This window comes from Panthera tigris, chromosome C2 (genome assembly GCF_018350195.1).
Source record: "Panthera tigris isolate Pti1 chromosome C2, P.tigris_Pti1_mat1.1, whole genome shotgun sequence".
Lineage (NCBI taxonomy): Eukaryota > Metazoa > Chordata > Mammalia > Carnivora > Felidae > Panthera > Panthera tigris.
The window spans coordinates 124,428,839-124,500,927 of NC_056668.1; positions in this window are offsets into that span (position 1 = coordinate 124,428,839).

Consider the following 72,089-nt stretch of genomic DNA (forward strand, 5'->3'; position numbering starts at 1 on the left):
ATAGAATTTGAAAAAATATACACAAAAGCAAAGAATATAGTAGAAAAAATTAAAGAAAAATATTTTTAATAAAGGTTAAAAATAAATAAGAATTTTTTCTTTTTCTGTAGTTAAGAAAAAAGAAAAGAAATGAAAAGGAGAAAAAAGATTAAAAAAATCATTTGAAAATTTGAAAATGAATACACTGTAGCAGACTAAAATAAAATGATGGAAGTAAAATAGAATTTGAAAAAATTTACATAAAAGCAAAAAATATAGTAATGAAAATTAAATAAGAATATTTTTAATAGAAATTGAAAGTAAAAATGAAGTTTTTCTCTTTCTATATTGAAGAAAAAGAAAAGAAATGAAAAAGAGAAAAAAAGAAAAAGGAAAAAAAGGAAAATGATAATTTGAAAAGGCGAATACATTGAAGTGGACTAAAATAAAATGATGGAAGTAAAGTAGAATTTGAAAAAAATTACACAAAAGTTAAAAATATAGTAATAAAAGTTAAAGATATTTTTAATAAAAATTGAAAATAAAAATGAATTTTTTCTTTGTGTATTCAAGAAAAAGGATTATAAAAGAGAAAATGAAAAAAGAAAGAAAATTGAATAGATGAACCTGCTAACAGATTGAAGTAGGACTGAAATTGCTTCATTTTCCCCTAGAAGTCAGTCTATGTAGCTCTTTATAGTCCATAAATTAAGCCGGAAGTGAGACTTTTGTTCTTGAAGAGTGAAGTTGGTCCAGTTGGGTGGGGCTCAGTGTAACAGCTCTGCTCTCTACTAGAAGGCGCTGCTAGCCTACTGGGGTGGATTGTTGCGGAGCTCGTAGGTGCGTATGCACATGCGCTGGAGCGGTGAAAATGGCGCCACCCAGCTACCCAGTCTGTTTTCTCAGATCAGTAATCGTGCACCTGTCCTTTGTCTTCAGCTCTCGTCCACTCCCTGCTTTTTCACTCTCCATGACCAGGCCCCAGGCAGTACCTCTCTCCCAAGTTTTGTCTCAGATGTGGCTGTTTTCCCCGGCCCCTTACTTCCGAAGGACTGAGGCTTTGACCCGTTCCGCCCCTCTGCAGGAGGGTCTCACCAAGCAATGGCTGAAAGAGCAATGGCTGAATATCGGCTGCACCCAGGAACGCCTGCTGGACCCTGCTGTTGCCGGTGCCCCGAGACTGCGGCCAGGTGCCAGCCTGCCCAAAAAAAAGTTCACGAGACAGTGTAGCAGAAGCGTTTCAGGGATTATAGAAAATCACAACACATATCTGGCACCAGGCTTTACCCGTAATGACCTTGCCCCAGCACCAGCGAATGTGGCCACCTTCTGGGGTCTGCTGGGACCAGGTGGCTTCAAGAGTCTCTACCAAATATCCATCCAGCAGTGGAACTGCTTTTTTTTGTGTGGCCCAAGAACCTCCCAGACCCCACTCTTCCTGGGGATTTGCCCTTCCCACCAGAGCATTGCCAAGTATTGAGGTGTGGAGTTGCAGCCTTTGCGCTCCCCTTGTTTACAGTCTTAATGGAATTTAAACCCCCTCTATTCTCCTTTCTCCTTTTTTAGTTTAGTCCCTGTGGCTATTGCCAATTTTCTACCTTCTCTCCAGCTACTTTTGGGGAAGGGTGCTTTTCCCATATTCTCTCCCCCTCCCCAGTCTCTGTCCTCTCTCCACCCGCAAAAGCAGTTCCCTACCTTTCGCGGCCTCTCGTTCCCCAAGTTAAGCTCTCTGCACCACGTACCTGCTGAATCCTGTGGTTCAGGTTGTGCAGATTGTTGTGTTAATCCTCCAGTCAGTTTTCTAGGTGTGTAGGATGATTTAGTGTTGGTCTGGCTGTATTTCATGGACGCGCTACACACAAAAAGCTTCCATGCTGTTCCGCCATCTTGGCTCCCTCCCCCTCATACTTCCTGGAATCTTAGGGTGACATTTCAGTGATGACATCGGCTCTCTCAGATATCTTGCCCTTGGACCTTAGTTCTTGATAATATTTACTGGTTCTACACTTGAAAGTTTCTGTTTCGGGGCGCCTGGGTGGCTCAGTCGGTTGGGCGTCCGACTTCGGCTCAGGTCATGATCTCACGGTCCGTGAGTTCGAGCCCCGTGTCGGGCTCTGTGCTGACCGCTCAGAGCCTGGAGCCTGTTTCAGATTCTGTGTCTCCCTCTCTCTCTGATCCTCCCCTGTTCATGCTCTGTCTCTCTCTGTCTCAAAAATAAATAAACGTTAAAAAAAAATTAAAAAAAAAAAAAAGAAAGTTTCTGTTTTACATTTCTCTTGTTCTTTTGTTGTTTGACCCACATCCCTACGCTCATATCCTCAATGACATGCTTTTCAATATGTGATCATTTTTAGGGTAGCTGCTGTAAAATCAGAGTAAAGATGCAGAAGTGTGTGACAGGGATGAAAGAGAATTGAGCTGAAACCATAAGACCTAGTTCTTAGTCTCAGGACTAAGTTGAATTTTTGTAGGGTTTTGAGTTTCTGATTTTTTTCTTCGTGTTGAATGTAATAAATGTACTCAGAAGATGAGGGTTTATACAAATTTTATTTTCAGAAAATTTGAAAAAAAAAGTAATTTTATGCTGTCAAAATTTCCTACTTTATTCCAGCCATGTGAGACTTAAAATATATGTTTTGTTCAAGTGAAATGTTAATATCTTTAATCCAACATATATAATGAGATAAATGTAAGTGTGAAATTAGGGAAAAAATGAGCTGTGTATTAAAATTAATTACAGCTTCTTTAGAACTATGTCAGTTAAACTGTCAAATTATCATTAAAGATTAATCACACAAGCTAAAAATTGCTAGAGAAAATTTAGGCTTTACAAGTAAAGTTTGAAGATAATCAAATAATATTCTTTAATGAAAAAAGTCACTTCAGCTTCACATTTTGAATTGACACACTGAACAGATTCAGGTCAAGTCCTCTGAAGGGAATGATGAAAGGAATGAGCTTGGAGAGAATCTGGTGGAGGAGAGAATGCAGAAAGCTGAAGCCTCTTACAGGAGAATCTGCCCCTGACTCAGTGGGGTTTATTTTTTATTTTAAAAATTTTTAATGTTTATTTATTTTTGAGAGAGACAGAGACAGAATGCAAGTGGGTTAGGGGCAGAGAGAGAGGGAGACAGAGAATCTGAAGCAGGCTCCAGGCTCTGAGCTATCAGCACAGAGCCCAACACAGGGCTAGAACCCACGAGCCATGAGATCATGACTTGAGCTGAAGTCAGATGCTCAACCAACTGAGTCACCCAGGCGCCCCTCAGTGGAGTTTATTTTATTTATCTTTCCATCCTGACACGCATGAAGAAAAGAAGCTTCCCTGGAATGTTATACCAGGAAACTGGCTGTGTCCTGAAGAGCACTGGACACAGGTTTGAGAGCTGGGATTCTAGTGTTTACTCTTCCACATGGTTGCAAGGGGAGCCCGAAGCATCCTTATGGGACTTATGTCACTTTATATATAGAATGAGAAGATGGGGTCCTGTGGCTTTTCTTCTGGGCTCAAGGTTCTAGAATTGAAAAGCCAAGGGTTACCAAATGGAAGCATACCTAGACATTTTAGAGAATTTAGACATCTCATTTTCCCTTTTAGTTTAACTGAAATTACAAATTAAAGAAGTCAGTCAATATCCCAGATTTCAGAGAAAAAAAAATTATTTCACCTTTCCTTCCAGAGCTCTGGCATTGTGATGTCGTATTTCAAATCCCAAATCATTTTTGGCAACCCCTAGGAGAGAGGATTAAAAACTTTGCCCTAACTGAACACTGAGGGAGAAGGTAGAATTTAAGCCTTCGATTTTATAAGAAACCCCATCCAAAGTTTATTATATGTAGTGTGTTATGCTGTATAATGGGTGAAGGTGATAGTTTGGGTGATAATAATGACTATTCCTTCCAGTGTTTTCAGGCCTCCCTCATGTCTTCACACTGATCATTATTCTCTGCATTTTCTGAGACCTATCTTTCCACTTCACTCACCTTCATTTAAATCTACGTCCCTTGCTGACAGATCCCAAGTTTCCAACAAACATGTTTTGTCAGGATCAAAGGCAAGGACATTTCCATACCAGCCATCTCCCACCCAGTGAACTTCATAGTGTATCCAAGTTGTTTAGTTGGAGTGGAGTTCTATAATGAGCATATAGCTGGAGATCCCTCTCTTGTGCAAAAGCTCGAGGAGACGGTGAGCTGACAGCTGTATAACTCTTATTGAAATGGCCCATTTTAAAGGGCGCTTTGAAGCTAATAGAAGGAATGAAGAAACAGTACACACGTGCTGTCTCTCCGCATTTCACCTCATAACATTAGATATTATTAATATTTTGTTGGGTTACCAAGGAGAGAGAGACGGGGGGGGGGGGAGAGAAAGAGAGAGAGAGAGCGATCTAATGGAAGGGATTTAAATATTTCTGAATTAAGAGATGAGGGGGATTAGAAGGTCCTGATACTCTCTGCCATGAAGACTGTGGCTCTAACTTAGCTTCCAAGCTTTCTATTCTCCTTTTCTCCTTTGCATGGGAAATGCAATAAGCACACAGAGGGCTCTCTCTCCTTTTTTTTTTTTTTTTAAAGTTGGTTTGACTGCAAATGGCTAACAAGTATATGAAAAGAGATTCAACTTCAATTTACCATTTCACTAACCAAGTTGGCATAGATTTTTAAAAACGTTTCCCAGTGTGCATAAGGTACAGGAAAATAGGCATTTTTCATAAAGTGCTAGTGGAATTCCAAATTGTTATAACCTTTCTGAAGGGCAATTTTGCTGTTTAAGTCAAAAGCCTTAAAAATACTCATACCCTTTGACTCAGCAATTGTACTTAATAAAAGTATAAATGTGCATAAAGATTTAACTTTAAGGGTGCTTATCATAGTATTGTTTATAAAATTTAAGCTCTTGAAAACAAATAGAATGTTGAACAGAAGAGAATAAATATATCCCATTCACATGAGGAAATGCTTTTTTGCCATTAAAATTACGTGATGATGAAGAAAGGTTCTTGCTGACACTGAAAATATTCATGATACACGTTTAAGTTTCAAACACAGCATATGATGCCATTTTGTAAAAAGTTAAAAAGATATGTATTAAAAACGTTGGAAGGATAACGATCAAAACATGAACAGTGGTTATGTCTGATGATTAGCTAATAAATGGTATTTACTGTTTCTTGTATATTTATTTTTTAATTTCTAAAATAAAATGAATTAATTCAGCATTAAAATAAACTGTTTTATAAAGGAAAGATTGAGCTGGGCAGGAATATAGGATAAATCAGAGAGGACAGAGGCAAGGGAACACAGGTAATGACAATGTTACAAAAATCATAACATGCTGGGAATAGGGAGGAGGGGTTGATGTGAGAGACATTTTTTAAAGGTAGAGTCACAAATATTTGATGACAAGAGGAAGTGGTGATGAGTAATGGTGGCTATATGACATGGGTGTATAGTTATATGCAGGTACTATTGTGAGAAACAATACTTTGATGTGTAGATTTAAGTTGGTAGAGCATTTCTAAGGGGATGTCCTACAGATAATGGAAGAAATGGGAGTAGTGTCAGGTGCACTGCTGAAACAGGAGGAGGGTTTATTTTGTTAGCAGAGCTGAAACAGTAAGAGTTAATTACCAAAGGAAAAGACTATAATCATTAAAGACAGGTGAATAGGGGAATTAGTGAGTATGAAGAGAAAGAAGAACAGTAAAGGAAATAAGGACTGTCTAAAGAAATAGAAGGAGAACAAATTAAATAATGCAGCATAATGGAAAGCTAGGGGAGGAGATTGTAAGAAAAATAAGGTGGAAGACAAAATACATTGTTTCAGAAAGATCAAGAAAAATGATGATGGGGAAAGGCCACTGAATTTGAGGAAGAACTCTTATTAGAGTCATTAGAAAGAAATAATCCATTTCTGGAGATTGGTGAGAATTGGTGAAAATTGTAGAGAATCATTCATTCAAAAAACTGTGCCACTGAAAGAACAGAGAGAAGGAGGGAGGTCTTTAGAAGAGAGCAGAGCCAGGTAAAGCAGAGTTCTCCAACATGGTGGAGACATGTGGTCTTTGAAGGAAAGGAGCCTGCAAAGAGAGGCTGGAAATAATGAGTGAAGGGAAATAATGAGTAAAGGTAATTTGGGAACAAGTTTCCTGAGAGGGAGGGAATATGGGCTGCAGAGTACAGGTTTGACAGTTCAAATGATACTAAAGAGACCTTCTCTTTCTTTTCACGATTAAGGAAAGATAAGAAAACAAATGTAGACAAGTGTAAATGTTGAAGGATGAAAACAATGGGTGAATTGGTGCAACTTGGATATCCTCAAAGTTGGATTTGAGGTCCTTTATGCTCCTGTGATAGAGTCCTGAAATGTGGGCTCAGGAAAGCAAGAAGGGCTTAGAATGTTAATTTTATGAAGTAGAAGAAAACAGAGAAATGAATAAAATTTTTGCCAACCATCACATATTTGGAGGGAATGGCTAGCGTTTTTTGGTTTCATTTTACTCTCATGAAAATATAAGTGGACTTTGTATCCAACAGCATCACGTAGAGCCAGAAGAGAGAACCATGGTTTCATATGGAAGGTGAATATGTTAATCTGGGGTGGCCGGTGGCTACGTTAAAATAGCTGACCTAAGAGTGAAGGGTAAATGTTGCCAGAAAGTGGTTCATGAAGTTGGTCAAGTCAGATTAGCTGAGCTGATGTTGAGTCAAATGAGTGGAGATCTTAGAAGATCATAGAAAGGAGAAGAAGGAGAGAGGTTTGGTGGAATGGGGAAATAGGATAGGTGAGAAAGCTGTGGTCAAAGGTGCTAATTTGGGGTGCCTGGGTGGCTCAGTCGGTTAAGCCTCTGACTCTTGATTTTGGCCCAGATCATGATCTCATGGTCATCAGATCTAGACCTGTGTTGAGCTCCATGCTGACCATGCAACTTTCTTGGGATTCTCCTTTCCCTCTCTCTCTCTGCTCCTCCCCCACTCATGCTTGCACTCTCAAAAATAAACATTAAAAAAAAGATGATGCTAACTGAATAACTGAGATATGGAACAGTGGCAAGAAATGTGCCCATTTTGGTGGGGTGCATAAGTGCACAGAGATACAGAAGGTTGATGTGAAATTGGAACATTAGGGATTTGAAAGGTCATGGAGTTGAATGTGGAAGTGGACATAATGTTGGTGTCAGGGACTACCTCAGGGAATATTAGCCCTCATGAGGGCAAGAATTTCTGTGTAGAGATCCATAGGACTAGGAGTAGTGTAGCTTAATGATAATAGCTCTGGGCTTTCCCACTTACATAATTTCCCAGTCCTATGACCTGGTGGACATTAAAAAACCCCTCTAAACCCCAGTTCCCTGATCTGCAAAATACTACTACTGATCTGCTATTCATGTTGTGAATATTGAATGAAATAATTTAAGTATCTGGAAGAAATGTCAACCATGATGATGGTGATGATGATATTGGTGGTGAAAGTATTTTGAGGAGTCCGTTGAAGACTGGTGGTAGAGGGTTCAAGTCATTTAAGAGTTCCTAGCACATGGGGCTGATTATATCTCATTCATTAGCTACTTATGAAAAAGGTGGCCTTAGCACAGGAATAGGTGCTTATTGTTATAAATGAGATAGAGAAAGAGTTGTCCATTGTTATAAGATAATCTTGGCTTGAACACAACTAGACTTAACCTGGTTGAAGATTTCTAGTTCCTGCCCTCAGTATGTCTTCAAAATGTGGCTTGTATAGCTTGTTCTATGAGTTTATATCCAAACTATTGTGTTTGTTCTGGCCTTAACACATGAGAAATTTTGAATGTACCAACTTTTTTCTTTTTCTTTTTTTTTAGTTTTTTAGAAATAATTACTGCAATAATTAATACTAATAGTAATTTTGAATATTCCAGAAATTGTTATATTCACTACTCTTTATTTTAGAAAAGTAGGGAAGTATGTAAGGTATTATAGACCTCTTTATTTTATTAAAGTAGTTGAAGTAAATGTTTTGATACTAAAGTTATTAGGATCCAATAATTTTGAAAATTGCTTAATATAGGGAAGAAAGTCATACCAAGTACTCATATACTAGGCTCTTATTTTTGGTATTATTTTTAAATTTGTTAGTTTTCAGTAAGGTCACCCATATTTTGTAATATTTTGTGAAAATTACTGAAAGCAGCAACCCAAGTAAGAAATACAAATTCTATGCCATTCACACATAAATTTAAGCACCTTATTTCCAATAATCATTTCTTCCTCACCCTCAAAATACATGAATATCTTCAGGAGTTAAAGTATAAAGATGATAAAATTGCTTTAAGTTTTTGTCATTCACATACATGATTCTGTTTCCTATATCCATATAATTTATCATAGACATGGAGTGTATATGCATGTGTTGAGGGAGTTTCATCATAGGTGAAGCTTGGCATTAGGTGTGAGGCTATAAGAAAAAAGAAAGAGTACTGGAATCTTCTAAGTGTTGGCGAGGCTGGATAGGAAGTAAAGATAAGAACCAGATGAAAAAGCCACTCAGCATTAAGATGAGGCTGATTAGATGTGGGGCAATAACAGACCAGACTTGTTTCCCTTCTCTTTCTCACTCTCCCAACATATTAGATAAGTCATTTGCATAACTAAATAGCTAAGATCGACTAATTTCCAAAGTAATGAATAAAAATATAAACATTAATGGTGTATGCCTTTATATTCACTTGGGTCCACAGAGCTCCTTTCCCATTTCCTTAATGCCATCTTTTGATTGGTGACATCATCACAGATAAGTATGTGAGGAGTCTTGATTCCCAGTGTGAGATGCGACACTTTAAAGCATATGAAACAGAAATATAATTTGTGAATGTAGTACCTGTCCCTATACTTTGGAGAGCATTATTAATAAATGAAGACTTAAGTCTGTCCAAGAGTCTAAAAAGCCATGATTCAAACACAAAGGGAAGTTTCTCGAACAAAGCATGTTTGAAAAATGACAACTTATTCTACAAATTTAAAATACTTTTGGATTCAAATAATAGGAAAGTTTAGGAGGCACCATTAAAACAAGAGGATCATTGACGAATGGAAATACAACCCTTTAAAAATCCTTTTGGTTCAAAGAAAATGAAAGCTTACCATTCCCCTCCGAATGGGCACCAAAGTAATGAAACGGGAAGAAAAGTTATTAAAGAAATGGAAACATATCTAACTTATTCCCTGATGTTTCTATTCTGTCAGCCCATTTGGGGTGTGTGTTGATTCTCTCTGGAACCTATACAAATGGAAATATATGTATGTACCAATGTGCTTTTGGGTGATTTGAAGTCTTTGATTTTTTGAATTCCTATTACCGCACCACCCAAACATCTGTACTTACCTTTATCATGTCTGCTGACTGTATTTGGCTAACCCCTAACCGCTAACCATTTTCAACTGAAGTGCATCTGCTTGGTACTAAGCAGCTAGCTGAGAAGATTCTTCCCTCCCAATCAACACAACCATAGCATGAAATGAAGACACGGAATGAGGTAGAAGGAGGGAGGAAGTGAAGGGGAGGGGGCGGTATTTCTATTAAAAAAATCCTCTGACTTCTTATGTGTTCTGGAAGGACTATTAATATTTCTTCCTAACTCCTCCTGCACTGCTAGGCTTCCCTTTCTCTCCCACCCTCACACCTCCCCATGCGGGCAAAGTCTTGAATCAGCAGATTCTGAGCTCAGAGCAGTAAAGAGCTATTGAGGGACAGACTCTGATAGCATTACGGCCAAACATGGAACCATTTTCTGTGGCGAATCGCTGAGTTCTACCTGGTTATCTCTTGCCTTGCACATCACTTCCAAATGACATGCTCTCAGTCTGGGCAAAAATGAGAGTTTTTTAAAGAACTGGGATTTCAATAATATGTGACGAAAGGATGAGATTACTTTCTGAGGTAGGGGAAGGCAGGGAGGAAGGAGGGAGGGAGAGGGAGAGAGATGGGGAGGAGGGAGAAAGAGGTAGAATTGTGTATCCCTTAGAGTGCTTGATTACATGATTTCTCTGGTTCTTGCAACTGGTCTTACTCTAACTTTGTAAAATCAAAAAGAAAAAGTCATTTTAATTTCCTTTGTCTTCCTTCTTTCTCCTGCTTCTCTTACTGGTAGCAACTGAATGTTGTAGATACTTAAAATATTCTTGAGTTATTTATAGGAATTACTGTAATTTGACTGCTACACACTTAAGTAAGATGAAGACTAATGTTATTATTATGCATTCTCCAGACTATAGAGAGTGAAATAGGCAATGGAGCCCTTTAGGGAAATGTATTCATTTGTATCAGGCAAGTGGGAAATTTGGAAACTGGAAGTTTTTGAGGTAGACTTAGTAGCCAGCTCCACTGTCTGCTTACAAGAAGAGAAGGCAGTCAGTCCTACAGTTCCCAGTGCCCTCCACTGTCCTGAATGCCTGCGCCTCATTCCAAGGGTTCCTAGAAGTATAATGGAGACACATTTGAATGCTTCATATCTGTAATTAATCAGCATTGTTATGGTGTGAATTCATCTCAGGAAACACGAAGAGATGATGAATAAAAGAAACACATTTTTTGTGCACCCTTGTGAGGCATTTTAAAACACCTCACATAAAAAAGGCAGTCTTTGGCCATAAAATGTGTATAGTTGCTTCCACATATTTCATGCAAAAAAAGACATTTTCATTTGAATCTGACAGTGACATTTCTTTCTCTCAGGAGCATAGTCTTAGGGAATGAGATGGAACCTGTAGGATCCAAAACTGAGGCACTCCCAAACGTTCTCCACAGATGCAGTAAGGAAGATAGGGACAAGTAGTGAAAAGGGTTCCTGAGGCTTCTCCTAGAGCCTTTGATGGGCTTATATCCTGGGAGATAGGTATAACAATAGTAAAAGGATCCAATATAGGAGCAGAAATAGAATAGAAATAGGAGCAGAACCCTATCAAAAAGCATCAGAGAACAAAGCTCAGAATGGACCTTCCTCCCCAACAAATTTTGAACAACATGTATCACTTAGGGTTGCTAGTGCAATGTTCACATATGACAAAGAAAAATCCTTTTTGCTAAGTATATATATGCATACTAATTGAAAAATAATTCCAGGGCGCCTGGGTGGCTCAGTCAGTTAAGTGACTGACTCTTGATTTCAGCTCAGGTCATGATTCCAGGGTTGTAGGATCAAGCCCCATGTCAGGCTCCACTCTGGGTGTGGAGCCTGCTTAAGATTCTCTCTCTCTCTCCCTCCCTTACTCTCCCTCCCTTTCTCTCCCTCTCTCCCTGCCCTTCACCTCCTTGCGTGCACTCTTTCTCAAAATAAATAAATAAACATAAAAAAATTCAAAGTACAGCAATGTGTAAAAGTTGTATTTTGCCAAATCCTTCACTTCCACCCCTAATATAACATCCTTTCCTAGAGAAAAAAACTACCATTAAGATTTCCATATAGAGGCAGCTGGGTGGCTCAGTCAGTTAAGCATCCAACTCTTGATTTTGACTCAGGTCATGATGTCACGGTTTGTGGGTTTGAGCCCATTCTGGCTCGTGCTGACAGCGTGAAGCCTGCTTGGGATTCTCTCTTCTCTCCCTTTCTCTCTGCCCCTCCCATGCTCATGCCTTCTTCTGTCTCTCAAAATAAATGAATAAACTTAAAAAAAGATTTCCATGTATATCCTTTCAAATAATTATCTAGAAATTATTATATACCATCATATTGAATATTTTTTCTTTGTTTTTTCACATATGTGGATCATACTTAGCATGTTATTACATAGCTTTTTCACTTAACCATCTTGAAGAGCTTTTCATGTCAGGGAAGAATGAGATATGTTGTATACTTTTCAAAGGCTTCAAGGTATTTCTTACTATGGGTGTACATAATTTATTTAAGACTTCCCTTAAAGATGCCCACTTAGGTCATAGGAACATTTGCTCATAAAAACAAGTGGTGCAATATCCTTTTCATAAATATTTGTGCAAACATGTCATTTTTCACCTTTTAACTTTGAAATAATTTCACACAGAAAAAGTATAAAGGTACAAATAGCTTATGGTATAAGGATAGTACAAAGGCCTATCAAACCTGAACACTTTGCCAAATTCTCTCTTTCCATATATGTTATGCACACATACTATTATTATGCTATTAATTATTTTTTCTGAACTATTTGAAAGTAAGTTGCAATCATCACACCTTTTCTTCCTAAATTCTCCAGTGTGCCTTTTCTAGGGACATGTATATTCTCTAAGATAGCTACAATTGCCAAATTAAGAAAATTTAACATTGTTATGATACTATTATCTAAATCATACTACTATGATCTAATTTACAGTTTTACTAGTTCTAAGAATGTCCTTTATACCAATTTTGTTTTCTTGTGTGAGATCCAATTTAGGATCATGCATTACATCTAGGTGTCATCTCTCTCTCTCTCTTTTTACTTTTTTTCAGGTTTATTGAGGTATAACTGACATACAGTAAACTGCACATATTTAAAGTGTATAATTTGATGAGTTTTGACATATGTGCATACACCTAGGAAATTATTACCACACTTAAGATAATGAACATATTCATCACTCCCCAAAATTTCTTCTCACTCCACTCCCTTCCTCCACCTCCAGCCATAGGCAAAAAGTACTCTGCTTCCTGTTATTGTAGATTAGTTTGTGTTTTCTAGAATTTTATAGAAGTATAAAAATATGCTATGTCCCCCCCCTTTTTTTGGTCTGGCTTTTCACTCAGACTATTTTGAGATTATCCATGTTGTTGCATGTATCAATAGTTCTTTCCTTTTTAGTGCTGAGTAGTATTCCATTGTATGGATATACCACAATTTGTCCATTCACCCATTGAAGGACATTGGATATTTACCATTGTGGAGATATTACACGTAAAGCGGCTATGAATGTTCGTGTATAAATCTCTGTATGGACATGTGCTTTCATTTCTCTTGAGTAAATTACCTAGAGGAAAAATGATGGGTCATGTGGTCAGTACATGTTTAAACTTTTAAGGCACTTCCAAACTCTTGTCCAAAATGGTTATATCATTTTACATTTCCAACAGTGGTGTATGAGAATTCCAATAGTTCCACATCATTGCCAGCACTTGATATGATCAGTCTTTCTAATTATAGAGTTTTTGATAGGTATGAAGCATTCTCTCTCTCTGGTTTGAATCTTCATTTCCCTAATGACCAATGATCCCAAGCATGTTTTCATTTGCTTATTTGCCATATGTGCATCTTAGGTTAAGTGCCTACTCAAATAATCATTTTTATTAGATTCTTTTCTTTTTAAAAAACATGTGTTTACTTCTTTTGAGAGAGAGAGAGAAACAGAAAGAGAGAATGTGTCAGTGGGGTGAGGGAACAGAGAGAGAGAGGGGGAGAGAAAATCCAAAGCAGGCTCCAGGCTGTCAGTGCAAAGCACAATGTGGGTCTGAATCTCACAAATCATGACCTCAGCTGAGATCAAGAGTTGGATGCTTAACTGACTGAGCCACCCAGGCACCCCTTTAATACATTATTTTCTTATTGACTTGTAGGAATTTTAAAACGTGTTGTCAACAGCAATCCTTGACCTGCTGCATGCATTTCATGTATTGTTTTCTCCTTTGCTGCTTATATTTTACCATTTTACATAGAGAAACTTTTAATTTTTATGTGGTCAAATCTGTTACTTTTTCCTTTTTACTTCTGGAGTTTCCTTTATACATATAAAAGTCTTCTCAATAAATATCCTTCTATATTTTCTTGTACTTTTCTAATTAAAAAATTGAGATCATTAATCCATCACTGGTATGTTTTTATAGAATATTTAAGGTCTTGCTATTTTCCTCAAGGCAACATATTTTTTATATTTCCAGCTATGACTAACTTTTATGTCCTAGAACTTTCCAAAATTTACATATGGTATCATAGAACCAACTTTGCATTTTAGAAAATTATCAAAAATGACATATGAATAGAAAATTGGAGCCATCCCTTAAAAATGATATTAAAGTAACCTATATCCAAAGGAGTATAAGTAGGAGGACAAAAACCTTGGCAAATGAAATTGTAAAATGTATTAATAGGTTGCTTTTGGACTAACAGTGGCTTTGCAAAAAAGAGGTTATCTTTCTCACACATCAAGAAGTTCAGGGATGGACAATTATTCAGCACCTTAACACTGCCATCAAGGCCCAAGCCCTCTGCATATGTCTGTTCCCCCATCTTTAGCATCTTCAGGCCTAGAGCTTCGTGGTCGTGAGAAGATCATCATGGCTTCAGGCATCACACCTGAGTTAGAAGTAGGAAGAAAGGAGAAAGTGGACAGTGTAGATCAGTATATCTCTCATCAAAAAATCAAGTGTCATAGTAAATTTTCTCAATGTCTCCTTGGCCAGAACTTGGCCACTTGTCTAGTTCTAGATGCAAGAGGGGCTGGGAAAGTGAATATTTGGTGTTCTAGCTCTGTAGAGGGAGGCAGTGAAGAAGAAACTATGAAGCAGTTAGAGTTTGGCTGCTGCATTAGCAAACACATTGAGTTTGCCACATATGATAAATTTGAAGACGTGCATCTGGCCAGTGTGGAGAAGTATTATGTGTGTATTTATGTATGTATTGGTGAAGTATAATTGACATAGGGCAACTTTTTTAAGACAGAAATTCTATATATGTCTTTTAATATGTAAAGGATTGTCATGTGGAAAGTATTTTACATTGCCCATCTAGGCCAATATGTGGACTTTTATAAGGAGATGAATTTCAGCTGAATGTAAGGCAGAGAAAGAGGTCTAGTTGCCTCAAAAGCTAGTAAGTTTCTTCATTTGTCTATTTATTCTACATGCTTTCAAAATTATTTACTTAACTCTGTAAGACTGGGACCTAATGTTATCTTCATATAGATGAGAAAACCAAGGTCAGAGACATTAATATCTTTCCCCTGGTCACATCGCTAGTACATGTCAGACTGGGATTTGTACCCAGGCCACCTGGCTCCAGAGTTCATGTTCTCACACACTTTACTGTACTGCCCTAGGAGAGATTGGATCAGATCACAACAGTGTGGTCCCTTCACAACACTCTTAAAATTAGGTCCCTTTTACCTAGGCATTAGGTACATGTCCCACTAAACCGATATCTCTTGTTTACCATCATTTGACGAATTACTTATTCAACTCAAGAAAAAAAACCCTTTCCTTTCAGCTCTTCTTTGCAGATGAAGTTAGTATACAACTATGTGTTATTATTTTAGGGTCTCATAGATGTTTCGTGTGAAAACTCCTTCAGCTACCTCCTTATCATTTGGCAGTATAAAATGCTAATTTACTTCCTTTACTATTCCTACAGGCTCCTTCTTGGGCAACCGTTGTCTCTTGTATAGGGAACTGAACAAAACTATTTGACAACCAAGATATTTAAGGGTTTCTTCACAGGTAGCGGGAAAAGGCAGACCCAGAATAAAGGTTTTAGTGTACGCCATACCTACTTCAGCCTGAGGTCAGAGTCCTTCACAGTCCTGCTTCTTCAAACAAGGACTCTACGATTGGTCCCAGGTATGTGCATCAAGGAGACCCCCTGCAAACCACTTCACTTGTAAAACTTCTGAAGAGATGCAATCAGGAGCATTACAGACTCTGGATTGATTTGTAGCTTCCACTTCAGGCTAGTGAAATGTTGTAAATCCTGCTTTTCCTACAGTCTGTTGAAATGACATCTTTCCATGGCTGCCTCTTCTCTGCCCATGAGGGAACAAGGCAGCACAAAGGCCAGAGACAGTGCCCAGGGTGGGGATCATGAGCCAAGAGAACCCACAGAATGGATTAAAAGTAGCAAGAGGCCAAAGCTCTGCAGACCAGTGCTGCTTGGTATCTGGAGGGAGGGCTGGGGATTCTCTAGAATTAGAAGGGCTAGAGCAGCTCCGTCATGGGTCAGGAGACCCTGGGGCTGGATGGCAGCAGTCAGTCACAGCAAAGCAGTCTAGACCTCATGGGCTAGCTCTTGGGCTTCTGAAAGAAATGAGGCATTCAGGGCCAGAGCAGCAACTTCAGTTTGGGACTCATTTAGCAAGAGCAGCTTCACATGAGATTTACAGCCTAGAAAGATGGGCCTTCCCGAGGCCAACCAACTCTGTCCCCTCTTGTCCCAGTTTGCCAAACACACCTTTGCCTTTATTCCCATTTCCCTTGAGTGCTACTTACTCAGGAGGGAATCTTCTAGGTTTATTACCTGCTGTGTGATCTGCATTCCTTTTTATTTGCAAGTTTCCAAAGTGTCTCTTTACCCTAACATTCAGGAGGAGGGTGTCTGGCAGGGGCATGGACCAGCGGTGCAGACACATCAGCTGGTGGAGACAGCTCACATTGTGTTCACTTCCCTCGGCTTCCTAATCTGTAAAGGAAGTGAACAACTGCCTGCAGGCTGGTTTCAGGAGGCAGTGGAGTACTGGATGTGAATGTGATGGGTAAACGTCCAACACTGCATAGCTGCACACTGTGCTGTGCTTCTGTGGAAGGACACTGTCCTAAATAGGGTCATCCCTTTGGCTCCAGCAGCCCTGAGACATCCACCTGGGAAAGGCAGTTTCTACTCCTTGTGAACTGCCTCGGTGGGTAGGCGAATTTGGAGGAAAGAAATCAGGTGCGAAGTTAGGAAGAGTGTTACTTTATTGGAATAGTTCTTAAGTTGGAGCTATTGCTTTGTTCGGAAAATTTGACTTATTTATGTACACAGACGTTGCTCATCTACCATTTTTCCTCTATTCATATATTCTATTTAAAATGCTTGTAGAATCTTTCTTCATTAGTGTGTCTCCTTAATAATCAGAGTTATCAGAGATTTTGCTGTTTGCTCCGTCTTTCAAATCACTTAGAAAAATGTTATATTAAACCACTAGGCCCAGAACCTACCCCCGACACACTGTGTTTTCATACTTCTGCCTAAAATAGTCTCCCTGTAGCCCGTATCCCCCAATCTTCATTCATTTGAAAACATATTTTTGGTGAAGCATTTTTAATATATCTATTACTAACATCCATATCTGATGCCAAAAAATAACATTATATTAATTTGTCCACTCATAAGTCATATTCTCTTCCCTTTTAGTGGGTTTTCTCAAAAACAAAAACAAAAAGATGCATCCAACAAGTCTGTGTTTAATTATAGTTCCCTGCCTTTCAGAATAGAAATGGGCCTTAATATGTTTAGGATGGAGACCATCTGCAGTGGCACTACAGGTAAACATTATAGCTAAATATTGCATGATTTCTTTTTTGAAGATTTTACCCCCACATGATCTACGAATTGTTTTTGGCACTTTAGCTTATTGTTCTCCTTTGTGATTCCTATCTGCAGCAGTATTCAATCTTACCTGGGTTTCAAGAGGCAATTTAGACGAGGTGATCTCTCTCAAAATCGAGATAGATTTTATCCAGGCTTTTGCTCTCTCTTCCTCCTTTTTTTCCAGCTTTGGTGCCATTATTTAAGATTTATTTCAATGTTTATTTATTTTTGACAGAGAGAGAGAGAGAGAGAGAGAGAGAGAGAGCGCATGAGCGGGGGAGGGACAGAGAGGGAGGGAGACACAGAATCCAAAGCAAGATCCAGGCTCTGAGCTGTCAGCGCAGAGCCTGATGCAGGGCTCAAACTCACAAACCGTGAGATCATGACCTGAGCCAAAGTCAGACGCTCAACCGACTGAGCCACCCAGGCACCCCTTTGGTGCCATTACTGTAAAGAGATTCCATTGTTTCTCAAACTATCTTCCTTCCCTTGATAGATTCAAAGAATCTCTTCCTAATCCTTTTGAAAACCTCTATAAGATGTATCATGTTTTAAAACATTTATCTAATTTTGAAGTTATTCCTAACCTGCCATACTTTGTGGGTTTATGTTTTCTTTCCTTGGTTCTTTTCTTTATGAAAAAAATCTCCCTTCCCCCATGCCCAGCAGTTACATTTCTAACTGTCAACTAGCTACAAAGGGTTATTATAACCTCTTGCATGTTTTCCTGGATCACTGATAAGTTATTTGGAAAATATCCTCTTGATTTCTTTCTTGTTTATTGTTGAATCTTAAAATTCTAACTTTCATTTTTTCATAGGATGCTTTCAAATAATAAGTAGATTTGTAGTGGATTTAAATTTGCCTACAAGGCTGTAGAACTAAATTGTGTGGTGGTCACTGTTAATAATTTTGTATCACTTTGCAGATGAGTTTCCATTCATTCCTTGTCAGAGCCTAGCCTGGTATATTTCTGCTGCACAGGCTCCTTCTGTACCTTTGCTGAGAAGGGGTAATTTCTCTTATCTAAAAATCTCACTTCGAACTCTTGTCCCAGTGAGGCATTTTTCCAATCTATGATTGAGTAATTAAAGTCTTCCATTATTACTACCTGGCCTAATTTCGCAGCTTCCACAATCTCAATTAACATTTCTATCTCAGTTTCCTGGTCAGGTGGGCTGTAACATATCCCTATTATGACTTTTTAATTATGTGAGAATGGAATTTCTACCCACAGAGATTCTACAGAAGTCCCTTTTTCTGATAAGATTTTTATCCTACTGCTTTGTAGAACTATCCTTCACACAGCATTATTACAGAAATGTATTTATTTATATCCATCCTCTTTGCAGGATGTATTTGAAACAGCTTACAGAAATACACACCAAAATGAAAAACAAATACTGGCTAGTGAGAAAATAGCGGCAAGGAAAAATAAGGGTAGAACAATAAGATGTAAGAAGAATGAATTCATGCATTGTAAGTATTGGTTACTAGAGTATGCCATAAACCTGCCTCACAGTTTCCTTATGGCCAGTATGAAGAAGGAAATAGAATCAATTGCACGTTTAGAGTGTCTTTGAGGTAAAATTAAACCAGTTGCTTAAGAAAGACACAAATGTTTCCTCTTTAGAGATTGAAACATTCTCCTCTTGGTCCGGATAGCATCCTCAGTAATACTCTTATAGTAAATGTAACATGCTTCATTCACCAGTTAACCTCCCAGTGTGTTTCCAGTGTAGGATTACTGCAAAAATGGGAATGAATAGTTTGATGAGAATACTTCTTTTTTTTTTTAATATATGAAATTTATTGTCAAATTGGTTTCCATACAACACCCAGTGCTCATCCCAAAATTGATGAGAATACTTCTATGCGTGAGCTTCTGGTAAGCCCAAGTGAGCTTCTGTTAAGTAGTGAGCAGGAGTGGGTTCAGGAGTATCCTCCCTGACAAATAACTGGCCTGCAGATAGTCTGTGTGGCCAGCTAAATACAGGGTTCCATATTTTAAAGGTCAGCTGAACAAGAGTTTTGATATTTGATCATGACTGTGGAGGAAACTCTCCTCAAACCTCAGTTAAAAAGAAAATGAATTCTCCTCCACATGAAATACCCATGAGTGGAGACAAGGCTTTACACAGAAGGCAACTTGGGATCAGAGACAATATTTGGGTGGGCAAGTGACATGGCCACACCAGTTTGGCTTGTGAATGTCTGTAAGTGCATGTTGATGAATGCAGGCTCAGACAGTAAAGCACCTCTAATGTTAACAATGTACTTACAGGTCAATTATCCAAGATAAGCTAGTAAAATATTTGCTCTGAGAGTATATAAAATCGTTTACAAAAATGTTGAATTAAACCATTAGGCTTGGGACCAATCCCTAATAGCTTTTTTTTTTTTTTTTGCTTATGCATTTTAGTTATAGACCAGATAAAGGATGACAAATATTTATCAAAATCAATGATTCAAATTTTAGACTAATTGATCTTCTATTTTTCTTGGTAGTAGTTAGAAAGCAAGGGCAACAATCTACAGAGGACTTTTCTGTTCATGGTAATGATAAATAATATCATCTGCACATAGGCTTTTGCCAATTTGCTTCCTGTGGTGGAGTGTTTGGTGGAGGGTAGATAAGCAAGATTTGCATGTACTGGAGGCAACTGTAGTCTCAAGTCATAAAGATAAAAGTTAAAAATAAGGTGGTGATGGGGTGCAGTGCACAGACCTGTTTTATTCCACTGGAAATGATCTGCTGCATCAGGCGACTGTCTTGATCTCCTCAGAGTCTCACGGGAACATTATGTACTGATTCAGTGCAGGAGTCTATAATTAGGAACAATATGGGCATATCAGCCCATAACTAATTTTTTCTCACAGAGCCTCAGGAAAGATCAACAAAACTGTGAACCTAACTAATGACAGTGTCACAAAGATGCCTTCAGGTCTATAAATGGACAATAACAGAGCAGGCACCCCAAAGGCCCACTTGCTTCTTATGGTGAACACCAGCTTGCAATGAGCCTGGAAGGAAACTGTACCAAAGAAGTCTAGAGCTTATCTTAAAAGCAAAGTCCTTTATACCCTTAAGTTCTAGATCTCTTTGGTACACTTATACTTAATTCTAACAATTGTTAGTATTCATATTTTTTGTTATGTGACCCTAGTAAATTTGTGATTTTGATTTCCATTTCTTCAGTGATTAATGATGCTAAACATTTTTATATATGCTTATTGACCATTAGTGTATCTTCTTTGGAGAAATTCTATTGAAATCCCTTGCCTGTTTTTAAACATATTAATTTCAGGGGCACTTGAGTGGCTCAGTTGATTGAGCATCTGGCTTTGGATTTTGGCTCAGATTGTGATCCCAAGGGTTGTGGGATTGAGCCCCACATCACGCTCTGCACTGAGCATGGAGCCTGCTTGAGATTCCCTCTCCCTCCCTCCCTCCCCCCCTTCCCTCCCTCCCTTTCTCTCTGTCTCTCTCTCAAATAAAAAAAATTGATTATGCTTCCAATATAATTAACATACAATGTTATATTAGTTTCAGGTGTACACTATGATTCAACGATTCTATAAATTACTCAGTGTTCATCATGATAAGTGCACTCTTAATCCCCATCACCTATTACACCCATCACTGCCCCTCCCACCTCCCCTCTGGGAACCAGCAGTTTGTTATCTATAGTTCAGAGTCTGTTTTTTGGTTTGTCTCTTTTTTTTTTCCTTGTGTTATTTCTTAAATTCCACATTTGAGTAAAATCATATGGTATTTGTCTTTTTCTGACTGATTTATTTCACTTAACATTATACTCCCTAGATCCTTTGCCTATTTTAAAAATGAGATTATTTGTCTTTTTATTGTTGTGTTATAAGAATTCTCTGTATATTCTGGATACAAGTCTTTGATAAATGGTTGCAAAAATTTTCCCCCATTCTGCAGGGTGTCTTTTTTTCTTAATGTCCTTTGAAGTACAAACATTCTTAATTTTAATGAGGTCCAATTCATCTATATTTTTCTTTGGTTACTTCTGCTTTTGGTGTTACATCCAAGAAACCATGGCTTAATCCAAGGTCAAGGCAGTTTATTTCTATGTTTTAAGAGTTTTGTAGTTTTAACTCTTATATTTAGGCCTTTGATCCATTTTGAATTAATTTTTGCATATGGTGTGAGGTAGGGGATTAAATGTATTCTTTTGTATCAGAGATCCAGTTGTACTGCTAACATTTGTTGAAAGACTATTTTTTCCCCATTGAATTATCTTAGCAGCCTTGTTCAAAATCAACTGACTATAAATATAAGTGTTTATTTTTGGACTCTTAATTTCATTGATCTATATTTCTATGTTTATACCAGTAATATCACTTTGTCTTGATTATTGTAGCTATGTAAGTTTGTTTTTGCATCTCAAAGTTTGGTGTTATTTTATTTTATTTTATTTTTTGTTCTATTTTTTTATATTAAGACTTTATTTTTTATAGCAGTTTTAAGTTCACAACAAAATTGAGGGGACATCACAGATATTTCCCGTATACTCCCTTTTCCCATACATTCATAATATCCTCCATTATTAATATTCATTACCAAAGTGGTACATTTGTTGTGCTGAATTTAGGTTGATGATGACCTTATGTTGACCTGGAATTATCACCCGAAGTCCATAGTTTACATTATGGTTCACTCTTGGGATTATGTATTCTGTGGCTTTAGAAATGTATCCACCATCATGGTATTGTACTGAGTATTTTCACTGCCCTAAATGTTGTTACATAGGAAACAGCAACATAGGAAATAACAAGTGTTGGTGAGGATGTGGAGAAATTGGAATTCTTGTGCACTGTTGGCAGGAATGCAAACTGATGCAGCCACTGTGGAAAACAATATGGTGGCTCCTCAAAAAATTAAAAACAGAATTTCCACAAAACCCAACAATTCAATTTTGGAATTCTACCCCAAAAGAATTGTGGATGGAGTCTCAAAGATATATTTGTATACTTAGGTACATGGCAGCATTATTCACAATAGCTAAAAAGGTGGAAGCAACCAAGTGTTCACCAAAAGATGAGCAGATAAACGTAATGTGTGTGTGTGCATATATATATATATATATATACACATATATATGAATACGATTCATATATATATTTATATTTATATAAATATATTTATATATAAAATTTCTATATATTTTTATATAATATATATTTATATATCATATTCCTTTATATATATAAAGGAATATGATTCATATTTAAAAAGAAGGAAATTTTGACATATGCTACAACATGGATAAACCTTAAGGACATTATACTAAATGTAAAAGGCAGTCACTAAAAGACAAATAATGTATGATTCTATTTATTTTCTATTTATTTATTTATTTTTAATATTCTAAGTTCGTTAGTTTTTATTTTTAAGCTTATCGTACAGAAACTTTAATTTTCTTTCTTTTGGTGTACAGTTCTTTGTATTTTAACTTACGTATAGATGTGTATAACTACCACCATAATCAGAAAAAGAACAGTTTTATCATTCCAAAAAGCTCCCTTGTGCTAGCCTTTTATAGTCACACTTCCACCCCAACTGTAACTCCTGGCAACTACTGATCTGCTCTCCATCACTGCTGTCTTATGTTATTTATTTATTTATTTATTTATTTATTTATTAATATATGAAATTTATTGTCAAATTGGTTTCCATACAACACCCAGTGCTCATCCCAAAAGGTGCCCTCCTCAATACCCATCACCCACCCTCCTCTCCCTCCCACCCCCCATCAACCCTCAGTTTGTTCTCAGTTTTTAACAGTCTCTTATGTTTTGGCTCTCTCCCACTCTGTATGATTCTATTTATATGAGTTACCTAGAGTAATCAAATTCATAGAGACATAAAGTAAAATAGTAAAATAGAAGCTGGGGCTAGGGACTTTTTTTAAATGGGTAAAGAGTTTCAGTTTTGCGAGATGAAAAGAGTTTTGGAGATTTGTTGTACAAGAGTGTAAATGTACTTAATGTTGCTGAATAGTATGCTTAAAAGTGGTTAAAATGGGAAATTTTATGTTGCATGTATTTTACCACTCGTGTGTGTGTGTGTGTGTGTGTGTGTGTGTGTGTGTGTATAATTATACAAGTCTGTAAGTGCAACAGTGCCTTGGGAGAATACATTTACTATTTATTTATTCAGGGGCCAATGGCTAGGATGAATGGGAAGTCTTACATAGGGATGACTTTGAAGGGCATGTGCAAACCTTGACCTGTGGTTTAAAGAGAGGGTCTGCACGAGAAGTATAGGGATTAAGGGAGTAACTTCTGCATTGTGGGTGTATGGGTTCATGTGCACTGAGTAGCAGTGCTTTTTAGCAGCAGGGAGATGAGATAAGATAAAAGTAGACAGTATACTGAGGAAGATGTTGGATTTGAATTTCCCCAGTGAGCTTCTGGCTGGCTGGCTCTGTGAGTCAAGGAACTAAAAGCTTGATTCTGGACAAGGTGGACAGCACTTAAAATTTTGTCATTTGTGTTGTCACTTTACTCTTGTCACTTGGGGAAAATATACAAGAAGGTGAGACAATGTGAGCTCTTTTCTAGTGAGGGAGACCAAGCCTTAATGGAGGTTGTTTCATAGAGAGATTACTCCTTTCAGCAAGATTCTAATTATGTGAGTTTATTGATCACACACATTCTGCAATCCACATCTACTCATTTGCACGCTTCAAATGAAGAGAGTAGCCAGGGAACTCTGTCCAGGGCAATGAGAAAACCACTGCCATGACACCCAGATAGCATCTCACACTTGTCATCGGGAGTCTTCTGCCATCTGTCCAAGGGAACAATCTGACAGAGCACACAGGATGAAATTTTGCTAGCTTCTGTCTTTAGATAAGGACGCTATCACTGGCTGAACATATTTTATGTATAACCTACCAGCTGCAAAGACCACTCAAGCATCATGTTTAAATATATTTGATAATATCTGGAATTCCTGTTAACCCTTGCCAGGGCGTGTGGGCTTTAAAAGCTTACAATAATACTCAATAGATGCTCAGATTAAAAACAAAAAAAAATATGAGAAATGACTTTAGTACATTCCCAAATGGAAGGAGTGTTGGTGGAGAGAAAGGAACCTGTATGTTGAGCAGGCGGATGGGGGTAGAGACGGATGGTGGTTGTGGAAAGTGCACATAAGCTATTAAAGGGAATATTTTAATTCATCTCTTTTCTCTTGTCAGGAACCTGATGTGGGGAGGCCTCAGTATTACAAAGCTTTTCTTTTCTTTTCTTTTCTTTTCTTTTCTTTTCTTTTCTTTTCTTTTCTTTTCTTTTCTCTTTTCTTTTCTTTTCTTTTCTTTTCTTTTCTTTTCTTTTCTTTGTAGTTCAACTAGCCTCTCACTGTTGGCTGGTTTCAAGACTAATTCTCATAGATTAGACAATTTTGAACTAGGCCAGGATCAATGTTTAGAGAAATTAGAATGTAAATTCAGGTTTATCTCTAACGTTGTTCTTATCTCAAGAATTTGTACAAATTAATGTTAAATTTGATACCCCACATTTATCAACCTATGGCTTTTGAAACGTCAGTACTCTCTAAAGGCAACAGGGTGATGTAACTTTGTTCTGAAATCACATTGGGTATTTTATCAATTATAATAACAAAATAATGATACTTCACCATTGGTATGGTGTGGTTCCCCTCCCCTCGCCTGCCTTTTACATCTAAAAATTTGAGTGTGTATTTACTTGGAATAAGAAAATTCTTTTACATAACTACAGTATAGTTAGTAAAATCAGGAAATCTAACAGATGTAACACTATTATATAATCCATTGTCCATATTAGTTTAATCAATTGTCCAAAAATGTCTGTCCAAAAATGTCCCATAAGAGACTTTCTCTGGTCTAGGTATTTGTCATACATTTTTAAATTTTTTAAAAATGTTTATTAATTTTTGAGTGAGAGAGAGAGACAGAACATGAGCAGGGGAGGGGCAGAGAGAAAGAAGACACAGAATCTGAAGCAGGCTCCAGAGTCTGAGTTGTTAGCAGAGCCCGACGTGGTGCTCAACGTCACGGACTACGAGATCATGACCTGAGCTAAAGTCAGACGCTTAACTGACTGAGCCACTCAGGTGCCCCTGTCATACCTTTTTATGTGGGACAGTTCCTCAAATTTCCTTTGCTTTCTTGACTGATTTTTTTGAAGGGTATAGTCAGTTATTTTTGTGGAGTATCCCTCAGTTTGGATGTGTCTGATTTTTCCTCATGATCACATTCAGGTTGTGCATTTTTGGCAAGAATAGTACAAAAATAGTGCTGTGTCCTTCTCAGTACATCATATTAGAAAGCACATGCTTTCAATTTGTCCCAATATTAGTGATGTTAGCCTTAACTATACTATTCAGGTTGTGTCTCCCAGGTTTCTCTACTTAAAATTACCATTTCCCTTTTGAAAATAATATGGGGAGATATTTGGAAATTATGTAAGTATTTTGTCCTCATTAAACTTTCAGCCATTACTTTTGCTATCTATAGGTGATTTTGCAACTCATTATTCATTATACAATCATTAGCTGTGATTCTACTGAGGAAGAGTTCTATCTTCTCTCCTTTATTGATTTTTTATGTGTGAATTTATTTATATCACTGTGATTTATGGATTCTTATTCTATTCAGTAAGCTATAACCCATTACTACCAATATTTATTTTGACAAATTTTCCAAGATTTGGCCAGTAAGAACCCTTAAAATGGCTCCTGTATCCTTTTGATATGTCCCAGTGATTTTTTGAGTATTATCCTTTGATTCAATAAAGTGTTTCAGGCTTGTCTTATGTTTTTCATGCCCTGGTGTTGAAATTAACTATTTCTTCAGAACATTTGGTTCCTTATTATAGAGAATGGCATTTAGAAACCAAGATCTGTGTGCTAGGTGTGTTTATTGCTTCTAAAGTATTGAAGCTTTTAGATCTCTTCAGAGGTAAGGGCTAGAAAATGTGTGTGTGTGTGTGTGTGTGTGTGTGTGTGTGTGTATATATGTATATATCTTTATTTCTAATGTTTATTTATTTTCTTTTGAGATGGGGGAGGGGCAGAGAGAGAAGGAGACAGAACCGGAAGCAGGCTATGGGCTCTGAGCTGTCAACACATTGTCCGATGTGGGGCTCAAACTCAGAAGCTATGAGATCATGACCTGAGCTGAAGTCAGATGCTTAACCAACTGAGCCACTCACGTGCCCCATCTTTATTTCCTTATATTTTTTAAAAACTTAATTGGTATCTTTAATTCCATTCCAGTACCACAGGTTATGTTCTAGTCTTCCTTCTTCCTATATTCCATTATCCTCGGTAAATTCACTAATTTGCTGGTTTCAGAATTGGCAATACATACTGTTGAGAAGAACAACTCTCCTAACTAGAGTTTAATACTTGTTTCTAGTGGGGTTTTTTTCCTTGGGGGCTTTAAGGGGGAAGAGTTGGAATAGAATTTACAGACAGTTAAATGCATAAACTGTAAGTTTATAATTCATTGAGTTGTGACCCATATCACCTACTCCCAACTAAGATATAGAACATTTATATCACCTCACCTAAAGTTCCCTCTACTCTTCCCAGTCAACCCCACCCCTAAAGAGATAAGCACCTTTGTGATATTTTTCATCTTAAATTAGCTTCAGTGGTTCTAGAATTTTGTATAAATGGAATCATTCAGTATATACTTTTTTCTATGTCTGGAATCTTTCATTCAGCATAATGTTGGTGAGATTTATTCACACTGTGTGTATCGGTGGCTTATTCCTTGTAATTGCTGAGAGATACTACATTGAATGAATATACCATAATTTGTTTTCTACTATCTGTTGATAGTTATTTAAATAGTTTCCAGTCTTTTACTATCATGAATAAAGCTGTTGTGAATATATTTGTACAAGTGTTCTTGTACATTTGTTTATTATAGGTACAAATCCAGGAGTGGAAATTCTAGGTCATAATGGTACCAAGGTGAACTGGGGAGACCCTGGGCTCTTGACCCAGCCTATCCCAAAGGAGTTGCTAAAGGTTCTTAGTCCCCAGAAAGAATTCAAGGGCAGACCAGACAGTGGTTGAATAGTGCATGTGAGGAGTTTTTTGAAGAGAGATAGTACACTCTTAAATGTGAGACCAAAGAAGTTCAAGGGAGAGCTGTTCACCACAGGGCTTAGGTCTCTATCTTTATGGACAGTTGTTAACAAGAGGGTGGAAGATGTATTATTTGGGGAGGGGATTTTTTGGAGCAGGGTTTCCCACCTTTTCTCCTCTACTTGGTGAGGGTCTCAGGCCTTCTTTGTCTTGGTCTGTCTGGTTTGATCTGGCTTCCTGTGGCCTTGTTTGTGGAATGCTGCCGGGACAGGTTGCTGCCTGTCCTGATACTGGGCCTTGACTCCCCATTTGCTGGCCTCCAGGCATTCTATTAAAGCCTAACTAGTTGCTTACTCTAACAATAAGGTATGTTTTTATTAACTTTATAAGAAATAGACTTTTTTCCAAAATGGTTGGGCCATTTTAAATTCCTACCATCAGTGTGTGAACATTCTGGTTATTTTCTGTCTTTGCTAACATTTGGTGCTATCATTCCTTTTAATTTTTGCTATTCTAGTGGGTGTGTGCTGATACTCCATTGTGGTTTTACTTTGTCTTTCCCTGCTGACCAATGAGGTTGAACCTTTTTACATTCTTAAAGATTATTTGTATATCTTCCTCTGTGAAATGTCTTTTTAAAAGTTGTACCCTTTTTATTGGGTTTCTTCATTCTTGAGTTATTAGAGTTCTTTATATATTCTGGATACAGATGCTTTATTAGCTATGATACGCAAATATTTTGTTAGTTTTTGGTATTAAGTGATGCTGGCCACTAGCCAATCTATGACTTACATTTTCATTATTTTAATGATATCTTTCAAAGGGCAGAACTCTTAAATTTTGATGAAGTCCTATTTATTAATATTTTAAAGTTGCAGCATTTTCAGTCCCATTTGTCTACCTCAAGGCAATGAATATTTTCCCCTATGTTTTCTTCCATAAGTTTCATGTTTATAATTTTGCATTTAAGTCTGTGATCCATTCCAAGCTAATTGTTTATGGTGTGAAGTAAGTTTGAGGTTAATTTTTTTCATGTAGCTATCCAATTGATCCGGACCCATTTTTTTAACTTGTCTTTCAAAACTGCCAACTCTATGATTTTATTTTGTTATTTATTTATTTATTTAAAATGTTTAATCCCAGTATAGTTAACATACAGTGTTACATTACTTTCAGGTGCACAAAATAGTGATTCATCCATTTTATACATTATTCAGTGCTCATCAAAGTAAGTGTACTCTTAATCCTCTTCATCTGTTTAACCCATTCCTACACCTACCTCCCGTTTTATTTGCTCACTGTAATTAAGAGTCTATTTTTGGTTTGTCACTTTATTTTTCCTGTTCATTTGTTTTGTTTTTTATATGCCACGTATGAGTGAAATCATATGGTATTTGTCTTTCTCTTACTGATTTATTTCACTTAGCTTTTTTCTCTGTAGATCCATCCAATGGCAGTATTTCATTCCTTTCATGGATGAGTAATATTCCATTGCATATATATACCACATCTTCTTTATGCTTTCATCTCTTGATGGACACCTGGGCTGCTTCCACACCTTGGCTAGTGTAAATAATGCTTCAATAAATATAGAGGTGCATATATCTTTTCAAATTAGTGTTTTCTTATTCTTTGGGTAAATACCCAGGAGTGCAATTACTGGATTATATGGTAATTCTATTTTTAAAAAAAATTTTTAATGTTTATTTATTTTTGACAGAGAGAGAGAGAGAGAGAGACAGAGCTGAGTGGGGGAGGGGCAGAGAGAGAGGGAGACACAGAATCTGAAGCAGGCTCCAGGCTCTGAATTGTCAGCACAGAGCCCGACGCGGGGCTCGAACTCAGAGACCGAGAGATCACGACCTGAGTGGAAGTTGGATGCTCAACTGACTGAGCCACCCGGGCGTCCCATCTATTTTTATTTTTTGAGGAACCTCATACTGTCTTCCACACAAGCTGCACCATTCTGCATTCTCAATGACAGTAGAAGAGGGTTCCTTGTTCTCCACATCCTCATCAGCACCTATGGTTACTTGCCTTGTTGATTTTAGCCATTCTGACAGGTGTGAGGAGATATCTTAGTGTGGTTTTGATTTGCATTTCTCTGATAATGAGTGATGTTGAGCACCTTTTCTCAAGAAAAGACCATTCAGATGGTCTATTGGCCATCTGGATGTCTTCTTTGGAGAAATGTCTTTTCATGTCTTCTGCCCATTTTTTAATTGGATTATTTATTTTGAGGATGTTGAGTTCTGCAACCTCTTTATATATTTTAGATACTAACCCTTTATCAAATATATGATTTGGAAATATTTTCTACCATTCAGTGGGTTGCCTTTTGGTTTTATTGATTATTTACTTTGTTGTACAGAAGACTTCTATTTTGATACAGTCCCAATAATTCATTTTTGCTTTTGTTTCCCTTGCCTCAGGAGACATATGTAGAAAAAAGATGCTGTGACTGATGTCAGAAAAGTTATTTCCTGTATTCTCTTCTAGGATCTTTATGGTTTCTTGTCTCACATTTAAGTCTTTAACCCATTTTGAGTTTATTTTTCTGTATGCTGTAAGAAAGTGGTCCAGTTTCATTCTTTTGTATGATACTCTCTAGTTTTCCCAACACCATTTGTTGAAAAGACTGTATTTTTTCCTGTTGAATATTCTTTCCTGCTTTGTCAAAGATTAATTGACCATATAATTGTGGGTTCATTTTTGGGCTTTCTGCTGTGTTCCATTGAACTATACGTCTTTTTTTGTGCCAGTGCCATACTGTTTTGATAACTACAGCTTTGTAATAAAACCTGAAGTCTGGAATTATGATGCCTCCATCTTTGCTTTTCTTTCTCAAGATTGCTTTGGCTGTTTGGGGTCTTTTGTGGTTCCGTACAAATTTTAGAATTGTTGCCATGAAAAATGCTGTTGGCATTTTGATAAGGATTTTATTGTATGTTAGGTTGTTTTGGGAAGTTTAGGCATTTTAATAATATTAATTCTTCCAACCATGAACATGGAATATCTTTCCGTTGCTGTGTGTCATCTTCAGTTTCTTTCATCAGTGTTTCATAGTTTTCAGAGTACAGATCTTTCACCTCTTTGTTTAGGTTTATTCCTAAGTGTCTTGTTATTTTTGGTGCAATTATAACTGGGATTGTTTCTTAACTTCTCTTTCGGCTGCTTCATTATATGTATATAGAAATGCCATAGATTTATGTACATTGATTTTGTATCCTGTGACTTTACTGAATTTATTAATTACAGCAATTTTTGGTGGAGTCTTTTGGGTTTTCTATGTAGTATCATGTCATCTACAAATAGTGAAATTTTTACTTCTTCCTTACCAGTTTGGATGCCTTTTATTTCTTTTTATTGTCTGATTTCTGTGGCCCGGACTTCAAGTTAAGTGAAGTCCTGAATGATGTTGAGTGAAGTCCTGAAATATGTTGAGTGAAAGTGATGAGAGTGGATATCCTTGTCCTGTTCCTGTCCTTAGGGGAGAAGTTCTCAGTTTTTCCCCATTAAGAAAGATGTTCACATGTGGGTTTTTCATATATGGCCTTTATTTTCATATATAGCCTTTATTATATATGATATATATATATATAATATATAAAACTACTTTGTTGAGGCTTTTTATCATGAATGGATGTTGTACTTTGTCAAATGCTTTTTTTTTCATCTGTTGATATGATCATATGGTTCTTATCCTTTCTCTAACTGGTATGATGTATCACATTGATTAATTTGCAAATATTGAACGACCCTTGCATCCTAGGAATAAATCCCACTTGATCCTGGTAAATGATATTTTTTTAACATATTGTTAAATTCAGTTTGCTAGTATTTTCTTGAGAATTTTTGCATCTAAGTTCATCAGGGATATTGACCAATAGTTCTTTTTTTGTTGATGTCATTATCTGATTTTTGTATCACAGTAATGCTAGCCCCATAGAATGAATTTGGAAGTTTTCCTTACTTTTCTAATTTTTGCAATAGTTTAAGAAGAGTAGGTATTAATTCTTCTGTAAATTTTTGGTAAAATTCACCTGTGAAATCATTCACCTGTAAAGTGTTTTTTAAAAATTTTTTTTGAAGTTTATTTATTTATTTTGAGAGACAGAGCGGGCGGGGGAAGGGCAGAGAGTCAGTGGGGGAGAGAATCTGAGCAGGCTCCACACTGTCAATGTGGAGCCTGATGCAGAGTTTGAACTCACAAACTATGAGATCATAACCTGAGCTGAAACCAAGGGCTGGATGCTTAACCAATTGAGCTACCCAGGCACCCCTGTTGGGAGTTTTTATTACAAACTCAATTTCTTTGCTGGTTATCAGTCTGTTTTGTTCAAATTTTCTGTTTCTTTCTGTTTCAGTTTTGGTAGTTTATATGTTTCTGAGAATTTATCCATTTCTTCTAGATTATGCAATTTGTTGACATGTATACTTTCATAATATTCTCTTTGGATTGATTTTATTTGTGTGGTGTTGGTTGTTATTTATCCTGTCTCACTTGTGATTTTATTTATTTTAATATTTTCTCTTTTTTTTCTTGGTATGTCTTATTAGAGGTTTATCAATTTTATTGATTTTCCCCCCAAAATAAAAAAAAAGTAGCTTCTGGTTTTATTGATCTGTTCTACTGACTTTTTAGTTTCTATATCATTTATTCCTGCTCTAATCTTTATTATTTCCTTCCTTCAGTCTTGTTGTCTTGTTTGTTGTTCTTTTTCCAACTCCTTTAGGTGCAAGGTTGTTTATTTGAGATATTTCTTGCTTCTTGAGGTAGGCATGTATTGCTATAACTTCCCTCTTAGAACCACTTTTGCTACAGGTTTTGGACTGTTGTGTTTTCATTTTCTTTTGTTTCCATGTACTTTTTAATTTCCTTTTATTTCTGGTTTACCCATTGATTGTTCAGTAACATGTTATTTAACCTCCATGTGTTTGTGGTATTTCCAGATTTTTTTCTTGTGGTTGATATTTAGTTTCATAGCATTGTGGTCAGAAAATATGCATGGTATTATTTTGATCTTCTTGAATTTGTTGAAGTTTGTTTTGTGAGCTATTGTGTGATCTGGGAAGTGGGGTGTTACAGTCCTATACTATTATTGTATTATTGGTCACTTCCTTAATGTTTGTTATTAACTGTTGTATGTATTTGGGTCTTCCATGGTGGGTGTATAAATATTTATAATTGTTATATCTTCTTGTTGGATTGTCCCCTTTATATAGTTTCCTCCTTTTTCTTGTTATAGTCTATGTTTTAAAGTCTACTTTTTCAGATATAAGTACTGCTACTCCAGCTTGCCCTTGACATTTATTTGCACAGTTGATGTTTCTCCATTCTTTCACTTTCAATCTGCATATGACTTTAGGTCTGAAATGAGTCTCTTGTAGTCAGCATGTAGATGTGTCTTGTTTTTTGTCCATCATGCCACCCTTATGTCTTTTTTTTTCTTTTCAAATTTTTATTTAAATTCTAGGGAGTTAACATACAGTACAATATTGGTTTCAGGAGTAGAAATCAGCGATCAACACTTACATACAACACCCAGTGCTCATCATAACAGGTGTCCTCCTTAATACCCATCACCCATCTAGCCCTCCTCCCCCTTCCTCCCTCCATCAATCCTCAGTTTTATCTGTCATTAAAAATCTCTTACGGTTTGTTTCCCTCTCTCTTCCCCTCCCCCCATATGTTCATCTGGGTTTTTTTCCTTAAAATTTCACATATGATTGAAATCATATGCATTTGTCTTTCTCTGCCTGACTTATTTTGCTTAGCATAATACACTATAGCTCGATTCACATCATTGCAAAGGGCAAGATTTCTTTCTTTTTGATGTCTGAGTAATATTCCATTATATATATATATATATACACACCACATCTTCTTTATCCATTTATCAGTTGATGGACACTTGGGCTCTTTCCATAGTTTGGCTTTTGTTGATAATACTGCTATAAACATCAGGGTGCATATACCCATTCAAATCTGTATTTTTGTATCCTTTGGATAAACACCTAGTAGTGCAATTGTTGCATTTAGGGGAGTTCTATTTTTAACTTTTTTTAAAAAAAATATTAACACATTTATTTGAACTTGATCTTTTTTTTTTTAGGGAGAGAGAGAGGGTGCAAGTGAGCAAGGGACAGAGAGAGAGAGAGAGAGAGAGAGAGAGAATATGCTGTGAGGGGCAGAGAGCGGGAGAGAGAGAGAGAGGGAGGGGGAAGAGAGACAAGTGGGGCTCACCTGGGGCTCATGTTTTTTACCTGAAGTGGGGCTAGAACTCACCCAAGGTAGGATTTGAACTCATCAACTGTGAGATCATGACCCTAGCCAAAGTCAGATGTGTAACTATTGAGCCACACAGGTGCCCTCTATTCTTAACTTTTTGAAAAACCTCAATACTGTTTTCCAGAGTGGCTGCACTAGTTTGGGTTCCCACCAACAGTGTAAGAGGATTGGCATCCTTGCTAATTGTTTCTTCTGTTGTTAATTTTAGCCATTCTGAAAGGTATGAGATGGTATCTCATCATAGTTTTGATTTGCATTTCCCCAATGATGAGTGATGTTGAATATCTTTTCATGTGTCTGTTAGCCATCTGGATGTATTCTTTGGAAAAATGTCTATTCATCACCCTATATCTTTTGATTGGGGTATTTAGTCCATTTACATTCAAAGTGATTATTGATAGATATTTATTGACATTTTGTTACTTGTGTTGTGGTTGTCTGAAGATTTTTTTCTGAACCGTTCTTATGTTTCTTTGTTTCATGTTTTGTTGATTTTCTTTAGTGATATATTTGGATTTCTTTCTGTTTATTCTTTGCATATTTATTAGTAGTTTCTGTTATATGGCTACCATTAGGCTTGTGTATAACTTCTTCTGCAAATAGCAGTCTATATTAAATTGGTGGTCATTAAAGTTTGAACCCTCTCCTCGCCTCTACTCTCCTCCCCACATTTAGGTACGTTATTATATTTCATATCCTTTTTTGTGAGTTCCTTGACTTATTTTAACATAAATATTCATTTTTCCTGCTTTTGTGTTTCCTACCTCTCCCCTGTCATGTTTGGTCTCTTCATTCCACTCAAAGATTCCCTTTTAATATTTCTTTCAGAGCTGGATTAGCAGTCATGAACTCCTTTAGTTTTTGTTTGTCTGGGACACTCTTTACTCACCTTCTCTTCTGAGTGATGTACTTGCTCGATAGAGTATTCTTGGCTGCATATTTTTCCCATTCATCACTTTGAATATATCATGCCAATCCTTTCTGGCTTGCAAAATTTCTTTTGAAAAATCTCTCACTAGCCTTATGGGTTTCCCTTTTAAGTGACTGGCTTTTTGTCATGCTGTGTTAAAAATTCTTTTCTTTATTACTATATTTTGCAAATTTATTTATAATATGTTTTGGTAGATGTCTTCTTTTGTTGATTTTTTTGGGGGTTCCCTGTGCTTCTTGGATCTGGACATCTGCTTCCCCAGATTAGGGGTGTTTTCAGCTATTTCTTCAGATAAATTCTCTGCCTCCTTTTCTCTCCCTTCTTCTGGGACTCCTATAATATGAATGTTACTATGTTTGGTGGAGTCACTAAGTTCACTGAGTCTTTTCTCATTTGGCATAATTCTTTTCTTTTTCTTTTCTTCGGCTTGATTACTTTCCATTACTCTGTCTTCTAGGTCACTAATTCATTCCTCTGCTTCTTCCAGCTTGCTGTTCATTCCATGAAGCTTGTTTCTCATTTCATTTATTAAGACCTTTATCTCTGCTCTTATTTCTGTGTCAAGGGTCTCACTCATGTCTTCAATGCTTTTCTCAAGTCCAGTGAATATCCTTATGATCACTACTTTAAATTCTCTGTCAGGCATGTTACTTATATCTTTTTCGGTTAGATCTCTGGCTGTGGCCTTGTCCTGTTGTTTCATTTGGAATCACTTTCTCTATCTCCTCATTTTGTCTGCCTCTCTGCATCTGTTTTTGTGTGTTAAGAAAGTCAGCTGTGTCTTTGCTCTTGAAAGTTGTGAGGAGGAGGTCCTGGAGTGCCCTGCAGTGTGGTGTCTACTGATCACCAGAATCTAGCCCTTCAGGAGAATATCCTGTGTTTGTTGCTTATGCCCTGCTGTTGTGTCTGAGTCCCTTTTCCTTTAATTGCAGTCATCTATATTGACTCTGCATATTGTTGAATGTGCTTGCTCTCTCTGGTGTTAGTGGGAACCAAGAAGGCCAACTCTGAGGTAATGTGCCCACTGGGGAACCTGGAAGTGCAGTAGCAGTATTAGCAAAATCTGTGCTGGCCACTAGTTCTATGCCCAATCCTGCAATGCCCATGGGAGCTTAGGTTTGCATGCTAAGGATGCTGGGGCGTTAAGCTTGGAACAGCACCCAGTGATGACTGGGTGTGGATGGGGGTGGGTGGCTCAGCCCATTTCATGGTGGTAGCTGTGCACCTGGTGGCTGAGGGTATGCAGTTGGGCATGGAGCATGATGGCATGTTGCATGAAGGTATCTGGGGACATGCAGCTAGGTGCGTTGCACTTCATTGACTGAGAATGCATGGCTGGGAGCATCAGGGTGGATGTGTGTGACATGCTGAGGGAGCTGTGTACCTGGCTGGTCGGGGAACATGGTCAGTTTTAATAAAATTTGCCCTAAGCACTGGACCAAAACTATAAGTCTCTGTGTAGTCCCACTTCTCGCAGGTGGCTCTGTGTTTATGTTGAGAGAGCAGGGCAGGAAAACGACATCTGCCAGCTCCCTCATGTTTGGAAAAATCACCCAATATGTTCCAAAATCAGTATGAACAGATCTTTCTTCTGTTTGCCCCTGGTGTTGTGTATACTGCTGTTTTTATGTTGCCTTTCTGAACAGGCTGCTGTCTCATTAAGAGCAGTGATCCAGCTATCACTCACCTTCCTGACTTGCCCAATGCTGAGTCAGTAGACTTTTAAAGATTCAGATTGCAAGTACCACTGGTTTTATAAACTCACAAAATTCAGCCCCTCTGGTTTTTAAAGTTAAACATTATGGGGATTAGTCTTGCCCATGTGAGCTCCCTGGTACAAGGGCCTTTTTGTGGGCCCTCTCTGTGTGGGCAGCTCCTTCCCTCCTTCCTGAGGGCAGCCTCCCTTCATCTTTCTGACCTTCCTAACTTTTCAGATGCAGCTTCTTGTCTGTAGTTGTGGGAACTGTTCTTTGTGGGTTTTTTTTTTTTTTGTTATTGTTGGGGTTTTTTTTGTTTGTTTTTTTTAAGCTTATTTTTTATTTTATTTATTTTTTTTCTTTTTACTTTTTCTCTTATTTTTTTAATATGAAATTTACTTTCAAATTGGTTTCCATACAACACCCAGTGCTCATCTCAACAGGTGCCCTCCTCAATGCCCATCACCCACTTTCCCCTCCCTCCCACCCTCCATCAACATTTCTGGCTTGTTGATTTAGATGTGGATGATATGTTGTTGAAAATGTGGGTTGAGGTGAGCTCAGCATTCTCCTACTACTTCCAAGCTCCCCTCTGTCACTGGATATCTTTTGAATGGGGCATTTATTCCATTTATGTTCAAAGTAACTATTGACAGATATGTATTTATTGCTATTTTGTTACTTGTTTTATGCTTTTTTTAAATTTAAAAAATGCTTTTTTATTTTTGAGAGAGAGAGTACGTGTGAGTGGAGAAGGGGCAGAGAGAGAGAGGGAAACACAGAATCTGAAGCAGGCTCCAGGCTCCGAGCTGTTCTCACAGAGCCTGACACAGGACTCGAACTCATGAACTGCAAGATCAGGACCTGAGTTGAAGTTGGATGCTTAACCAACTCAGCCACCCAGATGCCCCTTTGTTTATTTTTATAGTTCTTCTCTGTTCATTTCTTCTCTTGATCTCTTCTCTCAAAATTACTTGGCTTTCTTTAATGATATACTTGGATTCCTTTCTCTTTATTTTTTGCATATCTAATACTGGGTTTTGATTTCTGGCTACTGTTTGGTTTGTATACAACATCTTCTACATATAACAGTCTATATTATGTTGATGGTTGCTTAAGTTTGAACCCATTCTTCCCCTTTCTCCCCCCTCCCACTTTTTATTTACATGGTGTTACACTTTACATTCTTTTATTTTCTGAGTCCTGACACTGATTTTTACAGATATACTTATTTTTACTACTTTTGTGGTTCCTACTTTTCTTACTCCTATTTATGTTCTTTCCTTTCTACTCAGAGAATCTTTAATATTTCTTAGAAGGCTGATTTAGTGGTCATGAATTCCTTTAACTTTTATTTGTGTGTGAAACTCTATCTCCTTTTATTCTGAATGATAGCCTTGCTGGATAGAGTATTCTTGGCTGCAGATTTTTCCTTTCAGCACTTTGAATACATCATGCCATGACCTTCTGGCCTGCAAAATTTCTGCTGAAAAAAACAGCTGATTGCCTTATCGGGTTTCTTGTGTATGTAGTGGTTTTATTTTCTCTTGCTGTTTTTAAAATTCTTTCTTTATCACTACTTTTTGTCACTTTATTATTTTTTAATGTTTTATTTATTTTTGAGAGCACACAAACAGAGGAGGGACAGAGAAAGAGGGGCAGAGGATCTGAAGCAGGCTCTGTGCTGACAGCAGTAAGCCTGATGTGGGGCTTGAATGCACAAACTGTGAGATCATGACCTGAGCTGAAGTCGGACATTCAACTGACTGAGCCACCCAAGTGCCCCCAGTCACTTTAATTATGTGTCTTGGTGTGAACCTCCTTGGGTTGATTTTATTGGGGTCTCTCTGTGTGTCTTGGATCTGGACTTCTGTTTTCTTCCCCAGATTTGGGAAGTTTTCAGCTGTTATTACTTCAAGTAACTTTTCTGCTCCATTTATCTGTCTTCTCTTTCTGGAATCCTTATAATGTGAATGTTATTGTGCTTGGTGGTGTTGCTGAGTTCCCTAAATCTCTTTTCATTTTTTTTCCTCACCTGTTCAGCTTGATTACTTTCCATTACCTGTGTCCTGCAGGTCACTGATTTGTTCTTCTGCTTCCTCTATTCTGTTTATTCCATCTAGTGTATTTTTAGTTCTTAATCTCTAGTTCTTTTTTATATTTTCCATCTCTTTGTTAAGGGTCTTATTGAGGTCTTCCACTCTTTCCTCAAATCCAGTGAGTATCTTTATGATTATTACTTTAAGTTCTCTATCAGCATATTACTTGTCTCCATTTTGTTTAGGCTTCTGGCTGTGGTATTGTCCTTCCTATTCTATCATTTGGGACATATTCCTCTGTCTCTTCATTTTGTCTAACCCTCTGTGTCTGTTTCTGCATGTTAGGGAAGTCAGCTATGTCTCCTGCTCTTGAAAGTAGTGGTCTTATGAAGAAGAGTTAATGTGGTGCCCTGTGTGTAGTGTCTCCTGTTCACCTAAACCTGGCACTTCAGGGGTGTCTTCTATATGTGATGCATGTGCCCTGCTATTATGGCTGACCCACTTTTTCCTTCAGTCCAGTAACCTGCAATGGCTCTCTTTTCCTGTTGTGGGCAGTATTCGGTCCCTGTAGTGTCAGTGGGCCAGTCTGGAGATGTCCCCAGGTTGAGTTGATTCAGATTAGGTGTTTATCAGAGATGCAGTAGCACCAAACTGCAGGGCACTTGGAGGGGGCAGATCTGCAAATTGCACAGAGGTGGGATGCATGGTGTTAGCAAGGTTATGCAGGTTCTCTATAGGAGGGTACCTGCTGTGCAGGGACTGAGGCAGGCCAGGTTGGACAGGGCAGACAGATTTGCCAAGGTGCAAGGGTGGGGCAGAACCCATGATATTACCAAGTTAGGTAGGCAGTGTTGAGACTGCTGCTGGTTCCTTAGGCAGCCACGTGTTTATGCTGGGGGGAAGGGCACGGAAATGGTGCCTTCCAGCTCCTTTGTTCCTGGAGAGGTTCTCAATGATCTCTGCCTCTCCAGCACAAGCTTTGAGATTAGTAAATATTTCTCCTACCCCTATGTCCCAGGCATTTTTCAAATGGCTGCTTTTGTGCTCTATCTCCATGGGGTTTTTATTGTTCTGCCTAAGGCAGTTTCCTCTTATCTTCTTTGCTCTCCCAGAGCTAAGTTTGCTGATTTTTAAGTTCTAGATTTTAAGTCCCACTGGTTTTAAGATCTCATGAAATTTGGTCCCTCTCGTTTTTAAAGCCAAATTTAGGGGGATTTGTCTTCCCCATGCAGGCTTCCAGGTGTGATAATATCTTTCCCCTCCCTGCCTTACAGCATCTCTCTCTCTCCCATGGACAGTTCCATGGGTCTGCTCAGCTCCCCACCATGTCTCTGCCCTTCCTACCCTCCTCAGTGTGGCACCTTTTCCACATTTAGTTGTGGGCTTCGTTCTTCCTGTCCTCAAGTTGTTTTCTGGATTATTTACACTGATGTGACTGTTCTCTAGTTGTGTATGTGGAAGGAGATGAACTTAGGATCCTTCTAGTCCACCTTCTTCCCCTAAAGCCCCAGAACGATTTGTTTAAAAGACTGTTCTTATACTGAATTAGCTTGGCAACTTTGTCAAAAATCAACTAAACATATATTTTGGACTCTGTTCTATTCCATTGATTTATGCGACTGTGCTTATGCCAAAACCACACTGTCTTCACTATTATGGCTTCACTGTAACTCTTGAAATCAGGTGTTCTAAATCCTTAACACTGTTCTTCACTTTCAGGTTTGTTTTGGATATCGTACAACCATTTTATATCTGTATCAATTTTAAAACCAGTTAATAATTTTCTGCCAAATTTTAAAATAGGCTAGTATTTTGATTTGAGATTGCATTGAATCTATAGAGCACACTGGGGAGAAGTGCCATCTGAATAATCTAAATCTTCTAATCCATGAGAGTATTGTATCTCCCCATTTATTTAATTGTAATTTTTATCAGAAACATATTTTAGGTTTTAGTATATATGTACATAAATATTTTGATATATTTATTCTTAAATATTTTATATTTTATGCTATACAAATGATACTGTTTTTAATTTAACATTCTTTCTTTTCTAGAATATAAAAACCTAATTCATTTTTTACTAATTTTTTTAAATGTTTACTTATTTTTTGAGAGAGAGAGAGAGACACAGAGAGTGAGTAGGGGAGGGGCAGAGAGAGAGAGAGAGAGAGAGAGAGAGAGAATAAATCTGAAGCAGGCTCCAGGCTCTGAGCTGTCAGTACAGAGCCCAATGCAGGACTCAAACTTAGAACCATGAGATCATGACCTGAGCCAAAGTCAGCCATTTAACTGACTGAGCCACCCATGTGGCCCCATTTTTTAAATATATATTGACCACGAGTCTCATGACCTTGATAAATTTACATATTAGTTTCCCTAGCGTTTTTTAAAAAATAGATTCCTTAAAATGAAAATCATGTCATTAATGCATTAAGAATGTGTTGCTATCTTTCCAACCTGTAAGGCTTTTTTTTTTTCCTTATTGCACTGGTTAAGACCTCTTGCTCAATGACATTGTGAATAAATCTCTTTGCCTTGTATGATAATTCTGGCATCATAAAATGTATTAGAAATGTTCCTTACTCCTTTGTTTTTTGAAAGTATTTGTGGAGAGTTGGTATCATTTCTTGCTTAAGTATATAATTTAGAATCTACCAGTAAAGCTATCACAGACAATTTTCTGTATGGAAATTTTTTCAATTATGAGTTCAATTTCTTTAACTGAGTGCTGTTTTTTTTTTGTTTGTTTGTTTCTTATATCAGTGGTAATTTTTTGTCAACTTTATGAGCACACATTTGTTCGAAATATTCTTTTATTCTTTAAACACTGTAAAATATATCTTTGTGTTCTAGCTTTCTTTTCTGCTATTGATAATTTGTATTTTCCTTTATTCTTGATCAGTCTAGCTAAATATATTTTTATCAATCTTTCAAAGAGTTAGTTTCTTACTTGATTTTTCTCTGTTGTTTACTATGTATAATATAGAATTTATCTGATTCTTGTCCCTGTTTTCTGGGAGAGAGACTAAATCCTTGGAACTTCCCAAGTAATAGGAGTATTTTTGTTATTCATGAGTCCCTTGATCATACCTTACTTTATGCTAATGAGATGACTCATTGTGGACCCCTAGATGGCTTCAGGATGGAGAATGGCCATTTCAGAGATACCAGCCATGTGATTGGAGGTTTGGGGATCTGAGTTAATCCAGCCTCCAAGGAGGGAAGGGAGGCTAAAGATTGAGTTCAACTATATGCAATATGCAATCAATAAAGCCCGCATAACAAAAACCCAGTAAAAATTCTGCATGGCAGAGCTCAGTGGAGCATTCTGATTGGTGAAAACATTAATGTACTGGGAAGATGATGCACACTGATTCCATGGGGAGAAGTTGTGGAAGTTCTGCATTTCTGGACCCTACCAGACCTTGCTTTCTGTGTCTCTTCATTTGATTGGTCCTGATTTGTAGCCTTTGTGATAAAATTATAATCATATGTATGCATAGCACTTTCCAGAGTACAGTGAGTCATTCTAGTGAATTATCAAATCTGAGGTAGTTCATGGGAATCTCTTGCATATGTACACTTGGTAGCAAGTGTGGGTAGTCTGAAGACTCATGAAGTGTGGCTGGAATCTGAAGTAAGAATAGTCTTATTGTGGGCCATACTCTTAAACTATGGAGTCTGCCACTAACTCCAAGTGGTTAGTATTATAGTTCTATTAAGTATTCCAGCTGGTGCTGGAATATTTGCCCTTTTATATTTTATCAAAAGAATAATGTTTTTAAGCATCATTTGCATTTATTATTTTTATATTATCCAATTCTAAATACTTTAAAATTCCCCTTGTGATTTCTTTTTTGACCCACGGACTATTTAGAGGTTAGTTATTTATTTTTCAAATTTTGGGGGATATTACAAGTATTAATTTTCTTAACGATTTCTAACTTGATTACATTTTTGTCAGAAAACCTCTTATGTTTGATTTCAATTCTGTAAAATATTTGAGGCTTATTTTATGTCCCAACATGGCTATTGTGGTGAATTTTCCATGTGTTCTTTAAAAGAATGTGTATTCTGGGGCGCCTGGGTGGCTCAGTTGGTTAAGCCTCCAACTTTGGCTCGGGTCATGATCTCACAGTTTGTGGGTTTGAGACCTGCCTTCAGCTCTGTGCTGACCGCTCAGAGCCTGGAGCCAGCTTCAGATTCTGTGTCTCCCTCTCTCTCTGCCCCTTCCCTGCTCGTGCTCTGTTTCTCTCTCTCTCTCAAAAATAAATAAGATTAATTTTTTTTCTAAATAAATAAATAAAAGAATGTGTATTCTGATGTTGGTGCATGGAATGACCTATAAATTTCAATTAGGTCAATTTTTTTGATAATGCTATTTGTCTTCTATATCCTTAAAGATTTTTATTCTACTAACTATTGAAAGAATATTGTTGAAAACTTCAGCTATAATTGTGGATTTATCTATGTTCCTTTCAGTTTTGTCAGCATTTGTTTCTTGTATTCTGAAGCTTTGTTATCAGGTACATAACAAGAGGATCATTACAGCCTCTTCATGAATTGACATCACTATGAAATGATCCTTTTTATCCCTGTAACATTCTTTGTCTTTGTCAAATATTAATGTAGCCACTCCAGTTTTCTTATCAAACATTCGCATGATATATCTGACTCCTCACTTTACTGGAATTCCAATTACATATATGTTAAACTTTTTTAAAAAATTTATTTGTTTAAATTCAAGTTAATATACAGTGTAGTATTGGTTTCAGAAGTAGAACCCAATAATTCATCACTTACATATAACCCCCAGTGCTCATCCCAAAAAGTGCTCTCCTTAATGCCCATGACCCATTTAACCCATCTCTCCACCCAATACCCTCCAGAAACTCTCAGTTTGTTCTCTGTGTTTATAAATCTCTCATGTTTGCCTCCCTCTCTGTTTTTATCTTACTTTTGCTTCCCTTCTCCTATGTTCATCTGTTGTGTTTCTTAAGTTCCACATACGAATGAAATCATATGATATGTCTTTCTCTGCTTGACTTATTTCATTTAACATAATATACTCTAGTTCCTCCACGTTTTTGCAAATGGCAAGGTTTCATTCTTTTTGTCAAGTAATATTCCATTGTGTATATATACCACATCTTCTTTGTCCATTCATCAGTCAATGGACATTGGACTCTTTCTATACTTTGGCTATTGTCGATATTGATAGTGCTGCTATAAACTTTGGGGTGCATGTACCCCTTTAAATCAGCAGCTGTGTATCCTTTGGATAAATAGTAGTGCAATTGCTGGGTCATAGAGTAGTTCTATTTTTAATTTTTTGAGGAAATTCCATACTATTCTCCAGAGTGACTGTACCTGTCTGCGTTCCACCAGCATTGCAAAAGTGTTCCCCTTTCTCCACATCCTCGTCAACATCTGTTGTTTCCTGAATTATTAATTTTAGCCATTCTGACTGGTGTGAGGTGGTATCTCACTGTGGTCTTGATTTGTATTTCCCTGATGATGAGTGATGTTGAGAATCCTTTCATGTATCTGTTAACCATCTGGATGTCTTCTTTGGAAAAGTGTCTATTCATGTCTTCTGCCCATTTCTTCACTGGATTACTTGTTTTTTTGGTGTGGAGTTTGGTGAGTTCTTTATAGATTTTGGATACTTACCCTTTGTCCAATATGTCATTTGCAAATATCATCTCCCATTCTGTCAGTTGCCTTATAGTTTTGTTGATTGTTTCATTCACTGTGCAGAAGGTTTTTATCTTGATGAGGTTCCAATAGTTCATTTTTTGTTTTTATTTCCCTTGCCTTTGTAGATGTGTTGAGTAAGAAGTTGCCACCGCCAAGGTCATAGAAGCTTCTGTTTTCTTCTGTACTCTTTTGATGGTTTCCTGTCTTACATTTAGGTCTTTTATCCATTCTGAGTTTATTTTTGTGTATAGTGTAATAATGTGGTCTGCATGTCACTGTCCAGTTTTCCCAGCACCATTTGCTGAAGAGACTGTCTGGTTCAATATTTGCAAACCAATCAGTGTGGTACACCACATTAATAAAAGAAAGGGTAATAACCATATGATCCTTTCATTAGATGCAGAAAAAGCATTTGACAAAATACAGTATCTTTCTTCATAAAAACCCTCAAGAAAGTAGGGAAAGAAGGAACATACCTCACCATCCTATGAAAGGCCATATATGAAAGGCCCACAGCTAATATCATCCTCACTGAGAGCTTTCCTCGTAAGGTCAGGAACATGAGAGATGAGAGAGATGTCCACTCTCACCACTGTTGTTTAACATGGTACTGGAAGTCCTCGCCTTAGCAATCAGACAACAAAAAGAAAAACAAAAAGCATACAAATTGGCAAAGAAGTCAAACTTTCACTCTTCAGAGATGACATGATACTCTATGTGGAAAACCTGAAAGACTGTACTCAAAAACTGCTGGAATTTATATGGAATTTCAGCAAAGTTGCAGAATATAAAATCAATGTACAGAGATTGGTTGCATCTCTATACACCAATAATGAAGCAGCAGAAAGAGAAATCAAGGGATCAATACCATTTAAAATTCACCAAAAACCTATATACCTGGGAATAAACTGAACCAAAGAGGTAAAAGATCTGTACACTGAAAGTTTTCAGTGTACATAGAAAGCTTATGAAAGAAATTGAAGACATGAAGAAATGGAAAAACATTCCATGCTCATGGATTAGAAGAACAAATATTGTTAAAATGTCAGTACTACCCAAAGCAGTCTACACATTTATTTTTTTTTTAATTTTTTTTAATGTTTATTTATTTCTGAGGCAGAGAGAGACAGAGCATGAGTGGGAGAGGGTCAGAGAGAGAGGGAGACACAGAATCAGAAGCAGGCTCCAGGCTCTGAGCTGGCAGCACAAAGCCCGATGCGGGGCTTGAACTCACAAACCGTGAGATCATGACCTGAGCCGAAGTCAGTCACTCAACCGACTGAGCCACCCAGGCGCCCCAAGCAGTCTACACATTTAATGTAATCCCTGTCAAAATAACACCAGCATTCTTCACAGAGCTAGAACAATCCTAAAATTTGTATGGAACCACAAAAGACCTCAAATAGCCAACGTGATGGTGAAAAACAAAGCTGAAGGCATCACAATTCCAGACTTTAAACTGTATTACAGAGCTGTACTCATCAAGACAGTATGGTACTGGCACAAAAACAGACATATAGATCAATGGAACAGAATAGAAAACCAGAAATGGACCCACAAACGTATGGCCAACTCATCTTTGACAAAGCAGGAAAGAGTATATGTTGAACTTTTTAAGCTGTTCCACAGGTCACAGAGTCTCGATTCACTTTTTTTTTTTTTAACTCTTCTATCTCCCTGCTTCAATTTGGGTGGTTTCTATTTCTTTATCTTCAAGTTCACTGGTCTCTTCTTTTTTTATTATCTAATCAGCTATTAATTGTATGTGTTTCATTTTACATTTCAGATACTGTGTTTTTCAGTTCCCAAAGTTCCATTTGACACTTTTTAACATCTTTCATTTCTCCCCTTATTATGTTTTTCCCCTTTAAATTCTTGGATCATATTTATAACATTTGTATTTAAAATAATTGTAGTAAAGTATTTTCCCATGTTATTTCACAGTCTGCTCATTGAATTTTTTCTCCCTCTTTTGGGTGATGTTTTCCTTCTTCTCACACATCTGGCATTTATTAGATGCTGGACATGAGGAATATTATTTTGTTTTCTGGATTTTGTTGTCTTTCCTTAAAGAGGGTTGATTTTTGTTTAAGCAGGTGGTTGATTTACTTGTGATTTTTGAGTTTGATTTTTTGAGATATGTTAAAGCATATTGGGAGTAGTTATAGAATAGCCTTCACTCTGGGACTAGTTTAGCCCTACTAACAAGGTGTGATCTTTCTGGAGTCCTAATGCCTTAGGTATTCAACAAAGTTTCTTCACTTTAATTGGTCAGAACTTGAACAAATCTCAGCCCTAAGGGGGCTCTGGGAATTGTTCAGCTTATAACTCCCTGGTAGTTTTTCACTCAGCTTTGTAGAGTTTCATTCTATGTGTGACAGCTTAGTATTAAGCAACATTCAAACGACCCATTATGGTGATTTCTGGAGTTCTTTTTTCTGTATTACCTTGCTTTCCAATACTCTGCCACACATATTCCAACTGCCTCAGCCTTTGTCAACTCCAATCTTTGACTTTGCAACTCAGAGTGATCACTATGCTCTGCTTTGTTCCCCCTCCCTGCATCATAGTGTAGAAAATGCCTCCAGGGGGATCATGGGGATCAAATTGTATCTTTTGTTTCAGGGATCAAAATTCTGTACTACTTGTTGTACAAAGCCCAAAATACCTTTTTTTTGTCTAGTTTTTTTTTTTTTTTTTGCTGCAGGAGAGATGTTCTGTCTGTATCAATTAATCTATTATGTTCAGAAGCAGAAGAGTATACAAAAATTTTTTATTGTAAAATTAATTTTTTTAATAGAAACAGGTCTATTCATATTTTGTATTTATTTTCATGCCAGTTTTGACAACAGTAACTTCCTAAGTAGCATTTTTATTTCTGATATTTCATTGTTCCTTTGAAATGTTGGTTTTCATTTGTTGTTGACAAAACTTTGAATGTCTTCCCTTTGCTCTTTGTGTAATCTATTCCTTCAGCTGCCATTCAGTATCTTCTCTAATCTGATCCTAAACATTGGCTTAACCACTACTCTTTTTAGATGCTTTAAATAATTTTTAATAAAAATGAACCTGTCAGAACCATACTAATAACTTCTCTGTATTTCAATAGCTTTTTAAACATACATCTATATTCTATATATAATACATCTTATGTATATAATACATCTTATGTAGTGTATCTCTTCTAGCAATATCAATCTTCCCTGTTCTTATGGAAATCTAGTGACTTGCATTCTACCTGGATATGGTAGGTACCATGAGCATTTTCTTTTTCTCTAAGAAAGAGATCCTGGACCCCTGAAAAATTAAAGTGTTTACAAGGATAAAGGGGTATTAGAAAGGTTAGAGTGGAGGAAACAACTATAGGCAAGGGCTCTTCACAATTTTTCTGAAGGTCAATATTTCTGTTCCAGATTGTGCCTCTCCAATAGTTCATTGTTTAATGTCATCATACTGGACACTGAACCTGAAAAGGGTGGAAAAAAAAGAATCATTTTGTGATCACTTGCAGTCTGGCTGGGAGTCTAAACACACACATATAAACATGAATGTGCCATTTATTTTGTTCAACCCCTTTTCCTCTCTTTCTTCCTCTTCTCATAGGCTGCTTTTAGTTTTGGTAGAGTGCTGAGTTAAATATCATCTGTCTGACAAACCAAGACCATTTATCTTAGACAATGAAAGAATGATGAGAAAGTCATTTAACCTTTCATAAGAAGGTTTTGCATAGAAAAAGAGTAATCTTATTTAATATGGAAAATTTTTCACTAAATTTAATAAATTGGTTTATAGTCTCAATAATTTATGAAACTTCAGCCACATCATCCAAATCATTATAAAAAAGAGACATTTTAGTGTTTTGTTGACTAAGTGCCATGAGCTGTATGATTTAAAACTCATACATCAAGTTCAATAACATGCAAGTGAAGTGTTAATCAATTTTGTGTAAATTCGCCTGGATGGTGAGCACATATCATGTCTTGGAGACTGTAATGAGGGGCAGCCCTAGTCACAGAATGGGAGAAAACTGAAGAAGTCCTGCTGTTGGCTCAAGTCAGTCTTCATGAACTGCTATTTAAATTAAGCCATCTGCACAACTGAGACACCCTCTTCTATCACCCTTATTGTCCTAAAGCAGATTAGGAGAGAAGCAGGACAGTGCTATTTGCACTTAATCCTTTTCAAGTCAGAGACTCCATTCAGCCTGCAGCCAGAAGCCCAAGTCAAACTGGAGCCAGACATTAAGGCTGTGATGGAAGGAGGATAATGCATTTTGTTTCTTACCTAATCTCATACGCCAGCTTAGGCACACACCTTCTCTCCCCACTAAATCATCTGTTTTAAGAGTTCAGGAAACAAGTGTGGGCCTTGCAGAGAGGAGGTGTCTAGTAAATTCTCCTTAGACAACTTAGAGTTATCTAAAGTAGCATTTTTGTTCAGTTGGTATAGAAGCTCCGTTCTCCCTATCTATTCCTAAAGTTCTGAAAGCTCGTATTCACTGGCTTTTTAACTAACACTTAAACATAAGCACCCCTCACATAACTTCTTTGAAAATAATGATGAGTTAGTTCTTTGTTGATTGGGTCACTGGAACCCAATTAGATCGTCATGCTTTTATCATAACCAATGAGTGCTTGAACTAGGACGTTGAGTTTCTTTTTAACTTATTTGGCAAAATAATGTATATATGTACAGTTCTAGAATAATCATCATTGCAGATGTTTCATGGTGAACCAGGCAGACAAAAAGTCAAAGTGATATTTTTGGACCCTCAGAGTTGATGGTGATCTTTAGTTTTCTATTCTTAAATATTAAATTTGACATCACTCTTTAATAATAAAATTTGTTATCGTGACATTTATCAATGTGTCTAACAGAGGGACTTAGAGGGGAGAGAGAGAATGTATATAAATCATTGAGCAGGTCGTCTAGCTTATACCCACTTCTATAACAACAAAAAAAGATATTGAATGTCTGGAACACACTCAGTAAATAAAATAAAATGAGTTCCTGCCATAGGGACTTTGGGGATAGGGTGGGAGGGGAAGAGAAATTAGAAAGAAACAAGTAACTAGGTAGCATGTCATGTGGCCATACCTACTAAGGGGAAATCAAAGCAGGGAAATAGGGGCAGGGAGTACCAGGTGGTTTCAGGCAAAAGTCCACTATATGGGGTGGTCAGGGTAGGCTTCATTGATAGTGACATCTGGGCAGAGAAGTAAAGAAAGTGAAGGAGATAGCCATGTGGATATCTGGAGGAAATGAATTCTGGGTAAAGGAAAAAGCAAGTATAAAACCCTCCATTGGCAGCATGCCTGGTATGTTGGGGAATAGCAAGGAAGTTATAGCATGGTAAATTAGGGATGAAGGAGATGTGAGAGATGAATTAAAAAGTCTCTGGGGCCAAAGTGACATTTTAGCTTTCACTTTGAATGAAATAGATAGCCATTGGACAGTTAGGGGCAAAGGAATGACATGGTGGGATTTACATATTAAAAAGGTAGAGAATCACCAATAAATATGGGTTTCTGTGATGAAGGTACTGTGTCATCTGTGGTATAATGGTTGGAGTCCTAGACTCACAGTTAGCATGCCAAGATTGCAATTGTAGTCTTTTCTGAACCCTCAGGAAACTCCACATTTTCAGAATATCAGTTTCTTAGGTAAAACAAAGGTTATAACACTGTTCACTCAGAGACTCTGATAAATTACCTCAGAATGTATGATATTGAAGATATTTTAAGTGAAAAGCATCCTATGAAGTAGTGTATTAAATATAATCTTAATTTTATAAAATAAAAATCCTAGCATGTTGTGAGAAAACAACCTATCTAATAAGCTAAGAAAAAGAATGGAAAATTGCTTATATCTGATTCATGATATTTACAAATTATTTTTACTTCTTTATTTACACATTTTTTGTGTTTTTCAGATTTTCTCATTGAACACGTATAATTTTTAAAAACAACTAGATAAAACTTTTTAACTAAGCATAAAGGTAGTTGATAAACATCAAAGTTCTTATTTCAATTCAAAATAAAGTAGTGAAGGCAAAACTGTCAGGAAATCTCAAGAAATGTGTGAAGATGGGGTGCCTGGGTGGCTCAGTCAGTTAAGCGTCTGACTTCGGCTCAGGTCATGATCTCACAGTTTGTGAATTCAAGCCCCGCATCAGGCTCTGTGCTGACAGCTCAGAGCCTGGAGCCTGTTTCGGATTCCGTGTCTTCCTCTCTCTGTGCCCCTCCCCTGCTCACACTCTGTCTTTCTCTCTCTAAAAAATAAATAAACATAAAAAATTAAAAAAAAAAGAAATATGCCAAGACGAGTTATATTCAGAAGAATGGCACTAATAATCCTTACCTTCTTCACCTTCTCTTTAAAGTCAGCTTCAGGGAGAAGACACTGTAGGAAGATAACCAAAGTGAGATTTTGAACAAAGGGTCTAAGATTCCTGAAATGGAAGAAGGAGAGTTGCAGTTGAAAAAAAAATTTTTTTTAAGACAAAACAATAAACTATGTTGGAAACAGTCTGGGATTTTCCAGAATCTGTACTTGGAAAGGATGTAGAAGGAAAGGCTACTGGAAAAATCAAACATCCATCCAGTCTTTCCCCTCCCCTAACTCTGCATCTTCAAAGTGACTCTTAAAATTAGTACTTTTATCCTGTCCCATAAGGCTCCATATAATCTGCCATCTGCTACCTTCCCTGTTTCATTTTCCACACTTTTTCCACTTCTCTCATCATGTTCCAGACACTCAAGTCTTCTGTTATCTGGCTGAGAGTTCCTGACTCAAGGTCTGTGTAGCAACACTTCAGGCTGTCTCAAAAGTCCACACACTGTATCAGCACACCCTATCTTATCACCCTGTTATCTCTCTCTCTCTCTGCTTTTTTTTTTTTTTTTGAGATTCTTTTTTTAAAATTTATTTTTTTAAATTTATATCCTAGTTAGCATATAGTGCAACAGTGGTTTCAGGAATAGATTCCTTAATGCCCCTTACCCATTTAGCCCATCCCCCTTCCCACAACCCCTCCAGTAACCCTCTGTTTGTTCTCCATATTTAAGAGTCTCTTATGTTTTGTCCCCCTCCCTGTTTTTATATTACTTTTGCTTCACTTCCCTTATGTTCATCTGTTTAGTGTCTTAAAGTCCTCATATGAGTGAAGTCATATGATATTTGTCTTTCTCTGACTAATTTTGCTTAGCATAATTCTCTCTAGTTCCATCCATGTAGTTGAAAATGGAAAGATTTCATTCTTTTTGATTGCTGATTAATATTCCATTGTGTATATATAAATACCTCTTCTTCTTTATCCATTCATCCATTGATGGACATTTGGGTTCTTTCCATACACTGGCTATTGTTGATAGTGCTGCTATAAACATGGGGGTACATGTGCCCCTTTGAAACAGCATACCTGTATCCCTTGGATAAATAGCTAGTAGCGCAATTTCTGGGTCATAGGGTAGTTCTATTTTTAGTTTTTTGAGGAACCTCCATACTGTTTTCCCGAGTGGCTGTACCAGCTTGCATTCTCACCAGCAGTGCAAAATAGATCTTTCTCCACATCCTCGCCAACATCTCTTGTTGCCTCAGTTGTTAATATTAGCCATTCTGACAGGCATGAGGTAGTATTTCATTGTGGTTTTGGTTTGTATTTCCCTGATGATGAGTGATGCTGAGCATTTTTTCATGTGTTGGTTGGCCATCTGGATGTCTTCTTTCCAGAAGTGTCTATTCATGTGTTTTGCCCATTTCTTACTGGATTATTTGTTTTTTGGGTTGTTGAGTTTGATAAGTTCTTTATAGATTTTGATACTAACTCTTTATCTGATATGTCATTTGCAAATATCTTCTCCAATTCCATTGGTTGCCTTGTAGTTTTGCTGAATGTTTCCTTCACTGTGCAGAAGCTTTTTACTTTCATGTGGTCCCAATAGTTCATTTTTGCTTATGTGTCCTTGCCTCTGGACATGATGAGTAAGTAGTTGCTGCGACCAAGGTCAAAGAGATTTTTGCCTGCTTCTCCTTGAGGATTTTGATAGCTTCCTGTCTCACATTTAGGTCTTTCACCCATTTTGAGTTTATTTTTGTGTATGGTGTAAGAAAGTGGTCCAGGTTCATTCTTCTGCATGTCTCTGTCCAGTATTCCCAGTACCACTTGCTGAAGAGACTATCTTTATTCCATTGGATATTCTTTCCTGCTTTGTCAAAGATTAGTTGGCCATACATTTGTGGGTCTATTTATGGTTTCTCATTTCTGATCCATTGATCTGAGTGTCTGTTTTTGTGCCAGTACCATACTCTCTTGATGATAACAGCTTTGTAATACAGCTTGAAGTCTGGGATTGTGATGCCTCCAGCTTTGGTTTTCTTTTTCAAGATTGCTTTGGCTATTCAGAGTCTTTTATGGTTCCATACAAATTTTAGGATTGTTTGTTCTAGCTCTGTAAAGAATGTTAGTGTTATTTTGATAGGTATTTTATTGAATAAGTAGATTGCTTTGGGTAGTATTGACATTTTAATAATATTTGTTCTTCCAATCCAGAAGCATGGAATATTTTTCCTTTTTTGTGTGTGTCTTCTTCAATTTCTTTCATGAGCTTTGTATAGTTTTCAGTGTATAGATTTTTCACCTTTTTGGTTATGTTTATTCCTAGGTATTATATGGGTTTTGGTGCAATTATAAATGGGATTGATTCCTTGACCTCTCTGTCTGTTGCTTCATTGCTGGTGTACAGGAATGCAATAAATTTCTGTGCATTGATTTTATATCCTGCCACTTTGCTGAATTCATGAATCAGTTCTAGTAGTTTTTTGGTGGAATCTTTTGGGTTTTCCATATAGAGTATCATGTCATCTGTGAAGAGTGAAAGTTTGACCTTCTCCTGGCCGATTTGGATGCCTTTTATTTCTTTGTGTTGTCTGATTGCTGAGAAAAGACTTCCAATACTATGTTGAATGACAGTGGTGAGAGTGGACATCCCTGTATTGTTCCTGACCTTAGGGAGAAAGTTCTGAGTTTTTCTCCATTGAGGACGATATTAGTGTTGGGTCTTTCATATATGACTTTTATGATCTTGAGGTGTGATCCTTCTATCCATACTTTCTGAGGGTTGTTATCAAGAAAGGAAGCCATATTTTGCCAAATGTCTTCTCTATCTATTGAGAAGATTATATGGTTCTTGTTCTTTCTTTTATTGATGTGATGAATCACATTGATTGTTTTGCGGATATTGAACCAGCTCTGCCTCCCAGGTATAAATCCCACTTGGTCGTGGTGAATAATTTTTTTAATGTATTGTTGGATCCAGTTGGCTAATATCTTGTTGAGAATTTTTGCATCAATGTTCATCAGGGAAATTGGTCTATAATTCTCCTTTTTAGTGGTGTCTCTGGTTTTGGAATCAAGGTAATGCTGGCTTCCTAGAAAGAGTTTGGAAGTTTTCCTTCCATTTCTATTTTTTGGAACAGCTTCAAGAGAATAGGTGTTGACTGTTCCTTAAATGTTTGGTAGAATTCTTCTAGAAAGCCATCTGGCCCGAACTCTTGTTTTTTGGGAGATTTTTTTTATTACTAATTAGATTTATTTACTGGTTATGGGTCTGTTCAACTTTTCTATTTCTTCCTGTTTCAGTTTTGGTAGTGTATATGTTTCTAGGAATTTGTCCATTTCTTCCAGATTGCCCATTTGATTGGTGTATAATTGCTCATGATAATCTCTTATTATTGTTTGTATTTCTGTTGTATTTCTGTTTGTATTTCTGTTGGTTGTGTTCTCTCCTCTTTCATTCTTGATTTTATTTATTTGGGTCCTTTCCTTTTTCTTTTTGATCAAACTGGCTAGGGATTTGTCAATTTTATTAATTCTTTCAAAGAACCATCTCCTGGTTTCATTGATTTGTTCTGTGGGTTTTATTTGTCTGTTTGTTTCAATAGCATTGATTTCTGCTCTAATCTTTATTATTTCCTGTCTTCTGCTGGTTTGGGGTTTTATTTGATGTTCTTTTTCCAGCTCTTTGAGGTATAAGATTAGGTTCTGTATCTGAGACCTTTCTTCCTTCTTTAGGAAGGCCTATATTGCTATATACTTCCCTCTTATGACTGCCTTTGCTGCGTCCCAGAGGTTTGGGCTGTGGTGTTATAATTTTCTTTGGCTTCTATGTACTTTCTAATTTCCTCTTTAACTTCTTGGTTAGCACATTCATTCTTATAGTAGAATGTTCTTTAGTCTCCAAGTATTTGTTATCTTTCCACATTTTTTCTTGTGGTTGTTTCGAATTTGATAGCGCTGTGGTCTGAAAATATGCACGGTATGATCTCGATCTTTTTGTATTTGTTGAAGGCTGGTTTATGTCCCAGTATGTGTTCTATTCTGGAGAACATTCTATGTGCACTGGAGAAGAATATATATTCTGCTGCTTTAGGATAAAATGTTCTGAATATATCTGTTAAGTCCATTAGGTCCAGTGTGTCATTCAAAGCCATTGTTTCCTTGTTGATTTTCTGTTTAGATGATCTGTCCATTGTTGTAAGTGGGGTGTTGAAGTCTTCTACTGACATGGTATTATTATCAATGAGTTTCTTTATGTTTGTGATTAATTGATTTATATATTTGAGCCATGCCACATTTGGAGCATAAATGTTTATAATTATTAGGTCTTCTTGGTGGATAGACCCCTTAATTATGGTATAATGCCCTTCTGCATCTCTTATTACAGTCTTTATTTTAAAATCTAGATTGTCTGATAGAAGTCTGGCTCTCTGGCTTTTGTCAACCATTAGCATGATAGATGGTTCTGCATCCCCTTTCTTTCAGTCTGAAGGTGTCTTTAGGTCTAAAGTGGGTCTCTTGTAAAAAATATAGAGGTGGATCTTGTTTTCTTATCCATTCTGTTACCCTGTATCTTTTGATTGGAGCATTTAGTCCATTGACATACATTTATCTATTTATTTATTTATTTATTTATTTATTTATTTATTTATTTATTCATATATGAAATTTATTGTCAAATTGGCTTCCATACAATACCCAGTGCTCATTCCAACAGATGCCCTCCTCAATACCCATCTGCCACCCTCTCCTCCCTCCCACCCCCTATCAACCCTCAGTTTGTTCTCAGTTTTTAAGAGTCTCTTATGTTTTGGCTCCCTCCCTTTCTAACCTCTTTTTTCTTTTTCCTTCCCCTCCCCCATGGTCTTCTGTTAAGTTTCTCAGGATCCAATAAGAGTGAAACCATATGGCATCTGTGTTTCTCTGTATGACTTATTTCACTTAGCATAACACTCTCCAGTTCCATCCACGTTGCTACAAAAGGCCATATTTCATTCTTTCTCATTGCAACATAGTATTCCATTGTGTATATAAACCACAATTTCTTTATCCATTCATCAGTTGATGGACATTTAGGCTCTTTCCATAATTTGGCTATTGTTGAGAGTGCTGCTATAAACATTGGGGTACAAGTGCCCCTATGTGTCAGCACTCCTGTATCCCTTGGGTAAATTCCTAGCAGTGCTATTGCTGGGTCATAGGGTAGATCTATTTTTCATTTTTTGAGGAACCTCCACACTGTTTTCCAGAGTGGCTGCATCAGTTTGCATTCCCACCAACAGTGCAAGAGGGTTGCTGATTATCCACATCCTTGCCAGCATCTATAGTCTCCTGATTTGTTCATTTTAGCCACTCTGACTGGCGTGAGGTGATATCTGAGTGTGGTTTTGATTTGTATTTCCCTGATGAGGAGTGACGTTGAGCATCTTTTCATGTGCCTGTTGGCCATCCGGATGTCTTCTTTAGAGAAGTGTCTATTCATGTTTTCTGCCCATTTCTTCACTGGGTTATTTGTTTTTCAGGTGTGGAGTTTGGTGTGCTCTTTATAGATTTTGGATACTAGCCATTTGTCTGATATGTCATTTGCAAATATCTTTTCCCATTCCGTTGGTTGCCTTTTAGTTTTGTTGGTTTCCTTGGCAGTGCAGAAGCTTTTTACCTTCATGAGATCCCAATAGTTCATTTTTGCTTTTAATTCCCTTGCCTTTGGAGATGTGTCAAGTAAGAAATTGCTGCGGCTGAGGTCAGAGAGGTTTTTTCCTGCTTTCTCCTCTAGGGTTTTGATGGTTTCCTGTCTCACATTCAGGTCCTTTATCCATTTTGAGTTTATTTTTGTGAATGGTGTAAGAAAGTGGTCTAGTTTCATTCTTCTGCATGTTGCTGTCCAGTTCTCCCAGCACCGTTTGTTAAAGAGACTGTCTTTTTTCCATTGGATATTCTTTCCTGCCTTGCCAAAGATTAGTTGGCCATACTTTTGTGGGTCTAATTCTGGGGTTTCTATTCTATTCCATTGGTCTATGTGTCTGTTTTTGTGCCAACACCGTGCTGTCTTGATGATGACTGCTTTGTGGTAGAGGCTAAAGTCTGGAATTGTGATGTCTCCTGCTTTGGTCTTCTTCAAAATTACTTTGGCTATTCGGGGTCTTTTGTGGTTCCATACAAATTTTAGGATTGCTTGTTCTAGCTTCGAGAAGAATGCTGGTGCAATTTTGATTGGGATTGCATTGAATGTGTAGATTGCTTTGGGTAGTATTGACATTTTAACAATATTTATTCTTCCAGTCCATGAGCATGGAATGTTTTTCCATTTCTTTATATCTTCTTCAATTTCCTTCATAAGCTTTCTATAGTTTTTAGCATACATATCTTGTACATCTTTGGTTAGGTTTATTCCTGGGTATTTTATGCTTCTTGGTGCAGTTGTGAATGGGAAAAGTTTCTTTATTTGTCTTTCTGTTGCTTCATTATTAGTGTATAAGAATGCAACTGATTTCTGTACCTTGATTTTGTATCCTGCAACTTTGCTGAATTCATGTATCAGTTTTAGCAGCCTTTTGGTGGAGTCTGTCGGGTTTTCCATGTATAATATCATGTCATCTGCAAAAAGTGAAAGCTTGACTTCATCTTTGCCAATTTTGATGCCTTTGATTTTGTTTTGTTGTCTGATTGCTGATGCTAGCACTTCCAACACTATGTTAAACAACAGTGGTGAGAGTGGACATCCCTGTCATGTTCCTGATCTCAGGGGGAAAGCTCTCATTTTTTCCCCATTGAGGATGACATTAGCTGTGGGCTTCTCATAAATGGCTTTTATGATGTTTAACTATGTTCCTTCTATCCCAACTTTCTCAGGGGGTCTTATTAACAAAGATGCTGAATTTTGTCAAAAGCTTTTCTGCATCGATAGACAGGATCATATGGTTCTTATCTTTTCTTTTATTAATGTGATGTATCACACTGATTGATTTGCGAATGTTGAACCAGCCCTGCAGCCCAGGAATGAATCCCACTTGATCATGGTGTATAATTCTTTTAATATGCTGTTGAATTTGATTTGCTAGTATCTTATTGAGAATTTTTGCATCCATATTCATCAGGGATATTGGCCTGTAGTTCTCTTTTTTTTTGCTGGGTCTCTGTCTGGTTTAAGAATCAAAGTATGCTGGCTTCATAGAATGAGTCTGGAAGTTTTCCTTCCTTTTCTATTTTTCGGAACAGCTTGAGAAGGATAAGTATTATCTCTGCTTTAAATGTCTGGTAGAATCCCCCAGGGATCCCATCTGGTCCTGGACTCTTATTTTTTTGGGAGATTATTAATAACTGATTTAATTTCTTCACTGGTTATGGGTCTGTTCAAGTTTTCTATTTCTTCCTGTTTGAGTTTTGGAAGTGTGTGGGTGCTTAGGAATTTGTCCATTTCTTCCAAGTTGTCCAGTTTGTTGGCATATAATTTTTCATAGTATTCCCTGATAATTGCTTGTATCTCTGAGGGATTGGTTGTAATAATTCCATTTTCATTCACGATTTTATCTATTTGGGTCATCTCCCTTTTCTTTTTGAGAAGCCTGGCTAGAGGTTTATCAGTTTTGTTTATTTTTTCAAAAAACCAACTCTTGGTTTCATTGATCTGCTCTACATTTTTTTTTAGATTCTATATTGTTTATTTCTGCTCTGATCTTTATTATTTCTCTTCTTCTGCTGGGTTTGCTGTTCTGCTTCTAATTCCTTTAGGTGTGCTGTTAGATTTTGTATTTGGGATATTTCTTGTTTCTTGAGATAGGCCTGGATTGCAATGTATTTTCTCTCAGGGCTGCCTTCACTGTATCCCAAAGCATTTGGATTGTTGTATTTTCATTTTCATTTGTTTCCATGTATTTTTAAATTTCTTCTCTAATTGCCTGGTTGACCCATTCATTCTTTAGTAGGGTGTTCCTTAACCTCCATGCTTTTGGAAGTTTTCCAGACTTTTTCCTGTGGTTGATTTCAATTTTCATAGCATTGTGGTCTGAAAGTGTACATGGTATGATCTCAATTCTTGTATACTTATGAAGGGCTGTTTTGTGACGCAGTAAGTGATCTATCTTGGAGAATGTTTGAGAAGAAAGTATATTCTGTTGCTTTGGGAGGCAGAGTTCTAAATATATCTGTCAAGTCCATCTGATCCAATGTATCATTCAGGGCCCTTGTTTCTTTAAGGATCCTGTGTCTAGATGATCTATCCATTGTCGTAAGTGGGGTATTAAAGTCCCCTACAATTACCACATTCTTATCAATAAGGTTACTTATGTTTGTGATTAATTATTTTGTATATTTGGGGGCTCCTGTATTCAGTGCATAGACATTTATAATTGTTAGCTCTTCCTGATGGATTTACCCTGTAATTATTATATAATGCCCTTCTTCATCTCTTGTTACAGCCTTTAATTTAAAGTCTAGTTTGTCTGATATAAGTATGGCAACTCCAGCTTTCTTTTGCCTTCCAGTAGCATGATAGATACTTCCCCATCCCCTCACTTTCAATCTGAAGGTGTCCTCAGGTCTAAAATGAGTCTCTTGTAGACAGCAAATAGATGGGTCTTGTTTTTCATCCATTCTGATACCCTATGTCTTTTGGTTGGAGCATTTAGTCCATTTACATTCAGTGTTATTATAGAAAGATACGGGTTTAGAGTCATTGTGATGTCTGTATGTTTTATGCTTGTAGTGATATCTCTGGTATTTTGTGGTTCTTGCAACATTTCACTCACAGAATCCCACTTAGGATCTCTTGTAGGGCTGGTTTAATGGTGATGAATTCCTTCAGTTTTTGTTTGTTTGGGAAGACCTTTATCTCTCCTTCTATTCTAAATGACAGACTTGCTGGATAAAGGATTCTTGGCTGCATATTTTTTCTGTTCATCACATTGAAGATTTCCTGCCATTCCTTTCTGGCGTCCCAAGTTTCAGTAGATAGATCCATCACTAGTCTTATGGGTCTCCCTTTATAAGTTAGAGTGTGTTTATCCCTAGCTCCTTTCAGAATTTTCTCTTTATCCTTGTGTTTTGCCAGTTTCACTATGATATGTCGCACCAAAGGTTGATTCAAGTTACGTCTGAAGGGAGTTCTCTGTGCCTCTTGGATTTCAATGCCTTTTTCCTTCCCCAGTTCAGGGAAGTTCACAGCTATGATTTGTTCAAGTACACCTTCAGCCCCTTTCACTCTCTCTTCCTCTTCTGAAATTACTATTATACGGATATTGTTGCGCTTAATTGCATCACTTAGTTCTCTAATTCTCCCCTCATACTCCTGGATTTTTTTTATGTCTCTTTTTCTCGGCTACCTCTTTTTCCATAATTTTATAATCTAATTCACCTATTCTCTCCTCTGCCTCTTCAATCCGAGCTGTGGTCACCTCCATTTTATTTTGCACCTCATTTATAGCATTTTTTAGCTCCTCATGACTATTTCTTAGTCCTTTGATCTCTGTAGCAATAGATTCTCTGCTGTCCTCTATATTTTTTTCGAGCCCAGCAATTAATTTTATGACTATTATTCTAAATTCTTGTTTTGTTATATTGCTTAAATTGTGTTTGATCAATTCGTTAGCTGTTGCTACTTCCTGGAGTTTCTTTTGAGAATTCTTCCGTTTTGTCATTTTGGATAGTCCCTGGAGTGGTGTGGAACTGTGGAGCACTTCCTCTGTGCTGTCTGGAGTAACTTGTGTTGGTGGGCTGGGCCGCAGTCAGACCTGATGTCTGTCCCCAGCCCACTTCTGAGGCCACAGTCCAACCGGTGTGTACCTTATCTTCCCCTCTCCCACGGGCAGGACTCACTGTGGAGTGGTGTGGCCTCTGTCCTGGCTACTTGCACACTTCCAGGCTTATGGTGCTGCTTTGATGGGATCTGGTGTATTAGCCGGGGTGGATCCGCAAGGTGCACAGGGGCGGGAGGGGCAAGCTTAGCTCGCTTTGCCATTGGTAGTCCCCTGCGGGAGGGGCCCTGCAGCACCAGGAGGGAGGCAGACCCGTCAGAGGGATGGATCCACAGAAGCACATGTTGGGTGTTTGTGAGGTGCAAACAAATTTTGTGACAGGAGCTGGTTACCTTTGGGATTTCGGTTGGGGGATTGGGGGGGGAGATGGCACTGGCCAGTGCCTTTGTTCCCCACCGCTGAGCTGAACTCTTCCAGAGTTATCTTCCAGGGCTCAACATCTCTACCTCCTGGTGTCCTCTTCCCCTCCTGTTCTCCTAGCAGAGCTGTTGACTTATAACATTCCAGATGTTTGTTAAGTCCCGCTGGCTGTCAGAACTCATGCAGTCCAGCCCCTCTGCTTTTGCAAGCCAGACTCAGGGGCCCTGCCTTGCTGGGCGGGCTGCCTCTCTACCGCCCCGGCTCCCTCCCTCCAGTCCGTGTAGTGTGCACCGCCTCTCTGCCCTTCCTACCCTCTTCCGTGGGCCTCTTGTCTATGCTTGGCTCCGGAGAGTATGTTCTGCTAGTCTTCTGGTGGTTTTCTGGGTCATTTAGACAGATGTGGGTGGAATTTAAATGATCAGCAGGATGTGGTGAGCCCAGCATCCTCTTACACCGCCATCTTTTCCCCTCAACCTAGTCCATTGACATTTAGAGTCAGTACTGAAAGATATGAGTTTATTGCCATTATGTTGCTTGTGAATTTGGAGTTTCTTGTGGTGTTCTCTGGTCCTTTCTAGTCTTTGTTGCTTTTGGTCTTTGTTTATTTGTTTGTTTGTTTGTCTTTTCTCCCCTCAGAGAGTTCCCCCTTAACATTTCTTGCAGGGCTTGTTTAGAGGTCATGAGTTCTTTTAATTTTTGTTTTTCTGGGAAACTTTTTATCTCTCCTTCTATTTGGAATGACAGCCTTGCTGGATAAAGAATTCTTGGCTGCATATTTTTCTGATTCAGCACATTGAATGTATCCTGCCACTCCTTTCTGGCCTGCCAAGTTTTTGTGGATATGTCTGCTGTGAACCTGATCTGTCTTCCTTAGTAGGTTAAGGACTTTTTTTCTCTTGCTGCTTTCATGATTCTTTCCTTGCCTTAGTATTTTGTGAATTTGACTATGATATGCCTTGTTGATGGTTGTTTTTTTTGTTGAATCTAATGGGAGTCCTCTGTGCTTCCTGGCTTTTGATGTCTTTGTCCCCAGTTTAGGAAAGTTTTCCATTATAATTTGCTCGCATAACCCTTGTATCCCTTTTCCTCTCTCTTCATCTATGATTCTGATGTTGTTCCTTTTTAGTGAGCCTCTGATTTCTCTAATTCTTAAATTGTGCTCTTTGGCTTTAGTCTTCCTCTTTTTTTCTGCTTTATTATTCTCCATAAGTTTGTCCTCTATATCACTGACTCGCTGCTCTGCCTCATCCATCCTTTCTGCCATGGTATCTATTCGAGATTACAGCTTAGTTATATCATTTTTTATTTCATCCTGTTTAGCTTTTATATCTCCACAAAAAGGGATTGTAATCTATTTTCAACCCCAGCTAGTAATCTAATTATCATGATTCTAAATTCTGGTTCAGACATCTTGCTTGTATCTGTGTTGATTAAGTCCCTGGCTGTCGGTTTTTCCTGTTCTTTCTTTTGGGGTGAATTCCTTTGTTTTGTCATTTTGAAGGAAGAAAGGGAATTAATAAGGTAAAAAAAAATTAAATTAAAAAATTAAAAACAAAAGTTAAAAACAAAAACTGAAAAATCAAATGATGCTAGATCCTATGTGTGTTTTTATCTTGTTGAAAGGAGCTTGATAGATTAGAGAAAAAAGGGGCAGGGGGAGGAAAAAAAGAAAAAAAAGGAAAACATTTGAAATTTTGAAAAACTGAATACGGTGAAATAGAATAAAATGAATTGATGGGACTAAAATAGAATTTCAAAATTTTCCAAAAATAAAAAGTATAGTAGAAAAAAATTAAAAATATTTTTAATAAAAATTGAAAATAAAAATATTTTTTTTCCTTCTGTATTGAAGGAAAAAAAAGAAATAGAAAAAAAAGAAAATTCAGTAGATGGACCAGTGAACAGACTGATGTATGATTGAAATTACATCATTTTCTGGTAGAAGTCAAACTGTGAACCACTTTATAGTCCGTAAAGTAAGCAGGGGGTGAGAGTTGTATTGTTCCTGAAAAGCAAGGTTGCCCCAGTTGGGTGGGGCTTAGTGTAACTGCACCGTTCTCCACTAGATGGCCCTGCTTAGCTTACGGGGGTGGATTGTTGTGGCACTTGTAGGTGTGTATGTGCATGCATGGGAGGAGTGAAAATGGCATAACCCAGCTATCCAGTCTCTAGCATAGGAACTCTTTTCCCCCCTATCAGCAATCCCAGACTCGTCCTTTGTCTCCAGCTTCAGTCCACTCCCTGCTTTTACACTGTCTGTGACCAAGCCATCAGTTTGCCTGGCAGCACCTCCCTGCTGAGTTTTATCTCAGATGTGGCTGTGTTTCCCAACCCCTCAGTTCTGAGGGACTGTGGCTCTGACCCACTCAGAGCTTCTAGGTGAGGTTCTCAGGGAGCAATGGCAAGCTGCTGGCTGCACCCAGGATTGTTTGTGGTACCGTGCTGCTGCAGATGCCCAGAGACTGTGGCTGGGTGTCATCACACCCCAGAAAAAGTTCACGTGATCATGTAGCTACAGTGTTTCAGGGATTATGAAAAATCACAATACACATCAGGCACCAGGCTTTACCCTTAACAACCTTGTTCCAGCACCAGTGAATGCAGTTTTTCTCTGGGGTCTGCTGGGACCTTTGCCTGTGGGTTGACCACACAGCCTCTACCAAATGTCTTTCCAGCGGGGAAACTGCCTCTCCTCATGGCCCAAGAACCCCCTGGACCTCACTCTGCTCCTAGGAATTCACCCTTCCCTCCAGAGCACTGCCAGGTATCGAGATGTGGAGTTTCAGACGCTGCACTCCCCTGTTTATAGACTCTTAATGGAATTTAAAACCTCTCCTTTCTCCTTTCTCCCTTTTTATTTCAGTCCTTTGACTTTTTCCACTTTCTCTCCACCTGCTTTTGGGGGGTGTGCTTTTCCCATACTTTCTCCCATCTGCATACTCTCTCCACAGCAAAAACAGCTCCTTGATCTCTACAGCTTCTCTCTCCCCAAGTTCACCTCTCTGATCTGCATACCTGCCAAGTTCTGTGGTTCAGGTTGTGCAGATTGTTGTGTTAATCCTCAAATCAATTTTCTAGGTGTGCAAGTTGGTTTAGTGTTGATCTGATTGTATTTCATGGATGAGAGACACAAAAACAGTCCCATGCTGTTCCGCCATCTTCCTGATTATCTCTTTATACTGTCATCACCTAACTTTTTTTTTAATAGAGTTTAAATTTTTGGAGAAGTTTTAGGTTCACACAAAACTGAGCAGAAAGTATAGGGTTCCTATTTACCCCTTCACACACACACATTTTGCCTCTCCCACCATCAACATCCCATACCAGAGTGCTACATTTATTACAATCAGTGAACCAATATTGATACATTATTACCAAGCAAAGTTCACAGTTTACAGTTCATTCTTGGTGTTGTATATTCTATGAGTTTGTCGAATGTATAATGTCATGTATCCACCACTATGGTATTATAGAGAATAGTTTCACTGTCCTTAAAATCCCCTGTGCTCCACCTGTTCATCCCTCTCTGTCCCCATACTCGTGGCAACCACTGATTCTTTTATTGTCTCCACAGTTTTGTGTTTTCTAGAGTGTCATGTAGTTGGAATCATAGAGTATGTAGCCTTTTCAAATTGGCTTCTTTCATTTAGTAATATGCACTTAAACTTCCCCCATGTCTTTTTGTGGCTTGATTGTTTCTTTTAGCACTGAATAATTTTCATTTATTTATCCATTTACTTACTAAAGGATATTTTGATTTCTTCCAAATTTTGGGTAAGTTTCAGTTACCAAATTTGATATTTTCATTGTATATTTTTATAGTTTCATTCATATGCTTAAGATTTCATTCCTCTGGAACTAATTTTGGTAAAAAGTGTGAAGTAGAAATCTAAACTAAATTTCTCATAGGGCCTCCCTAATGTTCTAATACCATTTATTGAATAAGCCATTTTTCTCTTAATAGTTGGGAATGCTATGTTTATTAAGTAATAAACTTCTATGTGTATTTGAGTCTCTTTTTAGATGCAGCAGTGTGTTTTAATTATTATAATTATAATATATTTTAATATCTAGTTGTGCTAGATGTGTAACATTGCTTCAGATTTTTAGGAGGATTTATTATTCTTTCATATGAACTTTAAAGGCAATTTATCTACTTCTAGAAAAATTGTATTGGCATTTTTATTATCTATTTAATGTTTTTTATTGCATTCAAGATTACCTTTGGGCTAAGTGATTTTATAATATTTCAGTCTTTCTAACGAAAGTCTTATTAGGTTTGTTTCTGTTCCTCAGTAACACGTAATTTTTTGTTGTTGTTTTGATCTGCAAATTTTCCCCTTTTATTCCTAGGTATTTTTTTCTTTTTAAATGTAATTTATAGGGGCACTTGGGTAGCTCAGTTGGTTTTGACTCAGGTCGTGGCTCCAGGGTTGTGGGATTGAGCCTACTTAAAATTCTCTGTCTCTCTCTGTCATAAATGAATGAATGAATGTAATTATACAATGGGGCACTTTTTCTCAGGATTTTCTAAATGGGTGTAGTTTTTGATTTCTGGATGTTAACTTTCTGCCCAACTCTCTCACTTAATTTTCTTATTATTTGCAATTGTGTTGCTGGAGATTATTTTTTATATTTAAATGTTTTTTTTCACTTATTTAATTATACTTACTAATACTTCCAGAACAATATTAAATAATATTAGTGATAAAGGACTTTCTTGTCATGTTCCTTTAATAAGATGTGTTTATATACTTATTCATTAAGAATATTCATAAGATTAAGAATGACTACCTGTAAATTCGTAAACATACGTTTCTAATGTTGATGAAGAATTCATCTACTTCTATTGTATCAAATCATTTTGTAAATAATGGATAATGAGTTTTATCAAATTATTTCTCAGCAGCTATTAATGCTCATATAGTTGTTTTTTTTTTTTGCAGTATGTGGTTAAATTTTTTATCCAATTATTTCAAATATATACAAAAACAGAATAGTTTAAGCCATACATACCCATCACCTGACTTCAGTAATTATAACTCATGGAAAATGTCATTTAATTTAGACCCTGACTAATTTTCTTCATCCCCTCATATTATTTTGAGGCAAATCCCAGATATCATATCATTTCATCTGTAAAGATGTCCCTATTAAATTATAGACTTTCTTTTTTTATAACTATAATCACAACACCATTATCATAACTAAAAAATTATGAAATTTTAATGTTAAATATTATTATTGTGATTAAATAATACTATGGATTATTTTGTAAGACTACTTCATAGGTGGTGTTGGGTATTCTAATAGGAGGTACATATTATATGGTTTATTCGTAACTTATTCCAAAGGGTGATACTCTATTTCTACTTATTACTTCATTAGCTAGAATACAACCATCTAAAGTGAAGCTTCCTCTCAACAACTACTGGGGTTACCTGAGGTATAGTTCATGAAGGAAGGACAGCAAAGGTGCTTGATTCTTTCCCTTTGGTGACTAGTTTTAAAAATAGGAAGTGATTTCCAAGCATGCTGCAATGATGACCAATGCTTCTTTTAGTATCATTATGAACTAATCATTGTTATGAAATGAATTGTTCCAAATTCATTGCACTTGTATCCTTACTAATGCATGCATTTTCTCATATTTGTTTAGTGGGGGCTTATTCAAGTTGGCTATGGTATCCTTTAGATAAAACTTTCGTAAGGTTTGATAACTTCATTATTTTCAGTATTACAAGTTGTTTTAGGTTCATCTTTTACATTTTCTGCCTAGTATATGAATCTGTCATTTCTCCAAGAAGCCCTGAAGTATTTAGAGACCAAGATTGGAGTGTTATGGATTCTTATTGCTTCTGGCTTGGTTATTATTTCTAGGTCTTTTTAGTGGACAAAGATAGGAAATTTTTTTAAGATAAAATATATCATGAGTTAATACTGATATTTTTAATTCAAAGTCAGGACTATAAGATTTTTACTTAATTTCATTGATCTTATATCCATACTTCCTTTCTTCTACATCAAAATATGTGTTCTTAAAAACACTAATATAATTAATTACTCATTTTTCTTATACTACACTAGACACAGTAGTCTGAAGTTAACCTTCCTAACAGTACTCACCCAAATATTATTAGTTCAAAATTTTTAAATTTTTTACAGTTCTTTATATAATTATGGTATATTTCAAAAGGAATGAACAGATGCATTATGATCTATTAAAGTCAGTTGGAATAATTTCTTTCTGGTGATAATTTTTCTCTTCCCATCAGCTAATATAGTGCATTATATTTTTAGATATACTAACATTGAGCTATCTTTGAATTTCTAAAATAACCACCCCTTATGAAGAATCTTACATAGGATTTTTACATCAATATTGAGTAGAATTGGTCTGTGCGACGTTATGGGGGCTGTATTTGTTGGTATTGCTATCAGTGTTCTGATAGCATAACACTGGAATTTGGAAATTGGAAGTTCTCCTTTTTTCTATGCTTAGAAACAATTTTAACATCTGAAAGAGGTGCAAAGACAATTCAGTGGAAACAAGACAGTCTTTTTAATAAATGGTGCTAGAAAAAAAATTAAACATCAACATGCAAAAAAATGAACACATTGTTGATCACATTGACCACACCACTTATAAAAATGATCATGTAATGAATAAAAGAATTAAATGTAAAATCAGAATCCATAAGACTTCTAGAAGAAAACAGCAGAAAAGCTTAGTGAACTGGAATTAGGCAAAGATTTCTTAGAGAGAGCTGCAAAAGCATGACCCACAAAAGATTAAAAATGATAAACTGGACTTCATTAAATTTCAAAACTTCTTCTTTTCAAGACACTGTTTAGAGAATGAAAAGAGAAGCCATAGCCTGGGAAAAAACATTTGTAAGACACATATCTGATAAAGAACTTGTTTCCACGGAATATTTACCCTATGACCCAGCATTTGCACTACAAGGTATTTATCCAAGGGATACAGGTATGCTGTTTCGAAGGGGCAAATGCACCCCAATGTTTATAGCAGCACTATCAGCAATAGCCAATGTATGGAAAGAGCCCAAAAGTCAAATGGATGAATGGATAAAGAAGATGTGGTATATATATATATATATATACATATATATATATATATATATATACACACACACACACACACACACACACACACACAATGGAGTATTACTCAGCAATCAAAAAGAATGAAATCTTGCCATTTGCAACCACGTGGATGGAACTGGAGGGTATTATGTATGCTAAGTGAAATTAGTCAGAGAAAGATAAATATTATATGACTTCACTCATATGAAGACTTTAAGATACAAAACAGATGAACATAAGGGAAGGGAAGAAAAATAATATAAAAACAAGGGGGACAAACATAAGAGACTCTTAAATATGGAGAACAAACAGAGGGTTACTGGAGGGGTTGTTGGGGAGAAGATGGGCTAAATGGGTAAGGGGCATTAAGGAATCTACTACTGAAATCATTGTTGCATATATGCTAACTAACTTGGAAGTAAATTTAAAAAATAAATAAAATGGAAAAAAAAAGATTCACAAAGCCCACTGGCATATCAAATAAAGGCTTAGAAAACCTGCAGTAAAGAAAACTTATACCTACTTTTAAACTAGTGTTTCCTAAAAGAATTGTACTTCAGGAACCTTTTTTCTCACAACATTTATAACACCTGGTGGAGAAATGGCTTGTGGCAGTTTTGTCTGAGGCCTGCAACCATCAGCATGTTCTCTTGGCATTTTTCTACATCCACATTTGACTTCCCAGCTTTGGTCTTATTTCCCCCTATGTCATGATTGGAGATTTCAGTTCTCTAATTTCTTGCCTCTCTCCTGCCCTGTTCCTCATCGTTTCTTATGAGACCCACTGAAGGTCTGTGGAGCAAGCATGAGCTCCACTCATATTTACAGTTCCTAGAGACTCTGTACTCTTACCCTAGTTCACACTTCCTGGCCTTTATTTGCCTTCTCTTTACCCTCTTGGCTGATTCCTGGGGTATACTTCTTTCCCATGCTCTGCTGCAGCTGAGCCAGTGCTCCTGTATGTACTGACTGTAGTTGTTTTTAATCAATCAAAAAGCTACAGTTGTTGTTTCCAAGAAAGCATTTATGGTTTGTCTTTTCGGTTGTTTTTATTTCATACAGAGAAAGTTTCTTGATTAGAATTACCTGCATCAATTTCAGTATTATCACATTTATATCTCATTTGTTTTGGAAATCTTTGAGCTAGGATAACTTTCTTAGAGTCAATGTTTTTCTTGTTGACTGTCATATTATTTTACCTTTTGGGGAATATGAAAGTATAGAAGAACACTTTTTAAATGGATGTTCCTTTGTTTGATTTGAAATTCAAATACAGTATGATCTTTCAGTAGAGAAGATTTTTGCTTAGCATAAGATTTTTGAAATAAACACATAATTGTATATTAATGTTACTCTGAAGAATTGATTCTAATTTCAGATTTTTTTAAATACCAAAGTAATGACTTCTCCCTCCCTTCCTGCCTTACTCAGCTCTGCTGAGTAGAGCTTCCGGAACCATGGTCACTATAGCCCTTCTTCTCTAGTCAGCTCTTGTTTTGTTTTGTTTTAATTTCTCTTTCTTCCTGAGTTCTAACATTCACATTCAGTTTCATCCTTGAGACTTTGCATCTTCATCTTGTGCTATTGTTGTATAGAGCATCTAGCCTCTTTGAGATTTTAATTTTGGCCAACATTCCAGACACCATTTTCATCCTATTCTGTGACAAAGTTTTATTGAGTTATTTTTCTTTGCTATTGTTTTATTCTTTTCTTTAGCCCCCTTCCTCTTTCTACCATTTCTACTTAGGTCCTATTCAAGTTCTCTTTGATATTATCACTCATCTTAATTATGAAGACTCTTCTGTATTAGCTATTTGTCAGAGACATGCTTAAGAGGAGTTCCTGGGATATTTTCCAGGCATGTAAGAATTACCCTGTGGGGAAGGTTAAGTTGAGAGTTCTTTGCCTGTAACTCCTCTCAGCCAGCTGAGACTGGTACTGCTGGGCTGCTCATTGAGTTTTTCTCCTTCAACTCACATCATCAACAATTTATGTCTTGCAAATATAGCTTACTTGGACCCTCCTTTCCCCGCTTTCTGAGACCTTGGGGCTGCACCTGACTCAGGAAAACCCTGATACCACTCTGCACACCCACTCTCGTGTTCTCAGCAAGGGCTTGCGATACAGGGTATGCTGTCCACTTTGGAGAAATGGCCTGTGGCAGTTTTGCCTGAGGCCTGCAACCATCAGAATGTTCTCTTGGCATTTTTCTACATCTGCATTTCTCTTTCCCAGCTTTAGCCTTATTTTCCCCTATATCATAATTAGAGATTTCAGTTCTCTAATTTCATTGAAAATGGATTTGTGTTTCACTTTCCTATTTTCCTATTGCTTCTAAGTGATTTCTTACATTTTTAAAACTAGAATTTCTCTTTTCCTCCTCTTATTCTACCTCAACATTGTCTTTTTAATACAACTTGTTATGTTTAATAATCCAGGATATGGAATATCTTATAATGTTGTCATTTTTCTTAAATAAACAACTTTTCATACTTGATAAGTTAAATTCCTAGAAACTTGTTACCAATTAGATCATGATAAAATCCCCAGATTGTCTTACTGAAACTATTTTATGAATGGGGAGTTTATTCTTTGCCAAGCTCTTGCTTGTAGCTTTTAGTGAAAATGTTCTTAGATTTGACCTACTGTGAATAATAATACCTTGTATATATAGATAGATGGCTATATAACAATAACAACCACAACCACAAAGAAACCAGTTATAAATGCAAATGACATGACTAAGGATATGATAATGACTCAGTTTAATATGTTTTGAGTGGATATATAAGTGAAGGAATGGATGAGTTCGTAAGAAACTTGCCATTGGAGTTGATTGCCATCAAGGCCAAACTAATCAGCTGGCCAATGTATTTGATCAGTAGCTAGCAAGTGTCAGTGTATTTGAACAGTAGCCACTTAACCAGTAACTGATTCCACAAAAATCTCTACAGTAACAGAGGAGGCTGGCGCAGTGTACCAGAAGGAGGCGCGGGTGCAGCTGTGGTTGAGGTGCAGAATGTGGTCTAGCATTCCTGTCTCCTGTGAGTGAGCACCACACCCACCCACTAGTTATTGTAGCAGTTCCCCCCAGTTGTTGCCTTGGCAGCTTCACCTTCTGCCCCTCCCCTCCTCCTGCTCCAGTAGCACCTGTCTGCACTCCTCAAACTAGCCAAACTCTTGTCCAGCTCAGGAGTTTTACACATGTTGTCCCCTCTGCCTGGTATGTTCTTCTTCTGCTCCTTCTTATCAACTTCCATTCCTTTCTTAAATGCTCCCACTTCAATACAGCCTGCCTTCAGTATTCCATGGAACTTTTATTTGCCTTGCCAGTCTACTTTGAGTACACCTATGTCTCTCAATCCAGTGCAAGTTCCCTAAGGCAAGGACCATGTCTTGGTTCTCTTCATATATGTTTATTATGCATTTATTTAATTTTAATTAATCTGCCTACCTAAATGTTCTTTTTATTTTTTATTTTTATTTTTTATTTTTTATTTTTTTTAACATTTATTCATTTTTGAGACAGACAGAGCATGAACAGGGGAGGAGCAGAGAGAGAGGGAGACACAGAATCTGAAACAGGCTCCAGGCTCTGAGCTGTCAGCACAGAGCCCGACGCGGGGCTCGAACTCACGGACCGTGAGATCATGACCTGAGCCGAACTCAGACGCTTAACCGACCAAGCCACCCAGGTGCCCCCTAAATGTTCTTTTTAAAGAAAGCATTAGATTCCTTAGAAATCCCCATAAGTAATGTGTTGTGGTTAAAATAAAGATAAAAGAAAGGTCATACATCAGACAGAATAGGTGAGAATAATTGTAGCAGTTATGAGATAATTCCTGAAAATGAATTATTTACCCTTGTCTCCTGTACAGCATCAGCATAGGGTCTTACACCAGTTGAACTGTAATTAATAAGACTTTAACTGGGTTGCCCATCTCTAAAAGCCAACTAAAAATAACCAACTCAGCAGCACAGATGGCTAGATGTTGTGAAATCTCTACCTCTTTTAGTTTCCTGATTTTTTTGTCTTTTGACTTCTCATCTAAAAGCTGCTTCTAAGACAAATGTAAGAAAGCTATGGTAAAAGAATGACCTGGGGCTATGGTAAAAAAAAAAGGCTACCTAGGGCTGCCTGGTTCTAGAACTCCCCACACCAGGCACACAGATGCAGTATGGGGGTTCTGCAGGGCTTCCTTTCCTGCCTCTCTGAGGGCTGCCAGCCAGCCCAGCCTCCTGCTGGTCTCAGTGAAGGACAACCTGTTCTCTCCAAGTCATGCCACCTTGCTACCCACCTCTAATGTCATGGCCTTTCTACATTTCCTATCAGTACCATCATGAGATCAGTGCCTTTTCCTTTTATCTGCCACTTTTAAGTATTTTAAAAGATTGAATGCAGTCCTTTTTCTCTTACTCTGCCATCTATTTCCATCCTTTCCTTTAACACAGGCTTTTTTCCCACCCACTATTGTCTGCTTCCTGCCCAGCAGGTGATCCAGTCAGAAAAGGC